The following is a 72,089-nucleotide window of genomic DNA, read 5'->3' on the forward strand; positions in this document are numbered from 1 at the left end:
CTAACATAGAAGGTGATACCAGGAAAGCAATGTTGAAAGTGACATTCCTAATCTAAATTGACTGGCCTGACTAGAGGAAGTTGCTTCATCAAGATTAGGAGCTTGGTAGTCATTAGTTTTGGTTTTATTGACTGTTCCTCCTTTGGGAATCAGAGGGAACAGTTTATTACTATCATTCAAATGGGAAAAGTGTAAAGAAATTGTAAGTGAAGTTGTTCCATCTTCTTATGCTCTGTTTTACAGAACAATGCTGTAGTAATTCAGATAAGAAATAACAAAAGAAGTAAAATCAAATTGCTAAATGATGTTAACCACTAGAAACCTGAAACATGAGACCTGAACTGTAAACCCTTACATATAGGAAGTTCAAGATCTCTGGTCAATTGCCATAATATTACCAAGAAAACAAACAAACAAACAAAAAGCATTTTGCCATTGATCAAGGTAGAATATAGAAGTACAAAAATGAAGTTCTCAATGAAGATCCAAAATTGAGGAGCATAAGAGAATGTCATTGTCCATATATCATGTGAAGAACTTGTAGGCAAATATATAGGAAAAGTGGTTGAGCAGTGAGAGATGGGGCAAATAAATAGAATGGTAGAATATAAAGCACTTGTAAGGCTCTGATGACTTCTGAAATGCCCATCCAGTCACTAAGGATGAGTTAAAATATTTCTTAGGATACACACTTCATTTAGGGTAGATTCAAATGTTAACAGAGTAAGTTGATTACAGATATTCCTCACATTTTGCCAGGCATACCTGTCCAATATTCTATTATAGTGCTTGCAGTTGTAAACATGTGAACATCATAAACTTGCCATTCTAACTGGGAAAATGAAAATATTTTGTTGTTTTAAAGATAACTTTAACAATAAAGACTTTAAAAAACATTTTTATTGGAGTATAAATGATTTACAATGGTGTGTTAGTTTCTGCTGTGTAACAAAGTGAATCAGCTATACATATACATATAGCCCCTTATACCTTCCCTCTTGTGTCTCCCTCCCACACTCCCTATCCCACCCCTTTAGGTGGACACAAAACAGGGAGCTGGTCTCCCTGTGCTATGTGGCTGCTTCCCACTGGCTATCTATTTTATGTTTGGTAGTGTATATATGTCCATGCCACTCTCTCTCTTCATCCCAGCTTACCCTTCCACCTTCCTGTGGCCTCAAGTCCAGTCTCTATATCTCTACATTCCTGTCCTGCCCGTAGGTGCTTCAGAACCATCTATTTTGATTCCATAGATATTTGTTAGCATACGATATTTGTTTTTCTCTTTCTGACATACTTCACTCTGTATGACAGTCTCAAGGTCCATCCACCTCATTAAAAATAACTCAATTTCCTTTCTTCTTATTGTTGAGTAATATTCCATTGTATATATGTGCCACGTCTTCTTTATCCATTCATCTGTCGATGGACACTAAGGTTGCTTCCATGTTTTGGCTATTGTAATAGAGCTGCAATGAATATTGTGTTACATGACTCTTTTTGAATTATGGTTCTCTCAGGATTTATGCCCAGGAGTGGGATTGTTGGGTCAAATGGTAGTTCTATTTTTAGTTTTTTAAGGAACCTCCATAGTGTTCTCCAGATTGGCTGTATCAATTTACATTCCCGCCAACAGTGCAAGAGGGTTCCCTTTTCTTCACAACCTCTCCAGCATTTACTGTTTGTAGATTTTTTTGATGATGGCCATTCTGACCGGTGGGAGGTGATACCTCATTGTAGTTTTTTTTTTCTTTTCTTTTTTGCGGTATGCGGGCCTCTCACCGTTGTGGCCTCTCCCGTTGCGGAGCACAGGTTCTGGACGCGCAGGCTCAGCAGCCATGTTTCATGGTCCCAGCTGCTCCGCGACATGTGGGATCCTCCCAGACTAGGGCATGAACCCGCATCCCCTGCATCGGCAGGCGGACTCTCAACCACTGCACCACACAGGAAGCCCCTCATTGTAGTTTTGATTTGTATTTCTTTAATGATTGGTGATGTTGATCATCCTTTCATGTGTTTGTGGTCAATCTGATATCTTCTTTGGAGAAACGTCTATTTAAGTATCCTGCCCATTTTTGTAGTGGGTTGTTTGTTTTTTTGATATTGAACTCCATGAGCTGTTTTTATGTATTGGAGATTAATCCTGTGTCAGTTGCTTTGTTTGCAAATATTTTCTCCCATTCTGAGGGTTGTCTTTGCATCTTGTTTATAGTGTCCTTTAGCTGTGCAAAAGCTCTTAAGTTTCATTAGGTCTTGTTTATTTTTGTTTTTATTTCCGTTTCTCTAGGAGGTGGGTCAAAAAGGATCTTGCTGTGATTTATGTCAGAGTGTTGTGCGTATGTTTTCTACTAAGAGTTTTATAGTGTCTGGTCATACATTTAGGTCTTTAATCAATTTTGAGTTTATTTTTGTGTATGGTGTTAGGGAGTGCTCTAATTTCATTCTTTTACATGTAGCTGTCCAGTTTCCCCAGCACCACTTATTGAAGAGGATGTCTTTTCTCCTTTGTATATTCTTGCCTCCTTTATGAAAGATAAGGTGACCATATATGTGTGGATTTATCTCTGGGCTTTCTATCCTGTTCCACTGATCTATATTTCTGTTTTTTTGTGCCAGTACCATACTGTCTTGATTACTGTAGCTTTGTAGTATTTTCTGAAATCAGGGGACATCATTCCTCCGGCTCTGTTTTTCTTTCTCAAGATTGCTTTTGCTACTCGGGTTCTTTTTGTGTTTCCATAAAAATAGTGAAATTTTTTGTTCTAGTTCTGTGAAAAATGCCATTGGTAGTTTGATAGGGATTACATTAAATCTGTAGATTGCTTTGGGTAGTATATTTATTTTCACAATGTTAATTCTTCCAATCCAAGAACATGATATATCTCTCCATCTGTTTGTAAAATCTTTAATTTCTTTCATCATTGTCTTACAGATTTCTGCATAAAGATCTTTTGTTCCTTATTTAGGTTTACTCCTATGCATTTTATTCCTTTTGATGTAGTGGTAAATGGGAGTGTATAACGAGAGTGTATAATTAATAAATGTATTAATTTCTATTACAGATTTTTCATCATTAGTGTATAGGAATGCATGAGATTTCTGTGCATTAATTTTGTATCTTGCTACTTTACCAATTCATTGATTAGTCCTTGTAGTTTTCTGGTAACATCTTTAGGATTCTCTATGTATAGTATCATGTCATTTGCATACAGTGACAGTTTCACTTCTTCCTTTCTGAGTTGGATTTTTTTTTTCTTTTTCTTCTCTGATTGCTATGGCAGAAACTTCCAAAACTATATTGACTAATAGTGGTGAGAGTGGGCAACCTTGTCTTGTTCTTGATCTTAGTGGAAATGGTTTCAGTGTTTCACCATGAAAATGATGTTGGTTGTGGGTTTGCCATATATGGCCTTTATACGTTGAGGTACGTTCCATCTATGCCTAATTTCTGGAGGTTTTTTAAATCATAAGTTGGTGTCAAAATTTGTGAAAAGCTTTTTCTTCATCTGTTGAAATGATTATATGGTTTTTATCTTTCAATTTTTTAATATGGTTTATCACATTGATTGATTTGCGTATGTTGAAGAATTCTTGCATTCCTGAGATAAACCCCACTTGATCATGGTGTATGATCCTTTTAATGTGTTGTTGGATTTTGTTTGCTAGTATTTTGTTGAGGATTTTTGCATCTATATTCATCAGTGATATTGGTCTGTAGTTTTCTTTTTTTGTGACATCTTTGTCTGGTTTTGGTATAAGGGTGATGGTGGCCTCATAGAATGTGTTTGGGAGTGTTTCTCCTCCTGCTATATTTGGATGACTTTGAGAAGGATAGGTGTTAGCTCTTCCTTAAATGTTTGATAGAATTCACCTGCAAAACCGTCTGGTCCTGGGCATTTGTTTGGAAGATTTTTAATCACAGTTTCAATTTCAGTGCTCATGATTGGTATATTTATATTTTCTATTTCTTCCTGGTTCAGTCTGGAAGGTTGTGCTTTTCTAAGAATTTGTCCATTTCTTCCAGGTTTTCCATTTTTTTGGCATATAGTTGTTTGTAGTAATCGCTCACAATCCTTTGTATTTCTGCAATGTCATTTTTAGTTCTCCCTTTTCATTTCTAATTCTGTTGATTTGAGTCTTCTCCCTTTTTTTTCTTGATTAGTCTGACTAATGGTTTATCAATTTGGTTTATCTTCTTAAAGAACCAGTTTTTAGGATGTTATTGCTATAAACTTCTCTCTTGCAACTGCTTTTGCTGCATCCCATAGGTTTGGGTTGTCGTGTTTCATTCTCATTTGTTTCTAGGTATTTTTTGATTTCCTCTTTGATTTCTTCAGTGATTTCTTGGTTATTTAGCAGTATATTGTTTAGCCTCCATGTGTTTGTATTTTTTTACAGGTTTTTTTCCTTTAATTGATGTCTATTCTCATAGTGTAGCAATCTGAAAAGATACTTGATACAATTTCAATTTTCTTAAATTTACCTAGGCTTGATTTGTGCCCCAGGATATGATCTATCCTGCAGAATATTCCATAAGGACTTGAGAAGAAATATATGTTGTTGTTTTTGAATGGAATGTCCTATAAATATCAATTATGTCCATCTTGTTTAATGTACCATTTAAAGGTTGTGTTTACTTTTTTTTTCCTTTTGGATGATCTGTCCATTGTTGAAAGTGGATGGATGTTTACATCCCCCACTATTACTGTCTATTTCCCATTTTATGGCTGTTAACATTTGCCTTATGTATTGATGTGCTCCTATCTTGGGTGCATACATATTTACAATTGTTACATCTTCTTCTTGAATTGATCCCTTGATCATTTTGTAGTGTCCTTCTTTGTCTCTTGTAATAGTCTTTCTTTTAAAGTCTCTTTCATCTGATATGAGAATTGCTACTCCAACTTTGTTTGGTTTCCATTTGCATGGAATATGTTTTCCCATCCTCTCACTTTCAGTTTCTTTGTGTCCCTATGTGTGAAATGGGTCTCCTGTAGACAGCATATATATGGTCTTGTTTTAGTATCCATTCAGCCAGTGTATGTCTTTTGGTTGGAACATTTAATCCATTTACATTTAAGGTAGTTATTAATATTTATGTTCCCATTCCCATTTTCTTAATTGTTTTGGGCTTGTTATTGTAGGTCTTTACCTTCTCTTTTGTTTCCTGCCTAGTGAAGTTCCTTTAGCTTTTGTTGTAAAGTTGATTTGGTGGTGTTGAATTTTCTTAGCTTTTGCATGTCTGTAAAGATTTTAATTTCTCCTTGGAATCTGAATGAGATCCTTGCTGGGTCGAGTAATCTTGATTGTAGATTTTCCCCCTTCATCACTTTAAATATGTTCTGCCACACCCTTCTGGCTTGCAGAGTTTCTGCTGAAAGTTCAGCTGTTAACCTTAGGTAGTTCCTCTTGTATGTTATTTGTTGCTTTTCCCTTGCTGCTTTTAATAATTTTTATTTAATTTTTGATAGTTTGACTAATATGTGTCTTAGCGTATTTCTCCTTGTATTTTTCCTCTATGACACTCTCTGTGCTTCCTGGACTTGACTATATCCTTTCCCATATTATGAAAATTTTCAACTATAATCTCTTCATATATTTTCTCAGTCCTTTTCTTTTTCTCTTCTTCTTCTAGGACTCCTATAATTCGACTGTTGGTGCATTTTATGTTGTCCCAGAGGTGTCTGAGACCGTCCTCAATTCTCTTCATTCTTTTTACTTTATTCTGCTCTGCAGTAGTTTTTTCCACTATTTTATCTTCCAGGTCCATTATCCGTTCCTGTGCCTCAGTTATTCTGCTATTGATTCCTCTAGAGAATTTTTAATTTCATCTATTCTGCTGTTAATTATTGTTTGTTTGCTCTTTATTTCTTTAGGTCTTTATTAAATGTCTCTTCTATTTTCTCCTTCCTATTTCCAAGGTTTTGGACCATCTTTACTATCATTACTCTGAAGTATTTTTTCAGGTAGACTGCCTATTTCCTCTTCATTTGTTTGGTCTGTTCAGTTTTCATCTTGCTCCTTCTTCTGCTGTGTATTTCTCTGTCTTCTCATTTTGCTTAACTTACTGTGTTTGGGGTCTCCTTTTCCCAGCCTTCAGGTTCATAGTTCCCGTTGTTTTTGTTGTCTGCCCCCAGTGGGTAACATTGGTTCCTTGGGTTTTTTAGGCTTCCTGTTGGAGGAGACTGGTGCCTGTGTTTTGGTGGATGAGGCTGGATCTTGTCTTTTTGGTGGGCAGAACTGTGTCTATTGGTGTGTTTTGGGGTGTCTGTGAACTTAGTATGATTTTAGGCAGTCTCTCTGCTAATGTGTGGGATTGTGTTTCTGTTTTGCTAGTTGTTTTGCATGGGTTTTTCTGTACTGGAACTTGCTGGTCATTGAGTGGAGCTGGGTCTTAGTGTTGAGATGGAGATCTCTGGGAGAGCTCTTGCCAATTGATATTATGTGGGGCCAGGAGGTCTCTGGTGAACCAATGTCCTGAACTCGGCTCTCCCACCTCATAGGCTGAGGCCTGACACCTGGCCAGAGCACCAAGACCCTGTCAAGCACACGACTCAAAAGAAAAGGGAGAAAAAAATAAAAAAGAAATAAATAAAAATAAAATAAAAAGTTATTACAATAAAAAACTATTAAAATACTATTATAAAAAAGTAATAAAAAGAAAGAAGGAACAGAGAAACCAAACCGTAAACAAACCCACCAGTGGTAACAAGCACTAAAAACTATACTAAAAAACAAACAAACAAACAATAGACAGAAACCCTGGAGAAATGGTAAAAGCCAACCTATACAGACAAAGTCACACAAAGAGGCATACACATACAAACTCACAAAAGGAAAAAGTATATATATGTATATATAAAAAAAGGAACAGAACAACCAAATAATTAAACAAATATATCAATGATAACAAGCCCTAAATACTAAACTAAGGTAAACATAACACCAGAAACAAATTAGGTACAGAAAGCCAACCCTAAGTCTATAGTTTCTCCCAAAGTCCTCACCTCAATTTTGGGACGATTCATTGTCTATTCAGGTATTCCACACATGCAGGTTCATCAAGTTGATGTGAATCCACTGCTCCTTAGGCTGCATGGAGAGATTTCCCTTTGTCTTCTTTGCACAGCTTCTGGGGTTCTGCTTTGGGTTTGGACCTGCCTCTGCATGTAGGTCGCTCTTTGGTATCTCTTCTTCACCGAGACAGGAGAGGGTTATGGAATGGCTGATGAGGGGTCTCTGGCTTACTCAGGCCTGGGGGAGGGAGGGGTACAGATGTGGGGCGAGCCTGCAGTGGTAGCAGAAGCTGATGCGTCATTGCACCAGCCTGAAGCCACCGTGCGTTCTCCCGGGGAAGTTATCCCTGGATGACGGGACCCTGGTGGTGGCGGGCTGCACAGGCTCCAGGGAGGGGAGTTGTGGAGAGTGACCTGTGCTTGCACAGAGGCTTCTTGGTGGCTGCAGCTGTAGCCTTAGAGTCTCATGCCCATCCCTCTTATCTGCACTGATAGCCGTGGCTCGCACCAGTCTCTTGAGCTCGTTTACTCGGTGCTCTGTATCCCCTCTCCTTGTGCACCCTGAAACAATGGTCTCTTGCCTCTTTGGCAGCTCCAGACTTTTTCCCAGACTCCCTCCCAGCTAGCTGTGTCTCACTAGCTCACTTCAGGCTGTGTTCACACAGCCAACCCCAGTCCTCTCCCTAGGATCTGACCTCTGAAACCCAAGCCTCAGCTCCCAGCCCACACCCACCCCAGCAGGTGAGCAGACAAGCCTCTCAGGCTGATGAGTGTTGGTCGGCAGCAATCCTCTGTGTGGGAGCCTCTCTGCTTTGCCCTCCGCACCCCAGTTGCTGTGCTCTCCTCCATGGCTCCAAAGCTTCTTCACCCCTGCCCACCAGTCATCTCTGCCAGTGAAGGAACTTCCTAGTGTGTGGAAACCTTTCCTCCTTCACAGCTCCCTCCCAGAGGTGCAGGTCCCATCCCTATTCTTTTTTTTTTTTAACATCTTTATTGGAGTATAATTGCTTTACAATGGTGTGTTAGTTTCTGCTTTATAACAAAGTGAATCAGTTATACATATACATATGTTCCTATATCTCTTCCCTCCTGTGTCTCCTTCCATCCCACCCTCCCTATCCCACTATCTATTTTACGGTTGGCAGTGTATATATGTCCATGCCACTCTCTCATTTTGTCACAGCTTACCCATCCCCCTCCCCATATCCTCAAGTCCATTCTGTAGTAGGTCTGTGTCTTTATTCCTGTGTTACCCCTTCTTTTGACTCTGGTTTTCCTTTTTTATTTTGCCCTACCAAGGTATGTGGGGAGTTTCTTGCCTTTTGGAAAGTCTGATGTCTTCTGCCAGTGTTCAGTAGGTGTTCTGTCAGAATTGATACACATGTAGATGTATTTCTGGTGTATTTCTGGGGATGAAGGTGATCTCCAGTTCTTACACCTCTGTCTTCTTGAAGGTTCCCCTCTATCTGTATTTTAGAGTGATTCCCCCCTCAAATAGGAAGTAACGCTTCAGCTTGATGAGAGATCACCTTGATCTCTCTTCTTTTCCAGCCTGATGATCAGAAGCCCCCTCGTCCTCTTACCCAACAGGGAACAGTTTAAATGGGCAAGGAAATAAGGTGGGGAAATAGGTGTGTAAGGACAAAGAAATACAAGGCCAATTAACAAAGCCAGAGCCCAGCTATCAAGTCGAGGGCATCGGGAGAGAGCTGCTGATGTAGTCAAGGCCTTCCTTCTCATCACAGGAACTGGACACACGAGCACCACAGTGCCTGAAGAGTAATTGCTCCTGTGCAAGTATAAGTTAGCTGGACGAGCAAAATGTCTTGACTCACCATTCCCCACTCTTCCCTGTCCTTTCTTTATAGTTGGAATGCTATCATTGACCCTAAGATAAGGAATTGACTAATCTTCCTATCTGTGAGTCCACCTATGATAGTGCAATTTGTGTACTTTACAGAGGTACCCAGCTGAAGGGATGGTGGAGGACTGGCATATACCATGACACTACGTCTGTGAGTGCAGGGACATTTTCTTCTTTGCAAAAAGGCTTAATCTATTCACTAAGGCACACTCTTCCTGACCTGGACCCACTAAAAGGGATCACCCTTTTCCAATTTTCTTAAAGATACTCTGCAGGTTATCTGTATGCATATTTGCATATGCATATACCCAAGTGTACATAAACACACTTTCATTAGACTGACAGAGGGATAAAAAAGAGTAAATGCTATTTTCTGTTCTACTGATGAGCACTACAAATACCTTAGACTACTTTGTAATTTGAAATTGGGTGGCCAATGAATCCAACATATAACTATAATGTTTTTAATATTGTAAATGAAAGCTTGAGCTATAAGAATGGTGGAAAAGTAAGATTTTTGTTGTTATTATGTCCTTAATTGCCTTAATATTGTAAACTATAACCTGTCTTCTGGATCCAATTTCAAAGCAAATAATATTTGTCTAACCCTAAAAAATGACTAGGGAAATCAAATAGCATGTGAAAAAGTTTTGAAAAATCTGCATTATATATGGTATATTACTACTCTGAACTGGACTCCTGGTCTTACTACTAAGCCACATTCATGTACTTTGGCCAGATTGAGCCTTAAATTCCCAATTTTTAATTGTAGCATATTAGTTTACTTGTCTATGGTGAACACTCTTTTTTTCTTTTTTTGGATTTATTATGTACCACTGGATTCCACATCGTGAAGTGAGCCTAAATGTGGTGTCATATCTGATCCTTTAAATTACATGGAAATGAAAGGGCATATTCCATGCTATTCTCTTGCGCATGTGCATGCCTCCAATCTTCAAATAATTTGCTTGGATTCTGTGCTAAGCATGGAATGAGGGGGGAAAAGTTCTCTGGAAAATAACTGAAATTAGCATAGTTGCTACCTTCATACTGATTTGCAGGTTTTCACTAATAATCTCTTTATTTCACTTCATTGAATAAAATCATATTTAATATATCTTCCTCTGGTTATTTTGTTCTGTATCAGAAACAAAATCACTTAAAACATTTGAAAGTGAGAACATTTTTAAGTTGTAGTGAATGTGACTTGACACCACGGTTAAGTCTGTAGCCCACACACACAAAATCAATCCAGTAAATAAAGTTAGTATAAATAAATCCAACTGACTGTCAGATTTTGTTAAAAAATTGACTTCTTAACAGAAATTTTTTATTGAGCATTATAAAATCTCAACTATCATATTTACTTCATGGAAATATAATAATGTATGGTAACTATAGTGGAAATTTTGGATTAGCTCTATTTGTAATTTGTTATTATAAGGCTGACTTAAAAAGGACTTCCTGTCTATGACATATTTTTAATTGTTGATAAAGAAATTTTCTACATTGCTTTCTAGATTAAATTAATTTCACATTCAATACAGACTCACCTTTTTAAAAATTAAAACTATGATTTGAAACATATTTTACTATAGAAACTTTTTTCACATTTTTCTTTATCTTCTCTTTACTTGTCTTTCCTTACTGGGAGCCTGAATGAAATAGAAACAGTTATGTTCAAGCTGTAATTCCCAATGAAATATTGCAACGGCTATTAGTCATCACAAAAAGTTCCAAACACTACCAGCCACAAGTGATATCTTTCACTTTTCTTTTGATAACAAAGATTATTTATTTCAGTTAACTGAAACTTAGCTAGCCAACATGAGCAATACTAATGCATTTTTGATAATGTATTTCTTGTAAACAAAATCCTTCATTTAAACGAATGAGTTTATTTTCATGTTATTTCATGAGGGCTCTTAGCTTCATTTTTATTAAAAACCATAAAAGTACACATAGAGTGCAAAGAACAATTTCTCATATAGGTGAATGTGATGAGAAGTGTTTTCCCAGAGTTACCACATGCTTGTTTGTTTGTTTCCCAAATATACATGTCTTAAGGCTATTTTGTAAAAATATATTTTCTAAAGATCTCATCTTTGGAGAATAAATTCTAATTTCTCTATTTTTAAATTATTATTATTTTAAATTTTAATAAAGTACAGTTGATTTACAATGTTGTATTAATTTCTGCTGTACAGCAAAGTGATTCAGTTACACATATATATACATTATTTTTCATATTATTTTCCATTATGGTTTATCACAGGATATTGAATATAGTTCCCTGTGCTATACAGTAGGACATTGTTGTATATCCATCCTCTATATAATAGTTTACATCAGCTAATCCCAAACTCCCAAACTATCCCTCCTTTACCCCACTCCCTCTTGGCTACTATAAGTCTATTCTCTATGTCTGTGAGTCTGTTTCTGTTTTGTAAATTCATTTGTGTCATATTTTACATTTCACATATAAGTGATATCCTATGGTATTTGTCTTTCTCTTTCTGGCTTATTTTGTTTGGTATGATAATCTGTATGTCCATCCATGTTCCTGCAAGTGGCATTATTTCATTATTTTTAATGAAATTATTATCTTTATGGCTGAGTAATATTTCATTGTGTGTGTGTGTGTGTGTGTGTGTGTGTGTGTGTGTATATATATATATATATATATATATATATAAAATCACATCTTCTTTATCCATTCCTCTACTGTTGGACATTTAGGTTGTTTCCAGGTCTTGGCTATTTTAAATAGTGCTGCTATGAACATAGGGGTGCATGTATCTTTTCACTTTATAGTTTGTCTTGGTATTTAATTTTTCTATTTCTAATGGTATCAGAGGGAAGGAGAATATAGATAATTGAATCAAGCAATTATCTAAAAGTCTTCATTGAGTTATCTCACCTATACCTTTTTTGACAATTGCTAAATAATTAAAAATAGATCCATTTAAGTTTCTATCTATATTAGGGTAAATTAAAGCAACCCACAAATGTAAAATGGCCCACATATAACATGTTTATTTCTCACTCAGGCAGTAGATGAAGATGTATGTTGTTTGCTGCTGGTAGATGGTCCCCTTCCAACTAGTGGGTCAAGGACCTAGCCTACTTTTCAATCTTACATTTTCACCATTCCCTTGGCCACTGGGTCTTCCACATCTGGTCAGCTGAAGGGGAATGGGGTTTTAGCTGAGGTAAAAAAAATCTTCATTAAAAGCCTTTGTCTAAAATTGTCATACCTCAATTCCTCTCATGTTCCTAGGTGAAGTATATGCAAGAATTACAAATGGCATGAAATTATGTACCCAGATAGAAACAAAATTTGAACAGCTATCTGGCTCTACCTTATAATCACACCCATGAGTTCAGATTCTAAGATATATAATGGGCAGAAGCAAAAAACTGGAAGTACAAGATGAATTGAAAGCTGGATCAATAATTGAATTGCCATTTGCAGCAACATAGATGGACTTACAGATTGTCATAGTGAGTGAAGTATGTCAGACAGAGAAAGAGAAATATCATATGATATCACTTATATGAAGAATCTAAAAAAATGATACATAATGAACTAGTTTACAAAATAGAAACAGACTCATAGACTTAGAGAATGAACTTATGGTTTCTGAGGGTGGGGGAGATGGGTGGGGGGAAGGGATAGTTAGGGAATTTGGGATTGACACGTACACACTGCTATATTTAAAATAGATAACCAACAAGAGCCTACTGTATAGCACAGGGAACTCTGCTCAGTATTCTGTAATAACCTAATTGGGAAAAGACTTTGAAAAAGAATAGATACATGTACATGTATAACTGAATCACTTTGCTGTACACCTGAAACTTAAACTACATTGCTAATCAATTATACTCCAATATAAACTAAAAAGTTAAAAAAAATAATAGTTGAATTGGATATCTCCCTGAATAATTCAAACTTTATTTTTGAATGTATACATTTTAATTTTAGATAAAAAAGTCAATATGCAATGAAACCTTCTACATTAGAATACATCAAAATACATTTAAACAATAAAATTATTTTCAAACATAAAAATATTTTAACACTTCAATTTCTTATTTCCATGTACAGAAATAAGCCATTCTCAGTGTTTTCTGCAGTAATGTTGTGAAGCTTCAAAGAACTAATTTTTATCTGAAAATTTCAATATCAATTCATCTCAGTGTTTGATTGTTCTCAAATTTTATCAAAAAGAGTGATTGAAATGATCTTTTCCTCTTGAAAATTTTAATGCATTATGATAATACCCTTTATTTTTTCATCCAAATTTCCTCTTGACACATTAATTTATTTATTTTTTTGTTAAAAGTGGCAGGCAATTTGGTAAAATTCGTTCAAAAATGTAAATACTCTAAAGAAATAAGAAATATGTGAAAAAAAAAGAAATATGTGAACACAAGGCGGGGAAGCAGGGGAGTCGGATGAATTGGAATATTGGTGTTGACATCTATACACTAACATGTATAAAACAGATAACTAATGAGAACCTGCTGTATAGCACAGGGAACTCCACTTCACTGTACAGTAGAAACTAATGCAACATTGTAAAACAACTATATTCCAATAAAAAAAATTAAAAAAGGAAATATGTGAGCATAAGTGATATATAAGACACTAGTAAATCATTTCATGTATTAACCAGATATCAACTATTTTGTATTTGCCCCATTTATATCTGCTACACAATATATTATTCTGTGGTGCACTACAGGATATAAAAATATATATTCTAGTTTATGGGAAAGAAATCAGAGATTTTAATAGATATATCCTCTTACTGAGATTGTGATATTACTGAGCAAGAAAAATCTTTTCTTAGGACTGTCTCTTTTTTTTCTTCTTCAGCTTTATTGAGACTTAACTGACATACAGCACAATATAAATTTAAAGTATACAGTATAATGATTTGATTCACATATACGATGAAATGATTACCACAATAAGTTTAGTGAACATCCAAAGGATCGTTTCTTAAATGAATTATTACATAAGTAGTATTTTAATTTATTTCTCCAAATAACAAATAGAAAATATATTTTCTTGAAATATTTTAACAAAAATGAAAATATTTTTGAAAACTAGGAAGGAAGGAAGGAAAGAAAGTGTGAAGAAAGAAAGTAGGGAAAAAAGAAAAAGAGAAGACTCATTCAATGTATCATCCCAAATATGTGACATGCCACCAGATAGACATCTAAAACCATCAAACAGTGATGCTCAATTAAAGCTTTGTCTTGTTGTATGTATTTCTTAATGTAACACACTCAAAATGGATTTTGCTCCTGTGTCAAACCAGAATTATAACCATGGGATTTGCTGAGTTAATTTAATGGAAGCTCATCAGTTCTACAATACTTACAGGGGTTCTTATACTTGAACGTTTGAGAAATGACAGAGAACTATTCAGATACTCAAAGTGAATTTCTAATTAAAATAACTTAAGCTTATATAAATGTGATTAGTTATATTTTTAAAATACGTTTTTTATGGAATCAAAAAGTGAAGACTCTCATTTGACCTGCTTTGTCTCATTCTTGGATCTTATGTTGGTAATTAACAAATGAGAGAAAAAGATAGCATCCTAAGCTCCTCTTGGGGTCTGAATTTCCTTCTAGGTATGTTCTTTCACCTTCCTTCTATACATATGGGCAAACGTCTCCCCCTCTCTGAGAATCCAAAGGTGCTCTTTTCTTTACTGTCCCAGAGTAAGTTACTCTATATTCCCTTGGAGAATCTCTTCCAATATTTATCATAATTTCAGTGGGTATATTGTAAAGTCCCCTTTCTATGCCTATTTCCATTATCAGATTGTGGGTGCTTTGAAGTCTGGAAATTGGTCTTTTAATTTTGTTATTAGAAATCTACCATTTAGTGTAATCCCTGTACTATAGATTTTTAAAAAAATGATTGTTCAATAAATGAATGTTTTAACTAATAATTAATTAATAAAATATGATATCATGAGTCTCAAAGGTTAGGGTACAAAACAAACATCTTCTGAAGCTTTTTGAAAAAAGCAGATTTCCAGAATTTTTCTTTGAGATTCTATAAATTTCAGATGAGGACTGGATTGCCACAATTTTGAAGCATCTGTTTTTCAATAAAATGATATATGTTTATTTTAGAAATATGGGAGCTCCCTCCCACAAATCACCAATCTCACTAGCTAAAAAAAAATATATATATATATATATATATATTTCTAGCAGTAGATGAACAGCAATACAGATATTTCCACTGTCAGGAGTAAAAAAGTTTTTAAGAGGTTTAATTCTCCCTGCTGAAAATAAAGGAAAAGACTTTCCCTTTCCTTTTCTTAGAGAATTTGCTTTAGACAACTTGTGTTGTAAGTTCTTTGTCTCTGAAATGTATGTAAATGTTTTTACAAACTAAATAAACCTCTTGACAGCTTTAAGACCCAGGAATGTCTTCCTTAGGAACCTGGAAAACACCTCTTTGAAATGTAATCATCAAAGAAGGTAGCACCTCTATCTCCCAGCTTCTGTGGGAATTTAGGAGCTACATGTTTTTATCTCTTTTAAGAAATATATGAATTGATTTTTTCATTTGGATAAAGCCAATTAGCTAACACAGATGGTCACTTCAATTACCAGGTGAAATTAGAATGAACTTTGTGTGATAAATGGTGCCTGGAAGTTCTCTTATTCGAGGACAAGTTATTGTTTATCAGGAGATGTTTGTGATGGGTTGAATCTTCCTGTCTGTATAAAAGGGTGAGATTTCTTTGTCTCTGGCCAGCTTTGAGCAGATTGCCTGTGATGTGCTTCATATTCTGGTTTAATTCTTATTTTAAAAAATGTGTTTTCTTTCTCCTCTACCTTTGTAGAGAGGTTTTCTGGGTTGGGAGATTTTGTTTTAATTATATTCGCCCAATACCACACAAAGCTAAACACTACCTCTCCTGCAACAAGTTTCTCTTCTAAGTATTTTTCATCTGATTCACAATGTGATTGGTTCCATTTCATTAATAAGTAGAGTCACCACTCCTCTTCATCCACCTCTCACTGAGCCAAAAGAGTCAATAAATACTCTACTCCTAGATTCTTAAATTTTTCCTTGATTTTCTTCTAATTTATTTACTCTATTTTTTTTTCAAAATTAAAGGATTGCATCAAATCTCTCTTAATTTTGCTCAGGTGTATCTCTCTGTGAAGCTTCCATGCTCAAATTTAGACCCAGTACTCTACAGAACTCATGTTCCCTGGTGTTCCAGAGGTTAAGATTTGGGACTCCCTCCAAAACTGAGTCATGTCCTTAATTGATCATTTTGGAGCAGTTAAGGTCTATTAGTGACTATTTTAACATTTGCCAACCTTAAAACTGAGGGAGAAGACAAAATATCCTCTGGTGATTTGAGGTGGACGAAAGGGAGGAGAAGCTACCACGTTATCTATTTCCACTTACACATAAGTCCTTGCCCTAATTATTAATTGACCTTCCTAGGCTACCAATACATTCTGCCCAGTGAATTCTCTTTAATAATGTAAGAAATTTAATATTATCTTTCAGAAATCTTATTTTTTGTAATTGGTGTGTTTGTGATTTTTATCTTAAGCTTTGAAGAAGCTATGGACTTGATGTTCAGTTTCCAGGAAGACTTTAATAAAAATTTGATTATTTTATATGATAGTCTTGAACCCCTGTCAAAAGTAAGCAAAGCCTGTGAGATAATGAGGAAATTAAGGGTTTCATAGGTAAATTCAAATAATTGAAACTACTTAGTACAAACTTCTGAATGACTCAGATAGCCACAAACCACCATTATATAATCAGTGATAAATTGCACAACAATAATAATGCTTCATATAGTCGAGGATTTCTAGACCGAATCACAGAAACAATAAGAAAACGAAACACTAAAACTTCTATGTTTCCAGCCTTAGAAAGAACAGAAAGAATGAAAATGTGTTATATAATATCACATGTGAAAATAATGTGGTGTACAAATAAAATACTTTTGTTCTTATAAATTGTATTACTTTCTAATTATATCTATTCTATGCTAAGTCTGTAGAGAATCCCCCCCATAAACTCTCTTCTTCAAGTCAGGAAATTTAACTCAATAGTTTTGGATTCTTTCATAAAATTTACTTTTAAATCACCTCCTATTGTCAGAGAATTTCTTCCCAAATAAGAGGTAAAATGCCAGAGACAACACTCCAGACAATACGAAGAATAATTGAAAGCAGCAGGTGTGAAAAGAGTTAACAACAGCATGGGCTGGTTTGCTCCCTATTCGTCCCTCCAGATTCATTCTTCATTCTTCTTAGCTCTGATTTAGGCAACAAAGCTGATCTGGTGCACTGCATCACCCAGGCTCCCTTGCCCTCCACTTTCTTTGGGGTTTGTCTAGAGGAGGTCGTGGCCTGGGATCAGAGAACCAGCCCCTCCTCCACTCAGTCTCACCAAGATCTAGCCCTTCTGAGCGTCTGTAGCATTGTCCTTCCCTCACCTATGTGAGGGTGGTGATCGCTTTGGCCCCTTCTTTTACTGATCCCTGGATGCCTCACAGCCCTTCGTGGGCCATGAGCCCTGTCCCAATCTCTGGTTAGGTATATTGAGTTGTCTCCATCCACTTCCTGTTGGAGCGTGATTTGACACACTGAAATGGATTTACCATTAAACCAATTAATGATCTTTAAGCTGCAGGGTCTACATCTGCACAAGCTCCTAGGAGCCCTGAAGTTACTGGACATTGTAGGCTATGCTAGGTGAGGAAACAAAGAAAGTGGTAATCAAGAAGCATGATTTTATAAGATTTCTGAAAAATGGCCTGAAGAAATTTATGAAGAAAGAGACCTATATCTCTAAAGCTCAGGTAATTGGATTTACATTTTTTTCTTATCTTAAATAATTATCACCTTTCATTGTAGATTTTTATTTGTAATTTTATATGCTTTTTTCCTGAAAAGAAGGACACCAAATTATAAAAGCTTCAGTTTCCCCAAAATCTGTATTTAGCTCTGCTGATCCAGAATGCATCTAGGAAAACTTTTGAAATCACATTTGACTCAGTGAAAAAAGGATTATAATTTTTGAGGTTTCCATTTTAAATCATAATATCAATAATAATAATAATATAGAAATCTTAAATTAGGTAATGTAAATAAAAATTTTATTTATTTATTTAAAAATAAAATTAGTGGCCAAAAATGAAATTGAAATATTAAGTAGTAGATCTATCTAAACCTGTTCAGAAAGTGGAGGGGCTGATGGTTATGCGTCGGCTGCATAAGCTTGTTGGGAAAAAAAACACACTAAAGAGATGATATTAGAACACAGTTCTAAATACTGACAAAGAGGTAGGAGGGCAGGACTAGGGTAAGGCCAGTGAAGCAGTTGCCTCAGGTGGAAATTTATGGTTCACCAAATAAATTAGTAATTGAGATAAATAATAATTTATTCAATATTTGAAAAAATCAAATTAATGTAAAACTTCAAGATGAACAAAGTACCAAAACTTTAAATAAAGACAAGGTCAATTTTGCTGATGATTTTCCTTTTGCCTCAGTCTCTAGTAGGGTTTAGCATGACACTGGATCTAACCATATTCTATCACCAGCTCAAACTCCAGCTCAGCAAGCTCATTTTTCATTCCTACTTTGCTCCAGGTATACTGGACACTTTGTGTTGTTGCATGAATATATTGAATATTGACACCCTCTTTACACATTGACTAGAATGCTTTTCTCCCAAATCTCTCATGACTTGTTTTATCTTCTTACTTAATTCTCAACCCATAAGTCACAGTCTCAGACAGCCCTGTCCTAACAATTGTTCTAAAGTTAATTCTTCATTTCTCCTTATCATTCCATACCAACAATCTAAAATTATCTATTTATTGTTATATGCTTAATTTTTGTCTTTTCCCAGTATCATATGAGCTCCAAGAAACAGTTCCCTCCTTTCTCTCATCTAGAACTGAGACCACACAGCTTAGAACAATCCTGGTGCTTGATAGAAATTCAACAAATTCTTGTTAATGATTAATGCAGAGCAATAGCGTCTCCTCCATAACTTAACATGCTGTGCAGGGGTCTGTACAACATGTGCTTGCTCTGAGTAAGAGGTTGCATAGCCTGACTTAAAGCACTCATTTAAAATACAACTTCTATTAATTCTGTGACTAGCCCTACTCTCCTGAAGTGAACTGACAGTGAACGCCCAAACAATTGGTGTTTTTCCGACCTTCTAAGATTAAATTTGGAGGGCTCTAGACTATCTCTGATAGTAACAGTGAAACCGATAGAGGGAGTATCAGAGAAAAAGATACACTTTTCATAGAATGAGTTGAATGTGAGATGAAAATTAAAGCATATTAATAGTAACACCTAAAACTGGCACGCATTCTTATGTCTGCTCACAGATCATTTATTTTTAAAACAAACAATCGAATCAAAAAATGGGCATAAGATCTAAATAGACATTTCTCCAAATAAGACATACAGATGACTAAAAAGCACATGAAAGATGATCAACATCACTAATTATCAGAGAAATGTAAATCAAAATTGCATTGAGGTATCACTTCACACCTGTCAGGGTGGCCATCATCAAAAAGTCTACAAATAATATATGCTGGAGAGGGCATGGAGAAAAGGGAACCCTCCTACACTGTTGGTGGGAACATAAATTGGTGCAGCCACTATGGAAAACAGCATGGATGTTCCATTAAAAACTGAAAATAGGGCTACCATATGATCCAGTAATCCCACTCCTGGGCATATATCCAAAGAAAACCATAATTCGAAAGGATACATACACCTCAATGTTCATTGCAGCACTATTTACAATAGCCAGGACATGGAAGCAACCTAAATGTCCATCAGCAGAGGAATGGATAAAGAATATGTGGTACATACATACAATGGAATATTACTCAGCCATAAATAAAGAACAAAATAATGTCATTTGCAGCAACAGGGATGGGCCTAGATATTCTCATACTAAGTGAAGTAAGTCAGACAGAGAAAGACAAATATCATATGATATCACTTTTATGTGGAATCTAAAAATGGGGTAAAAATGAACTTATTTACAAAACAGAAATAGAGTCACAGATGGAGAAAACAAACTTATGGTTACTGGGGGTAATGGAGGGAGGGATAAATTGGGAGATTGGGATTGACATATACACATACTATGTAAAAAATATATAATAATAAGACCTACTCTGTAACACAGGGAACTCTACTCAATGCTCTGTAATGGATTATATGGGAAAAGAATCTAAAACAGAGTGGATATATGTATATGTATAACTGAGTCACTTTGCTGTACACCTGAAACTAACACAACATTGTAAATCAACTATAATATTTTTTAAAAAATATTCATAATTAACTTATTCAAACAGATATTTATTGAGGTTCTGCAACACAACAGGCTCTGTGATTGCTGGTGATGATATATTAGTGATAAAAACAAAGACTTTATCCCAGTGGAGATTATATGCTTATTAGAGAAAATGGTGGAAAGAACTTTAATAATATGTTGAATGGCCATATGGGCTTTGGAGAAATTCCAAATAGAATAATCAGCTTCTGTTGGAGAGTGACATGGGACTGATATTTTAAATACAGTAATGAGGAAAGGTATCTCTGATGAGATAATATTTGGGCCAAGCCCTGCAAGAAATTGGCAAAGAATGTTAGAGAAAAGAGCACATGTAAAACTCTTTTAAGAAGAGAATGACTAGGGAATTCCCTGGCAGTCCAGTGGTTAGGGGTAGGCGTTTTCACTGCCAGGGCCCAGGTTTGGTCCCTGGTTGGGGAACTTAAAGAAAAAAAAAAGAGAGAGAGAGAGAGTGACTAGAGATTTAGAAGAATATCAAGGAAAACACTGTAAGTGGGGAAGAGAAAATGGGAGGGTATGAGGGAAGAGTCATAAAGGTAGGCAGAGCATAGGAATTTCACCTAAGTCAGATGGAAAACCATTGGAGTATTTTGAGCAAAGAATGACAGGATCCAACTTTCATTTTTAAAGGACAGTTATTGTGAGAATAGACTAACAGCACACACAAGTAGATAAAGAGACAATGGAGGTTATTGCAGTAAACTAGGTAAGAAGTAAAGACACAGCTTGGGCCATGGTGTGGGCAGTGTTGTGAGAAATGGTTTTATTTTGTATATACATGGAATGTAAAATTAACTATTAGCTAAATAATTGGATATGTGTTGTAAAGTAAAAGAGATACAATGATGATTCTAGGGCTTGTAGCTTAACTTAAAAGGTGCAATAGCCCTTTAACTAAATGAACTACACTGGAAAGGAGAAAGTTTGAAGGAGCAAATCAGGAGTTTCACTTTCAACAGGTTAATGATATGTCTCTTGTTACATATCCACATCTGGCGATCAGAATATGGAACAAAGCTGTTGATATAATTCAAGATTCATCAACATACTGATGGTGTTTAAGTACTGGAGATAGATAAGAGCAGTTACAAAGTCCATGGTCTCGATACAATAACAAAGCAGCTAGACTTTTGGGTTGGTTCTTGGGTGATAGGAAAAGCCTGGAAATACTGATTTGAGAATCAGTTACATAGAAACCATAGGTGATACTGAGCAAATTCTCTAGCTTGGAAATTATAAAGACAGAAAAGAGACCATTGGGCAATTATGATTTCAGAAATGTTTTCTGTACTCCTGGGTACAAACCACCACAGTCAAATGTCTTTAATGGGAAATATATCAAGCCACTCGATAACAGTCTCATAGTACCTGTGAGAAAATATCTAGAGTGGACATGGCATCCACTAATGCTATCTTACAGAACAGATTGTATTTAACTAAATTATTTTTTGTCATCATGATGCTAGATGCTAACACAAATATCTCTGTATATTTTACATTTAAATACATTGTTATTCATTATTCTGGTTTTTCAATAGCCTTTTCACTTTGGACATTTTCTAATACTTTGTATTTTTTTTTTTCACTGTCAAACCCCTTTTTAAGCAGCTCTCATTGTCCAGGTAACATCAAGTTTAGTTTTGCATTTAAACAGATGTTGTTAAATATTTTAAGTTTTTCAAGTGTTTGTAGGTTATCCAGTCTGCTATATTTTTGGAACAGAAGTTAAATTCAAATTTTGAAGAATTTTTTTCTTATGTTGAGAGGTAGAAGACTTTCTCACTTTGAATCACTATTTCTAGCTGTATTCTTTCTATGAGGAGCCATTTAGATGTTTAAGGTAGCTAACACATAATATAACAAATACGCAATAAGTTATTTAAATGTTCTCAACTTAACTTATCTAGAAAATTTAAATGTGGAGATAAGTTAGATGGTCTGACATTTCTGTGATTCTAGGGATTCCATATTAGCCATGTTGTGAATCTGTGCATCAGTTCAGAGTCTTAGAAAATCATGCAGTCTGTGTCTTTTTAAAGGAAATTTTATTTTATTGATACCTATATCTCTAGCATCTAAATAATGCCAAAACACACTGGACACTGGCATTAACATAATTAAATCATATATCTTTACAGCACTATTAACTGAAAAGCTAGTATGTGCCAGACAAAGTCAGCAAGACATTGGTCATAGACATTAAGTGCACTGAGATGTGAAATTAATTCAACCATAAGATGCCAGAGTAAATGGAATCAGATTTCCCTGTTCATTCTCCAGAGCTCCATCCTAGTTCACAATGTTGCTAAGAACTTTTAAAAATTTTAATAGAAACTTACTGTCATTTTCTAATGACTTTTCTAAACTCTTTTTCTGCCGACTTACTGTCACAGTGGCTATTTTTTTATAGTAGCGCAGTGAACTTTGAATACAACCTATTTTCTTGCCTACTTTCTCCCAGTCATGCATATTTGTCTTAATCCTTTTCCTATCTTCTCAGTTTTGAAGAGAAAATAGTCACATTATCTTTTTCCTCCACAATATTTCCAACTTTTTTGGTTTCCAGCAGCAGAAGCAGCAGCTCCAAAGGTTTAATTGGAGGAGTAAATCATGCTTCCGTAGAAATGAGGAGACCCTGAGTGGTATTAATTTATCAAAGGTTGTTAGATTGTCTGAAGAAGTGTCAAAGGTTACTTAAAAAAAATAATTAAACTAGGTTAGGTAACAGATATAGGGAAGTACACACCATACAAGTCTTCTCACTGGAATCTTTCCCATACCTTCTTTTAGAGATAAAATAACAGGGGGAGATTTCCAATTTGCTAAAATACTTAGAACTTTGGGAAATACTTATGTTTTTATCATTATTATTAATTTTAATGGTGCAAATGTATATCAAATGTGATAGGTAAGAACCATAATTGAATCTTAATTCCCATAATTTTTAGCAACTTCTATGTGCTGGACATTATAATGTATAATTCTAATGGATATAAGGATATAAGAACATACTTCTTTCTCTCCAGGAATTTATAATCTGGTATAATTCATTCTGTTCATGAGATATAAAAACAGTATGTATATACAATCTGAGATCAGAATCTCAATAAGCACTTTGGTAAATTGCACAAACTGTGTTTAATAATAAATATAAAGTCATTTCAAAATTGATCAATTTTAATTATTTTAATTACAAAATCAGTTGTATAGTTACATATCTGACAGCTTCATAATTTACTTGTATATAGTAGTGCCAAATAAAAATTCATTATACCCAAATACTACTCTGTTCAACTAAACACAGTCATTCAATGCTATTAATTAGTTTTATACAGATAAATATTAAAAATTGTATGATTTATTTTGATACATAATATACAAAAATCCCTTAGTCACATAAAATCAGCTTCTCCTGGGTTTATCTACTTGAAAATCTTTTCAATGTTCACTAAGGAAACACTATTTTAAGCTAATTCAATGCTTTGTATCATAATTGAGCTCAAAGACTAGACTCATCCTTACAGAACACAAATATTTATATAATAATTTATTATGTACAAAAGATGAATTCTGCTGACTGATAAACTTACAGAAATGTGCTTGATAGGCTTAATTTTAATGAATTTCTTTTAATACATAATTTTCTGTCAGTGGAATATAAACAGAAGTTAAATAATCAGTATGGACAATTCATTTGATTTATTATTCATGTTTAATCTGGCCTCGAAATGCACTAAGTTAAAAATCACTAGTGATAGGGGCTTCCCTGGTGGTCCAGGGTTTAAGACTCCATATTTCCAATGCAGCAGGCCCAGGTTCGATCCTTGGTCAGGGAACTAAGATCCCACATGCCATGTGGCCAAAAAAAAAAAAAAAAAAAACTAATAATAAGGAAAACACAAAAATGTTTTGAAAGATAATTCACAATTTGTTTTGGGTTTTTTCACAAGACTCCCTAAATCCTAAATCAGGGCTCCCTCTGCTTTTTCTTCCCCTTCACTCTTTGGCCTGATGAATGGTAGACAAAGCCTCACAGTATCTCTAACCTGTCTGTGCCTTAGCACTGTCTATTAGTCTTTGTTTGGCAACCTTCAACACCAACCTTCTCCACAGCTTTTCCAAATAGCCACAGCTCTTCCGTTTTGCTCTATTCTACCACTTACCTGTAGCTCAGAACACAAACTAACATAGAATATTCAATCAATGAGAAACTCCTTCAAAATCAAGTGCATTCCATTCTCATCCATGGTGAATTCTGATCTCAGGAATTACACCAATACTTACCTGTCTTGTCTCTGTCTTCAGACCCCCTCCTTCCTTTAATGACCATTTCTCTCAACTTGTAAATATGTTGTCTACTTCATCTTCATCTTATAATTATTTGTTTACCCTATATTATTTTGCAAAATCTCTGCAAATCTCAGTCTATCATGAATTTCACTCAAAAGCAGAATACAAATTTCATGTAAATTAAAAATACCATCCCGGTGTTTAAATTGTAAAAATAAAATATAACAATTGAAAATCAAAAGAACTATTAATAACTTCAATGGAAGAGGGAGTTAATAATACTTCTAATCTTTCCCAAGCTTTCTTTATCTACATTGTTGATGAATAACTTCAAACATTCGTCTGGTTTGACCTTTATTAGATTTCTTTGCTTACTCATTATATATAATAAATTATAATATTCTAACTTATAATTATCTCTCATATGGAATGGCAGGAAGAGTTTGACAGTTTTGTCAGGAAATTTAAGATATTTGGATTGAATACGGACCCAGACACTATGAAAAACTTCTCATTTGTCAAATAAATCTTACTCTATGTTTCTTCTTATAAATGAATTTGTTAGAGTAACAACATTGAAATTCCCCAAAAGGCATATAAGGAAGGATAACTTTACAACACAAAACACTTACTTTTACTGACTATAAAGTCAAGGCATTTACATACAAGTGAGGTAGCCAAATGAAATTCATATGATCCTCTATAATGAGTTAAACATCGTATTTCTATAAAATTTTCTACAAAAACTTATAATAAATTGAAATGTCCATGATAAATATTTAAATAAGCAGAAATTTGAAAAGCCACACTAAAACTCTAAACATTTTACAGTTCAATGTAAGAATGTCAAAGGAGTGCTTCTTGTAAATAAACTAACTAAATTTCTTTTGATTATGTAATTATGCCATTAATATAACTTAAGGTAAACCTAATCTGGGTTATATTAACATTTTAGTTTCTACATATATCTAATTTGTAAATTTTCTTCAGCTTTCTACTTTATGTTTTTCTTAAAATATAAATGTGTACTCAAAATACTTGTGATTTCATATGCTCAAAGGTGTCTTATTTGGAGATATTGAAACTTTCTCCCTATAGTTTCAACTATAATTTTAGAAAAGCTGAGTCAAATTACTTAATATTTTTAATCTCTGTTATTACATGCAGAATGTGTTCAGTGCTCTAGGAGATGCATCACTGTTTTCAAATATAAAGACTGAATTTGTTTTGGTAGTGGTAATTTGATGCCTACTTTTGGTTAAATAAAACTCTGAAAAACACTTTTAAAATTTTATGGATAGAGTTATTACATTTGCCAATGACATTTTATCTATTTGCTTTCCAAATCATAATAACATCTCAAGGGTTAAGGAAGTGCTAAATTCTCATCTATAATAGTTTGGCTTTCCCAAGAAACACTGAAATATTCTTAATATTATATAATATATCCTGACATTTTTTCTTGAGGTATATTCACAGGACACATATCACCAAACTATTTTAGTTTAGTCATCTGATTTGATTTAGTGATTAAATTTTCTCTTTAGTGACTTTATTGGTGTCATGAAACCTAATCATATGTAAATATATAGAATGATATACAGAACAAATATATAGAACAATATATATAGTATGTGTACAACAATATATAGAAAATAATAAAATACAATAATAATAAAATAAAAACAACAGCAGCAGCCAAAAGTCATGAAAGTAGCTTCCCTTTAACAACTACTTAGGTGTAGAAAAGTAATATTAAAATGAATGCTTTTTATTAAATATCACACAACACTAAGTTGTGTACCCACAGATGGAGATTTAACCAAAGTCACAATTTTGAAATCTTAAGTCAACACTAAATCAAACTCAGTCAGCATATAATTAATAGTCACATTTTCACTATAACAATTCACTCTAATAAAGCAGAGTGTGGGTTGCTTTGTATGTTCAATCTCTATTTGAATATTAATGACCTTCCTTGAAAGTACTCAGATGGATATCCATGAATAACAGCCCCGACCCATCTTTTCTAGTCTAGTCTGCTCTAAGTGTGATAACCACTCATAGCATAATTTACACACATGTGCCCAAGTGCACGTGCACACACAGACACACACAGACACACACACACAATAATACTTCCACAGCTACATTTATTACAGCAGATGATTGCTTACATCCTTGCTCGTATAATATCTAATGCTTACTTTTCCACAGTATATGTCTTTAGTATCATGTGACATTAATTAATATAGTCTGAGGAAGAAATTTTGTCTCTGGCAAATTTTTCTTTGTATAGATTTTAACATTTAACATCTCAAAAGTAATGAAACATATCTGGTTTTGCTACTAAGACTACCATATTTAATAAAATTTCTATAGTTTTCATTGTTTTTCCTCTTCTGGAGGTAAAACTATCAGTTTTGTACTCAAAAAATTTACCTTTGATTGTCCTAATAGATAAAATAGCATAATACAGTTTTAAAACATTAAAAACTTATGAATAATAGAAAATGTGCAAGATTGCTAAACTGAAAACTGTAAAAATGTCAGAAGAAATTCTTAAATAAATGTATGTATATGTATATATATTCCATAAGGATGGATTGGAAGAGTTAATATTACAGTCTTTGGGAAGACATAAATTCTTACCTAATCTATAGACTTAAGTGTAATCAAAATCAAAATCTATAACAGACTTTTGGAGGTGGAAATGTGTGGGTAATTTATTCAGTTTATTGTAAAACTAATATATAAATGCAAAGTAATAGAACAGTCAAAATTAAAATATATATGTATTCATATCTCTTAAAAAAGAAGAAAGTTGGAGGAAGTACATTACTATTACGTGATTTTGAAGCCTACTATAAAGGTACAGTAATTCAGAACACTACAGACTGCTAGAAAAACAAAAAAATAAGGTATGAAACAGAATATAGAGTCCAGAAGTAGACTTACACATATAGCATGAACTAATTTTCCACAGAGGCACCAAGACAATTTAATAGGGAAGGGAAAGTATTTTCAACAGATAGTGTGGAAATTACTGGATAAATATGGAAAAAGGGAACTTCAATATTTATATCAAATACAAGAATTAGCTCAACATATTAAAGAAACATAAGATAATATATTCGCAGCATTGAAGTAAGCAAAGTTTTCTAGACAAGAAGAAAAAAGCACCATCCATAAGAGAAAAAATGATATTTAGGCTTCATAAAAATTAAAATTTTATGTAACTTTGTAGGCATCATTTGAAAAATGAATATTGTTCAATAGCATTTGTTGTCTGGGAAATTATTTGTCAAAGTAAATTTGGCAATAAACTAAATGGCTAATAGTAAAATCATTGGCAAATCAAATGTTAGTGAGAATGCAGAACTACTGGAACTTTTATTGTTTGCCAGAGGGCTGTGAAATTATACAACATCTTGGAAAATTATTAGACAGCTTTAAACAATTAAATACACATGTATCTTTTTACTCAGTTCCATTCCTAAATACTTACATAGAAGATATGAAAATTATTTTCAAAAAATATATAACAAGAATATTATATCAGTTTTATAACAGACCAAACACCAAACACCCCAACTGGATAACTGACAAGCAATTTTGTCCCTCAACAGCATAACTGACAAACAAATTTGGTCTGTACAATCAATGGAATACTACTCAACAAAATACAAAAAGTTCACTACCGAACTTCACAACAATGGAGATGAATCTCAAAAATATTATATTGAGTTTGCAAAAAAGTCAGGAACAATATGGTTATTTCATTTATATGAATTATTCTGTTTTTATGAAAATCAAACCAAGTGAAACAAACTTATAGTGGTATAAGTCAGAGCACTGGTTTTTTACTAGAGACAAAGAATGACAGAAAGGGTCAGAAGGAAATTTTCTGGGATGATGAAGATGTTTAATATGTCTATTGGGGTACTGGTTACATAGGTGCATACAAACATCAAAACTAAACAAATAGTACACCTAAGACGTGTTCATTTCACTGTATGTATATTTGACCCCAATTAAAAAATATACAATGCAGTGAGAATTAGGTGCACAATAATCACCAATCTAACAAAATTAATAAAGTCCAGGCTTTTAAAATACTCTTTAATTTTGGTTGCTTGTATGAATCCTCACTATAGCAGATGTTTTTAGTACAACTAAAATCTCCTTTTATCATCTTATTAGATTCCATTTTACTATTACTAGAAAAAGAACCAGATAGTAGCTTAATAATTATTTTAAAATAAATGGCAAATAAATGGATATTACATGTCCATTGCAATATGTATAATTTTGATACTTTGTTTTCAATGAATCTCCTTTATTCCAGATAAATTGTGTCTATTAAGAATATAACAGTAAAATAATGACATCAAAAACTGTAAAGTTTTTGATTGTTGTTAACTTGTTAATGTAAAATTTGTGAAAATACTTTTGTCAAAATGAACTGCACCCACTTAACTAAACATTAGCTAAATTTAGACTGGGATAGAAGTGTATGAAATCCTTGTGTCATATGAGCAGCCAATGATAGTTAAATATTAAGATCACAGTGAGATACCTGCGAAGTTATAAAAATAATGTTACAAATTCTGGAATCACAGAACAGTAAAATTTTTAATCATTGTTTTTCTTCTGAACCTGACAAAGCTCCTTTATTTGTTTTGATTGAATGCTCTAAGTCATCAAAGGCCCACAAGCTATTTTCTAAATGAAAAGCTAACCTAGTCCAATATATGACTTCTATGATCACCATTTCATCCATTGTGTTCAAAGGAATATTTTTCATGACTGGTATTCACTATATATTTCAAGTATTTCTCTGTAAAATTCATTATGACACCAGCCTTTTTCAGTTATCCCATAAAATGGCTCTACTATGTACCAAACTTGAAAACCAGTTTCTACGCCATCATTTAAATGGATCACTTTCCTGTATTAATACCAGTAGATCTATATTTCCTCTTGAAAATCCAGTCTCTAGGACTGTGTGATGCCTTACTCTTTGAATATCTCTAACCATTCCTTTAGCCTCTCCTTATGGAAGTAATGCCTTTATGGACACCTTAACGCTGTCTTATACGCTCCTTTTCTAAGTTCTTCAAATATTCTTACACTGCAGTAGCATGTTGTATTATAGCGTTTGCATTTTCCTCTATCCCTCATTTGATTGTCAGCTCCTGGAGGGAATAAAACTTGTCTTATTCATCTCTATTTTCCCAAACTTGACACTTGTTACATGGTCAGTAAAATTACTTAATGAATGAATGATGAAGATATAAAAAAATTCCCAGCAATAATATACATCAGTTTATATGATTTTTAACAGAAGGCAATTGGTACGTGATGAAGAATGATTTGTGATCTGGAAAAGTTTTCTTGTAGAGATCACAGGTTTTTTTCTTTCTTTCTTTTCTTTTCTTTTTTCTTTTTTTAAACTCTCTTCATAGATAATGAAACTGAGCATTGAGTTTCAGTGGGAGGCTAGATTTCAAAGGACCACTCAGTGCTTTTATTCTGTTTCTTCAGAGGAGACTAGACATGAGAAGGACAATAATAAAGAGGGATCAAACCATTTAGAAGGAAGAATTTGTAAAATAATCCAGAGAAATAAAAGTACTTATAGAGTCTAAAACAATTTTTTTTGGCCCTATGTGATGGTTAATTTTATCTGTCAACTTAGCCAGGCAATAGAACCCAGATATTTGGACAAACATCTCTGGACTTTGTTCTGAAGCTATTTTATTTGATGATATTAACATTTGAATCAATAGATTTTGAGTAATGCAGATCATCGAACTTAATATGGGCATGTCTCATCTATTTAGTTTAAAGCCTAAAGAAAAAGAATAAACTCTTCCAAAGAAGAGGGAATTCTGCCAGCAACTGCCTTCAAACTTGAGCTGTACCATCAGCTCTTTCCTTAGTTTCCAGTCTGTTGACTTACCTTGCAGATTTTGGATTTGCCAGTCTGCACAATTACATGAGTCAATCCCTTGCAATAAATTTCTCTAGATAGATAGATGATAGATAGATAGATAGATGATAGATAGAGAGATGATAGATAGATAGAGAGGTGATAGATAAATAGATGGATAGATAGATAATAGTTGATGGATGGATAGGTAGATAGATAGATCGATAGATAGATAGATGATAGATAAATGATAGGTAGATGATAGATAGATGACAGAGAGATAGATGGATAGATAGATGATAGATGGATAGATGGATTGATAGCTAACTAACTGGATAGATGATAGATAGATAGATAGATAGATAAATGATAGGTAGATAGATAGATGACATATAGAGAGATGGATAGATAGATGCATGATAGATGAATTGATAGCTAGCTAGATAGATGATAGATAGATAGATAGATAAATGATGGATAGATAGATAGATAGATAGATGATAGATAGATAAATGATAGGTAGATAGATGACAGAGAGATAGATGGATAGATAGATGATAGATGGACAGATAGATGATAGACTGATGGATAGATGGATTGATAGCTAGATAACTAGATAAATGATAGATAGGTAGATAGATAGATGATAGTTAGATAGATAGATAGATGATAGAAAGATGGATAGATGATGGATGGATAGATAGTTAGATGGACAGATAGATAGGTAGGTGATAGACAGATAAGAAATAGAGATGAGAGAGAAGGAGGGCAGAGAGGGACACTTACCCTGTTAGTTCTGGTTCTCTGGAGAACCCTGACTCCAACATCTTGTTTGTAAGTTTATATTTAAGAATAACTATTTGAAAGACATTAGTTCTTTCTTAAGACATGAAACTAGATTTATAAATTAATTATAGTTATAACATAAGAAGTCAAAATACAAGTTGACAGCTATGTGTAATAATTGCTGATGTTTTTTAATGTTGTGAATATTCTATATAACTATAATTCTATAGGAAGTGCAGCAAATGTGACAGAGAATAATTTATTTCACTGAAAATTATATAAAATATTGGGAAGAAAAAAAGCATTTTGATTAACAATAATAAAAAGGCAGAGAAGTTTGCCTGAAAATCTTTTGCAAAATAATATTTCAAAATTAATTTAACTATCTATTTGATTAAAGTCAACATCTGGTCCAAATATTAATATCACCATATTACTGTCATTTTATTTATAGTGATTTGTAGGGTTGTAAAATAGCACTTTGTTTTAAATATTCTTCTCTGTTTCTTAGGCATTTGGTTAGGGGGATGGACTGTTTTGAAATTTAAAATTAATTTTCATTCAATTCCTGGCTTACACAAATTAGAAGAAAACAGTATGAAGCAATAAAGACTTATGTGACATAAGCAAAATAATACTAAATATATGCCAATTGAGAATTGTATGTGTGTGTATCATGTTTTTAAAACCTAATTAATGATTCATACAGCTTGATTAGAAAATAGGCAAAGAAGATATTTCAATATATAAAAACTAAGACAATAAACATGAAGATCTCTCTATGTGAAAGAGATTTGGTATATTAACAAATGCTGCTGTTTGTTGTTGTTTAATATTGTTTGCTATCAAAAGCTAACTAAAAAAAAAAAAAAAGCTTTGAGATGCAGACGTAGAGAATGGACTTGAGGACACAGGGAGGGAGAAGTGTAATCTGGGACAAAGTGAGAGAGTGGCATTGACATATACACATTACCAAATGTAAAACAGAAAGCTAGTGGGAAGCAGCCACATATCACAGGGAGATCAGCTCAGTGCTTTGTGACCACCTAGAGGGGTGGGATAGGGAAGGTGGGAGGGAAACACAGGAGGGAGTGGATATGAGGATATATGTATACACATAGCTGATTCACTTTGCTATACAGCAGCAACTAACACAACAATGTAAAGCAATTATACTCCCATAAATGTTAAAAATTAAACAAAAATAGGAAGTATAATTTTTCCATACTTGTAATTTTTATATAAAGAAAAACTTAAATTTATTTTTTATAAATTAATATAATCTCTGATTTAAAAAAAACACATTTTATGTAAATGGATAAAAAAACATTATTTCCGTATAAGTCTATATATCTTTGGATGTTACTTTTTTTCTAACTTATCCTCTTTTGGAAAAAAAAAATTTTACCTTTCTTTAATTTTTTTTTTTTAGTGTTTATTTATTTATTTATTTGGCTGCTCCATGTCTTAAGTGGCAGCATGTGGGCATGTGGGATATAGTTCCCCAACCACGGATCAAACCTGGGCCCCCTTCTTTGGGAGCATGGAGTCTTAACAACTGAACCACCAGGGAAGTCCCTGTTTCCTTATTTTTTATTACACAAATATTGGACAGCATGGAAAAACAGCTTAAAATGAATTGAAGTTACTTAAGCAGATAGAAGGAATAAACCAAGATGGCTGAATCTCTGTAAGAACAGAGAGCTTTGTGGTTTTACGTAGACTTATTCCTATCTCCATTTCCCCAGCTCTTTTTCCAGAAAAATAAACAGATAAAAAAGAATACTTGAGACACAATAGCTGAAAACTTTCCAAATCTTATGAAAAACATTAATCTACAAATCTGAGGATCTCAAAGAACTTTGTTATTTAATGAAGTAGGATAAATTCAAAGTTACTCCTTGAAAGACATACATTAAGTCAAAGTTAAAGGATATAAAATAATATAGTAGGGAAATAGGAAACAAAAGAGAGCTTGAGTCACTATAATAGTACCAGATAAGATAAACTTTAAGACAAAATTGTTATTAGAGACAAGATAGGCATTTTGTAATGATAAAAGTGTAAATCCATCAGGAAGGCATTCAATTATATACACCTAAATACAGAAGTCCTGAATACTTGAAGTAAAATTGACACAGTTGAAGGGAGAAATGGACAAGTTGACAATAATAGTTGCAGACTTAAATACTCCACTGTCAAAATGTACAGAACAACTAGAGAGAAGACCAGCATGGAAAGATAAGGCATGAACAACAGTATAAACCAATGAGACTTAACAGACATCTGTAAAATGCTTCACTGTTATCCAGTAACTGCAGAATATATTTTTTTCTCTGGTGTACATGGAGCATTTTCCAAAGGAGGCTATATCTTAATTCTTAAAAAAGAAAAGTCACAGTACATTTAAAGTATTGAAATCAAATAAATTGTTTCTCTGACCACAATGGAATGAAATTCAAAATATAGAAGGGAAGGATATTTATGAAAATTAAACAAAACACTCTTCAGTAACCAATAGGTCAAAGAAAAACTACAGTAGAGAATAGAGAATACTTTGAGATGAATGAAAATGTACACACAACAAACCAATTTATAAGATGTGACAAAAGGAGTGCTCAGAGGGAAATTTATATTATAAATATAAATTTATATTAGTATAGAGCATATATACAACTCACAAAACTAATAAAGAGACTAAGCCAGGTGGTAGGATCCAAGATTCAATATACACAAAATCAACTGCATTTCTATATGCTAGCAATTAAAAATCTGAAAATAAAATTAAGAAAACGAATCCATTAAAACAGCATTAAAAAAATAAAATAGTTTGTGCACTGAAAGCTACAAAACATTGTAGAAGCCCCAAATAAATGGAAAAATATTTCTAGGAAGACTTAACTTTGTTAAGATGGCATTGGCAACACTTTTCAAAATGATCTTCAGATTCAATGCAATACCTATTAAAATCCCACCTTGCCTAATTTGACAAACTGATCCTAAAAGACATATAAATGCAAGGAATCCAGCACACCCAAAACTATTAAAGAGGAGAATAACTTTGGAGAACTCACATTTGCTGATTTTAAAACAAACCACAAAGCTACAATAATCAAGATAGTGTGGTCATGACACAAGGATAGACATAGAAATCAAGAGAATATGGTTGATAGTTTAGAACTAAAACTTCATTTTATTATTAATTAATTTTTGATAAAAGACAAAGAAAATTTAATGAGGAAAGGGTAGTCTTTTCACCAAATGGTGCAACAAGATATCCAAATGCAAAGAAACAAAAAAAGAAAACAAAAACATCAAACAAAAAAGCAGTCTATTTAGAAAAACCAGCTCAAAAATGAGCCATAAACTTACTGTAAGAGCAAAAAGTATAAAACTCTTAGAAGAAAACTAAGAAGTAGATCTTCATGATCTTGTGTTAGTCAGTGACTTCTTATATAGGGCAGCAAAACAACAAGTAACAAAAGAAAAACAGATAAATTGGACTTCATAAAAATTAGAAACTTGTGCTTCATTGTACATCATGAGGAAGTGAAATAACATACAGTATGAGAGGAAATGTTTGTAAGCCATATATCTTAGAAGTGAACTACATCCAACATATGTAAAGACCCCTTGCAACATAACAAAAAGTGACTGTTCAATTTTTAAATTTTAATAAATTGAATTTGAATAGACATTTTTCTGAATAAGGTATACAAACATCCAAAAAGGACATAAAAATATACTCAGCTTCATTAGTCATTTGGGAAATGGAAGTCAAAAGCACATTTAGAACTACTTTACCCTCACTAGGTTGGCAAAAATAAAAATAAACATAAATATATATAAAAGCAAAAATAGAAACACAACAGAAAGCACAGAAACAACCAAACAAGCAAACAAAAAAGCAGATACTGTTAGAGAGGATGTGGAGAAATTGGCATCTTCATTTATTACTGGTGGGATTGTAAACTGGTGCAAATGCTTTGGAAAACAATTTGGCAGTTCCTCAAAATATTAAATGAGTTACCATAGGCTATACTCTGAATATTTGTGTTCCCACCAGATTCATATGTTAGAAACCTAATGACCAAGGAGTTGAGGCCTTTGAGAAATGATTAGATTATGAGGGCAGAGCCTTCCTCAGTGTATCAGTACCTTTTAAAAAGAGGCTCCAGAGAGGTCCCTAAACCCTTTCCATTATGTGATACCCAAGATAAGCCAGCTACCTGCAACCCAGAAGACGGCCCTCGTCAGAACTTGGTCATGCTGGCACCATGATCTTTAACTTCTCAGCCTCCAGAACCATTAGAAATAAATGTCTGTTGTTTTTAAGCTACCCAGACTGTGATATTTTGTTATAGCATCCCAAAAGGACTAAGATACCATATGACCCATCAATTCTACTTTTATGTATATAAACCTAAGAGAAATTAAAATGTATTTTCTCACAAAAACTTGTATATTAATTTTCATAGCATTATTAATGATAACAAAAACATAGAACAACCCAAGTGCCTACAGTATGAGTGAAACATGAACACATTATGCTAAATGAAATAAATATTTCGCAAAAATCTACATATATGTTCTATGAATTCATTTTATGAAATGTCTAGAATAGAAAAACTCATAGGGTCAGTAGTTACATGGGGTTAGGAGAAGGAAAATGGGGGGATGACTTCTAATGGTTGCAAAGTTTCTTTAAAGGATGATGAAATGTTCTAGAATTACATAGCGGTGATAATCACCCAATTTGAAAAGCACACTGAAAAACACTGAATTTTAGACTTTAAAAAGGTGAATTTTATGATGTGTGCATTGCATCTCAATAAGACTGTTATTATTTTAAGTGAAAATAAAAGAGAGAAGGACATTTCTCTGGACCACGAAAAGAATTGAATAATATCTGTGAAGTTTGTTTCATATCAAATTAAGGATGCCTTCTGTATGTGGCACATTGTTTCCAACTGAGTTTTACCAAGGTGAGGTTTTAGCAAGTGATTGGAAAGCTGGACTATACAAGCCAATGTATCTCTTTTCCTACCTTTCTACCTCAAGTGACATCTCTTCCAGTGATGGCAGGTCACTAACTTTCAGTGATAGAAGGATGCACTATAATTAACCTGCCACCAGGGAGCTGGCTGGGTTTTTTTTTTTTTTTCTTTTCTTTTCTGAACAATGTTGAGTGTTTAGGTTACTGTTGGCTTCTGCCCTTGGCAATCTAGGTATTGAGCAGGTGGGTAATCAGATCATCCTACAACATATTGATACATCATGATACAGAAGAAGCTTGCTTAACAGAATTTGATTGGCTAACTGAATCAGTTACAGTGCCAAATGGTAAACAATATCCAATGAGTTGGTGAGTTGTCCTTCTAGTTTTTTGAATCAGTTACAAGTCTAAGGTACTGTTTCTATCATAAGCCAGGATATACATATCAGAAAATCAAAGACGTATGTGAATATTATCCCTCTTACTACTACACCTAATAATCCACTTGGAGAGTTTTGGCTTCTTGTCTCTGCAACCTTGCTCTGATGTTCCATACTTCTTAGTTTCCAAACAAGAATGTTTCCCTCAAGGGATTAATAGTGATTTTTTTTCTTATTAATTTGAGAGTTGATACTGTTTCTAGCATACTTTACGCTTCTCAAGTCACTATACTCTACTGGTCAGGAAATATATGCTATTTACTAAGAAAAAATTTAGTTGCTTCTCCAAAATGCTTGCAAGGAAATTAATGTCTGGAACTCAGACAATCTGGGAATACCACTCTGTAAGTTAATTTTCTGCAATAAAGGTGGCTGGAACACTAGAACAATATAATAAATGCAGAATCACTAATAACTCAAGTACCTTAAGAATAACATTTTACTATCAGATTTAAAAATGGAACAAGACAGTGAACTGAGATACTAATGAAAAACAGAGTTAAAATAATGTTAGGGGGGTGAAAAAAAGAAATGATAAACATCAAGTACAACTCTGTATTCAGTTTCAAATGTTAGTTCTGTGACAACTATGCACACAAAAAAGAAAGGAAAATGTATGCAGAGTAGGAATGGAGATGGACTGTGCCATTTCTGGACTTGTTTGCCCTATGACAGTTTCCTGTCATTCCTCTGCTCTTTATTGCAGAGGGGCTGACTGCAGTAGGAATATTTCCCGGGTACCCTTGTCAGTTGGCTTCCAGCTAGATTTTACTATAGGAATAACCAATGGAAGATCGCAAGGCAATATGTGCCCCTCTATATGTGGGGCAGCATCTCTGGCCAGTGGCTGAAGCTTCCACATGCCACCTGCTTTCATCAGACCCCCTAGTCTTACAGGTTCATCTTAAGAAATGCAGCCTCTGGGATCCGACTATAACAGCTCTTTCCTTTGACCTTCTCTCCTAGTGGTGGTAGGTAATTACATGTTGCTTATTTCTGAGCTGCCTTACTGTTTCTTGTCTATATCATAAATTTTTCCATTACTTGTAAGAGCAAAATGCCTGTAGGAGTCAGAGGGCTGCCACCTGCTAAGGAAGAGTATGCATCACCTGCACCTGCTATTGGAAGTTCTCCCCAGGCAGAGGAGATTCCCAAAGTCCCATGTAGACTGGCACCAACAGGAGCCATGTGGGTAGGGGTCTGGGGAGAACGAGGACCCTGGAAGCACTTGGAAAGAATCAAGGCCTGGCTCCATCAGAAGCAACTAAGGGCCCCACCCAGGTGGAGGATGGTAACTTCAACACAAGATTCTTGGAGCATTGCCCTGTTACCTTACCACCAGCCAATCAGAAGAAAGTCACACACCCTGCAGCCCTTACCCCAAATTTTTCCTTTAAAATCCACAAAAATCTTCAGGGAGTTTAGGACTTTTGAGCACAAGCCACCATTCTCTTTGCTTGCCCTGCACTAAACCTTTCTTTGCTCAAAAAAAAAAAAAGAAATCCCTTTAAGTATTAAGTGTTTCTCTTTCCTGATTAGATACTATCTGTATTGTACTCAATGTACCCCATATACTCAGTATAAACATTTTGAGCATGCACTATCTTCATTTATAAAATAATGCATATTTTTACTAAGATATTATACACATCAAAAAATCCACACAAAGATAGGTGGATTGAGATTGCCTTACAATAATGAAGTAAGATATTCAGTTTACATGGCTTTCCAGGGAAGAATAGGCTGTGAATCAGGCAGGTCTTTAAGTGCAGTTTGGATATACAATGTCCATATCTCCAAGAATATTGTCTTCTGGAATCCAAGATAATTTTCCAAAACTAAATTCCTAAGATTTGTCAGGCAAATAATTTATGATCTGGAACAGGACCCACATCTAACCAGTTTTTTGGTGATAACAGTCCTTCCACCCTTTCTTCATTTCTCTCATTCCTGTGAACCTCAATAAAGAATATATCAACACACAATATAACCTGAGCTGGAAAGCACTTTTGTGGAGAGGTGTTGAAACACAGGCTGCAGTACAAAATATGTTTCTTCTAGGAAATCTTGGACCTATGCTACATACTGGAAAGGCATAATCATTTAACAGTGTATGCTTGTTAATGACTTAAATTAATTAATTTTCACTAAGTAGAATACACCTGGTTTGTGTATTTAAATTTCTGTAGGTAGTTGTATTGTATTAATTTGCAAAATTAATTTTTAAAAATGCTTTTCTCCAAATTCTGAAGTCACACTCTCTGTTCAGAACACGGAAAATGCATTTGTTCTTTGGGATAACATAAAACTTTGCTTGATGGAATTCCTTATTCTCGTGACTTGCGCCCCATAATGATGGAGGGCATGACCAATATGTATATTAAGAAAGCTGTCTTTGGGCTTCCCTGGTGGCGCAGTGGTTGAGAGTCCACCTGCCGATGCAGGGGACACGGGTTCATGCCCCGGTCCGGGAAGATCCCACATGCCGTGGAGTGGCTGGGCCCGTGAGCCATGGCCACTGAGCCTGCGCGTCCAGAGCGTGTGCTCCACAGAGGGAGAGGCCAAAACAGTGAAAGGCCCGCGTACCACAAAAAACAAAACAAAACTGTCTTTAAACTCAAATTCATGTCATAGCCCTTGATAATCAGAATCCATAAATAGATTTGTAAAGTGCCCTTGCACCTCTTAAAAAAACAAGTGACAAAGGGTTCTACACACAGCTAAATTACACAATGATTTTGATGATTCTTTTCACTTTAGCTAGTCTTTAAGATACATGAAATTGCTCAAGCTTTACACTTAGAGCTGTAAAATAAAGTAAAATGAGGTAACTTTGCTTATCTTAGCTAACAATGCCATCACCTCCCATATTGTTATAGAAAGGAAAAAGAGGGTACTGTATCAAAAAATTTTTCTGTCATTTATTTTTGACTTCTCTCTTTACAACTCCATATTCTTTGCTGTGTTTGTCACAAAACTTTCAAAATATCTTCCACTAAATATTTGACTTTCTAGCCAGGATATTCTATGTGTACTAAATTCCCTTCTCTCTTCATCAATATGTTTTCTGCCTACCTGCCTGTCTTTCTGTCTCTCTGTGTCTCCGTCTCTGTCTCTGTCTCTCTTTCTCTCTATCTATCTATCTACCTATATATATATATATACATATATATATACTTAACAAACTCCACTATTACAAAGAAATACCAAAATGCCTTAAAATGTTTTTAAATATCATTTACTTGAGCAAGGTTTACATATAAAAATATGTGCCAGTAAGTATATAATCAGTAACACATAATTCCTTCAAAATCTGGGCCATGCAATCTGTTCTGATATTTGGTAATACAATTTAGAATGGAAATTTAACTGAAAACTTACTAACCTTATTCATTATAAATCACAACCTGATATTCTACAAGATACATTCTAAACGATTCTATTTGTCTTCCGACTATAGTATCATCAAGTCAGAACCTAATGTCTCTACTGTCAGGATTCAGCAGAGGAGAAAAAGCCTGGCTATGAGGTTTGAAAGCTTTTCCTATGGTCAGTATCCTAAGAACTGGGTTGGACATTATGCTTCTTTCATATCATGGACTCTGTCATCTGAACTGTGCTTCCCTGTAACTCCTGTTGTTTTCCAAACATTCTGATAGAAGAGAATAGGAAAATACATCAGATAAAATGAGATACATTGTCAGCTCAAATATAAAAACTTAAAGTTAGAGCAACAGAATAAATTATTAACAATTTAAAGTAGAATTTTTTTTCTCTTAAATATAAACAGTAATTACACAATTACGAGGAAACTGAAAATTTGTATCTTTAAACTTATAATGATCCATAATTTTCTCTTCTAAATCAATGAAGTGTCACTCGTGTGAAGCATTTATATATTCATTGGTAATTTACAACTAAAATATAAAAAATAATCATTTTTTAAGAAAGTTAATTTAATGTAAATCATTATCAAGTTAGCGTTACTTAAAAGTCACTAAAATAAATATTTCATTAGTGTGCCAAAATAAAATAATGATGCAATTAGGAAGATATCCTTCATATTTTAAAAGAGAATAAAAAATCAATTTGTTTGAAGGTGATCTGAAAGAAAAATGTAATCAGAATAAACTTGTTTTTATGCTATGGAAAATACTGCATCTAATTCTCTAGTTTTACATCAAGTTTTCAAAAATGAAAAAGACAAGGTTACTTTTAAAGCCACAAAGGCTTGGAAATTAACACATTGTGTGTATGTTATATTTTGATAAATTCTGCATGCATCACAATTAGGTATTATTTACAAAAATACCTCATTTTGGGAGAATTGAAATCTTCAGAAGTTAATAAGTACAAGTGGTGAAATTAAAAAATTAGAATATATGTAGGCAATTAATTATTTAATTAAAAATATATAATGGCTTTGTACTATGAACTAGACACTATGGAAGACATTGGCTATGTAGCAGTGACTACACAGTAGAATACCTGCTTTAAGCAACTGGGAACTGGACAGTAAAACAATGAAAATATAAATATGTAATATGTCATGTAGTTACATGTGCTATGATAAAAAAAGACTGAGAGTAATAGAGCATCCTGGAGAGAGTTGGGAAGGGGTTTGTTACAGTCTCTTAAAAGGTAGCACAAGCAGGAAACTGAGGTAAATAAGGAAACAAGTTACGTGGAAATCCAAGATAAGAATGTGTCAGTCAGAGAAGGTAGCAAATCCCTAAGTCCTGAGACTGGAGAATACTTGGAGATTGCAAGAAACACAAAGAAGCCAGTATCAGACTTTCAGAAAAATGGAGAAGAAAGATGTTCGTGATTTGGATTAGCCACCATGATCCTGCCTTAATGTCAATGAACAAGGTGGTTGCTAACACACTGAGTTTGTGTTGATTTTTGTTTTATATATTTACATAGTTTACTATATATATATATATATATATATATATATATTCATTGGGAGCAGCAGCTATCATATCAAATTGCTATCCATTAATTCTGAAATATTGAAGCTTTATTTTTGAGTTTCTTATTTTGTTTCAAAGATGAATTTTTTTAAGTTTCGTAAAATTTTAACAAATCTAATCTGAGAAAATATGATTTAAAAACTAATTTTAAAAAGATAAAATGAAAAGAAAGCATACGTATATAACTTAATGAGAACAAATATATGAATACAGACTCAATGGCATGTCATTGATAGATTTTAGCATAAACGCTTAATAAATATGTAGAATTGTGCATATTATAAAATCAATTATCCTCAATCATAAACAAATCTGGTTAATTCACTAGGAAAAGTTTATTTCATAATAAATACAAAAAATCAACATGTAAGTACAAAAGAATTTCAATATTTTTTCTTGCTATTTTAATTAATCTGTAACAGGACTAAACTTTGGATTTCTAATGCACATTTGAAATAAACAGCATATTTCATAGATCAATGTTTGCTTTCTTTGAGCTATTCTTTCAGATATTCAATCTGGAAGGAATTAGTTTAAAACATTATTTGTTTATATGTACACACACATACAAACACAATTATACATGCAATCTTCATCATGCTGGAAGCTGTATGGATAATAGCAATAACATAAGCTTTGTCCCTAGGCCTATGTTTAAATCCTATCTCCAGCAGTGAAATATATACAAGTTTTGGAAATTTGTTTATCTTGGACCTTTTTTAAATAAAAGTATTAAGGGCTTCCCTGGTGGCGCAGTGGTTGAGAGTCCGCCTGCCGATGCAGGGGACACGGGTTCGTGCCCCGGTCCGGGAGGATCCCACGTGCTTCGGAGCGGCTGGGCCCGTGAGCCATGGCCGCTGAGCCTGCGTGTCCGGAGCCTGTGCTCCGCAACGGGAGAGACCACAACAGTGAGAGGCCTGCATACCGCAAAAAAACAAAACAAAAACAAAGTATTAAATATGCATGATAATATCTGTTGTGTAAAGTTGCTGCAAATGTTAGTGATAACACGTGAAATATTAAGCATCTATCAGGTACATAATACCCTTTCAATTAAGATTAATTATAAATATATTAATTGTGTGCTTTTTATGCTGTAGGAAATGTCCCTTACACATATGGCTTCAAAATACACAAATGGAAATCACGTAATCAAAACCCTTAGAGCAACCCCATCCTTAGTGAATATTATGAAAATAATTTCTGTTATGTTCTTGCCAGATATATAGAATAAAACTTAGAGAATTTCTTTGTTTCTTTATTACCCGTTATTAAGAGGTACACAATGTAGCATTTTCTTTAATTCAATGCTTGATTGGCTTCTCCAAGTGCTGTGGTGTCAGAAATTGTTCAATAAATGATAAGTGAACAAATGAATTCAACCAGCAATAAACAGATCTTGGTAACTACCTGAAATATATGTCAAATATCCCTGAAGCAATATTAAATGCTTAACATGCAGTATACATCACTGTCAACTAAAAATTAAAATAATTCATTGTCTTTCTCTTTCATTCTCCTTGGTGGGAAGTGGCTAGCAATATAAAGAATGCATTAAACTTACACCACTATACTTATTGGGATTATGAATCATTTCATATGTTTGGTTTTAAATACACCCCAGTCAAAAACAGCAAAACTATGATTGGGTTTTTGAGACAAAAATATAAAGTATTTTTGAGTTATTGCCAAGTTGCATACCATCACAAGTGATTAATAACTATTTGCATTTATAATAATTGGATTAATAACTATTTGGATAACATTTTTTTCTAATACAATTTCTTATATATTATTGAAGTTATTTTCATATTTAAAATATTTTAAATAATGACCAAATAAACAGGAATTAAAAGATCACGTCTTGTGGCTTCCCTGGTGGCGCAGTGGTTGAGAGTCCACCTGCCAATGCAGGGGACACGGGTTTGTGTCCCGGTCCGGGAAGATCCCACATGCTGCAGAGCGGCTAGGCCTGTGAGACATGGCCACTGAGCCTGTGCGTCCGGAGCCTGTGCTCCGCAACGGGAGAGGCCACAACAGTGAGAGGCCCACGTACCGCAAAAAATAAATAAATAAATAAATAAAAGATCATATCTTAATTCAGAGGACTAACAGTTTACCAGTTTGTTTGCTTTTTATAATAAATAGTAGGTTTAAAAATTGTTTTAAGTTTTCTAAGACTCCCTGACATTGTCTTTTATTCTTTTTCTCTCTTTACACACACATACACATGCACACACATGCACATGCATACACTATTTTGGTCACTAAGCACAGAACTACTGTTGAGAGGGAGTGTCCTGTGAGGTAAGCAGAGGTCCTAATAATGTCAAAGTTAGGATATATGTATGATTAAGATTTTAACATAGCTGGTATAATACTAAGTATATAGCATGTGCTTAGAAAGAAATTCACTGCTTAATTTCTATTTTATAGTGGTGATTTGGTTGTCTGCTTAAAAATTATAGTGCTCAGGATCATTCAAAGCATCAGGAACCATTTTTTATTACTCATTACTCCCTGATATATAATCAATTCCAATAAATTATTTAAAAGCAAGTGATATATGTACGTTATTCACCTTTGTATGTTCTTGTACTTAAAACTTTACCTTTCTTTAGTAGCAGATTCTCAATAAGCAATTATTGAATAAAGCACACATAATTCTGCTCCTAGAAAACTAGTCTAATTTTTATAATTATTTTTCATCTTGTACTTTCTATGCTGTTATATAAAATTGTCTACCTCACTTCTGACTAAGAACAGGGCTGACAAATTTATCGAACTGGTGAGCATATGTGTAAAGGAGCATGTAATAAAATTTATTTATTTTTATTTATTTTTGGCTGCATTGGGTCTTCGTTGCTGCACGTGGGCTTTTCTCTAGTTGAGACGAGTGGTGCGTGGGCTTCTCATTGTGGTGGCTTATCTTGTTGCAGAGCATGAGCTCTAGGCTCACAGGCTTCAGTAGTCATGGCACACGGGCTCTAGAGCACAGGCTCAGTAGGTGTGGCACATGGGCTTAGTTGCTCTGGGGCATGTGGGATCTTCCCAGACCAGGGATCGAACCCGTGTCCCCTGCATTGGTAAGAGGATTCTCCACCACTGCACCACCAGGGAAGCCCAAATTCTTTGTTTTTATAAAGTTAAACTTTCTCTTGATAAACTGTATTTTTGTAATATACATTCCAATTATTAGCAAATGAAGAGATGAAACCACATTGTTATATTGTGTATAGCATGTCCTTAGAAGAGAAAGGCAGAGAAAGATTCGACAAAGAGTAGGAGAAGGCGGTTTGACCATCAAGGCAGATATTGGAGTGATGTGGCCCTGAGTCAAGGAACAACAGTGGCCACCAGAACCTGGAAGGAGTAGAGAATAGAGTTTCCTCTAGAGCCTCCACTGGAAGTATAACCCTGCTTATAACTTCTTTTCATCCTAGTGAAATTGATTTCGGGCTTCTGGTCTCCAAAACAGTGAGAGAATACACTTCTGTTGTTTTAACGAACCAAGTCTGTGGCAATTTGTTACATCTGCCACAGGAAACTAATACACACCCTTAACCAAGCTCATACATAATGCCATACAGAAGGTCCTGTATAACAAGCTGAATAAGGAGGAAAATACTGGAGATGGGTGCATGGATATAATTATAAAGTTAAGATGGACAGAGCCTGCATCGTAGCCACATTCAAGGGTGACTTTAAGACAGTGAAGAGAAAAAAATCTTCCTCCCTACAAATAGAACAGTTTGCCATCCACTTTGTTCAGAAAAAAAAAAAGTCTGCAGAAAAAATTCATACTGGTTCCAAGGCAATGCCAATGGTCTAATCATCTGATCAGTGTTCTAGAAAGAAATGATCTGGAAGGTTGAAGACACAAAGGTCTGAGTAGAAGTGTGTCAATGGACATAAAGAAATGTGCATGAAGAGTGGAGATTTTTTTTTATCACATATTATTTCTGACCAGAAAGTTCCCATCATGAAGGGAGCACTGAACAATCAAATAGACTAAATGACTTTGTCTCTTAATCATCCACCTCTGAATTGATATAATGGACAGAGGAGTCATGGTGGCAGATGGAGGCTATGTATGAATCCAATAGCATGGAGTCACTTACTAATAGGCTCTTTTTACTACTACCTCTGAATGGCCTCTGAAGGGAGACCAACACTGCATCTCCAGTATTAGAGTATTCCATGAGGAGTTTAAAAAGCACTTGATGACAAGTCAACTTCCTAGGACCCTTCCTTCTTAGGTTGCCTTTCCCACCTGAAGAAATAAAGTGTATGTGATGATGTTCTCTTCCTCCTAATCTCTATGCTCTTTTTTATTATCTAGAAAATATTATCTGATTTTTCTCATATGAAAGAGTGCGTTCTCAGTACAGAGTATTCAATTTTGTTACTTCTATGTGGCTTTCGATCCTATCCTATCTTATCTTCTATTTATTTTCTGAAGATTAAAAGAAAATGAAAAATATGATTAGCTTTGGCTAATGCTTTAGTTAATTGGAGTTAAATTTCATCTATCTTTAGCTCTCTTGTATCTCAATTTGGAATTATTTTTTCAGGGTCTGTTTTTTCATTTAATTTACTGAGTACAGGGAATTTCTTCTTCTGAAGTATAATACACTTCTTACATTTTTGTATGTTTATTTTGGGGATACTCTGTATGCGTAAAGTATCTGGCACTGCGAGTTTGTTTTTTTGATGGGAATGGTTTAATCCTGGCCTTCGATGTGCTGTAAAACATGGTGTGAAAAGTAAGAGAAATGAGCTAAAGGAGCCAGAAGCTTTAATACAATTTCGAAAAACATTTTCTATCACACATTAGCTTTATTTGCTAATCTTGGTGGATACATGGTGTCCCTCAGTTTTCAGCTTTTACCTTTTAGGCTTGAGCAAGCAGTTTTCATAACTCATTGTGAGGTTAAGTATAAGTATAGGACTTTAAAAAAATTTGCATGTCTTTACTCAGTTACAACAGGCCAATGGCAGAAAACTCTTTAGTTTTGGAAGGTAGGCTAAGAGGAAAAAACAAAAACGATGCTGTCTTAACCACTTATCCTCTGACATTCTGAATGTGAAATTCACTGGGCTGGTTTTTGTACCTTCTCTGTGGTCACGCCAAAACTACTGGATGTCTCATATTTTGCATGGGTTTTCAAAAATGTGCCATTTTTTATTTAAAAAAATCTGAGCCCTGTCATTTTATTCAATGTATTTCAGTAAGGCACAGAGTGTAGATATAGCTCACATTTACCTTGAGAATTGTACTGTCTGTTGATTTTCTCACTCTGTATTTATGTCTCTGTGCTTACGGGTGTTCAGGGCTGTGTGCTAGAGACGTGATCATAAATAACAAGCATGTACAAGTGACAATTTATCTCTGTTTCCTTTTAGTCAGCTACCACCAGAGTAACAATAGTGATCCACTCAGAAACAATCTAATACTCTTTTTTCATTCATGAACTGGGAATCAGTTTATTTCTTAATAGCATGATTAAAAATATTTCTAATGTTCTAACCAATCTGTGGGCACATTTTAATCATATTATTAATAATTATTATATTTTATTCACTTTCCATTACACTTCCTCAATCCAAACACAATCAACCACCCTTCTTACTGGCTCTGATATACAAGTAGAGACAGCTACCACAGAGCTTTCTCTCAGACACTGCAACTATAATGATCTCCTTCTCACAAGGAACTTTCTTTAGCTTTTCACCACAGTCTCTCACCATTCTCCACTGGAAATGTCCTGGAAACTTCTGACTACCCAACTATCAATGTGTTCTGTGGTTCCCATACTTTTGAAATACACTCAGTTATATGGGTTGCAATACATTGTTGCTTTTCTTTTAGTATTTTATTAATTTTCTACTTAAACAGCTTTCCAAAAAGACCATTCTATATGATCTGAACATAATTCCATAAGCTAGACAGGTGACATATACTAATCGCAGGTGCCTTGCTATACCAAGAATCACTCTCCCTTCTGACAACCAAGGTTAGGATAATGAAATGAACTCCTTGAATGTATGTTCAACTTCCTTTAAAGTAAGTTTTCTCCCAGAAAGAATATCAATCCTTTATGAAAGTATACTTTGTAAGGTCTCAATGTACCATTTCTCAGTTATGCCCATACATGCCTGAATCTGAAAGATTTATAGAGTTTGGCCTCAAGCTAGGATACCCTCTATAATGCATTATGTGTATCAGATAGTACATGTTTGATTATGCTACTAGATGTTTCCCAAGTATGTATTTTATATGTAAAATATGAATACTGTGACTTATTAAATTGTTTTATTTAAATTACAGTTTTTCAAATTAACATTAATAATATCCTTTAGCATGCATCAACTATCCAAATCTTTTAGATAATTTGATTAGTTTTATCTTCAGTCTTCAACCTTGGACGTACTTTCTAAGCACTTCCTTGAACCTACTTTTGAGGTTAAATCATTTTGTCATCAATATTTTAAGAAGACTAAATGGAAAGCTATGCTCATAAAGTCCAGACATCTTTGTCACTGATATAATAGGGCAAAGAGACAATTTCCCTCCTAAGAACCGGAAGATAGTTCTGTCTGTTCTGTGTCGGCTCATTTATCTCTGTTACATTGATGAATTCATTTTCATGATGATACTTGGTCTGAATAATGAAAAGCTGGAAAAGATAGTGTGATGGTCAAGATGGAATATTTAAAATTTTCTTCCTAATTATAGCTAACCATATTTTTGTGATTCACCATTGAGATGATCAATCTTATTTTATGAACACAATTTTTTAGATGATATTTTTAAACTAAATTATAAGTCATTTGAATAGTATAATCTCTTTTAAAGCTTTATTAAATCAGTGTGAACTCCAAGTATTATATCATCTTAAACACAAGTATACATAAAATATAAGAATGTATTTTCAACTCTTCATTTGTTAATAATTTGAAAATACATTATCAAAAAAAAAGTTTGTTGAAAGAAAGATCACCTTTACAAATCAAATCAACTTTTTTTTACATGCTTATTTCCATGTATATTGACTAATTAAAAAGATTCATTAGTCCTCATCTTAGTTAGAGATGAGGTAAACATTTTTTTCCTCAAGGTGATTTAAAACAGTACCTCTCAAACATTAGCATGTCTATAAATACTTGAGGATCTTGATGGAACCTGAGACTCTGCATTTTTTTTTGTTTTTTGTTTTTTTTGTTTTTGTGGTACGCAGGCCTCTCACTGTTGTAGCCTCTCCCGTTGTGGAGCACAGGCTCTGGACACGCAGGCTCAGAGGCCATGGATCACGGGCCCAGCCGCTCGCGGCATGTGGGATCTTCCTGGACCAGGGCATGAACCCACGTCCCCTGCATCAGCAGGCAGAATCTCAACCACTGTGCCACCAGGGAAGGCCAGACTCTGCATTTTTAACAAGATTTCTCAGCATCCACCCAACTAGTCAAAATTTGATGCCAAGTTTTCTCCATGAGAGGTTCATATACTGGAATTGATTCTGTTTTTTGATTGGCAGTTAAAATGTATATAATACTGAGAGAAAGACTGCTTTAATGTGATTGTGACAACTTATGTCATGTGACATAAGTCACATGACATAAGTTAATGTCATGTGACAACTTATGATTTTTTTTCTTGTGATAACCCATGGAGAAATTTAGTTCCTTCTGTGAACTAGTTGGAACTTAATTTTGGCTATGAATTTTGACAATAAAATAGGATATTTTTGATAATATTGATATATTATCAAGATGGCAGAGTAGGAAGACCCTGTGCTCAACTCCAACCACAATGACACCAAAACTACAACTACATATGGAATAAATCTCTGAGAAAAACCTGAAGACTAAGTCTCTTGTACAACTAAGAATATAACTCTTCTACAATTAAGGATATAAAGAAGAAGAAGAAAAATAAAAAAAACATGCCAAGATGGGTTGGAGAGAAAGAGAAGCAACCTAATATGGACCCAACCCCTGGCAGGAAACCCAGAAGAGGAAGAAACTATCAAAAACTCTGAGGTCTTCCTTAAGAAGCAAGGGATTCAAGATCCACATTGGGCACCCGAGTCCTGGAGACCAGCACCAGGAAGATGAGTCCCCTTAATCAATTTTGGAAAAGAGCAGGACTTGTGACTGGGAGATCTGGATGTCTGTAGAAAGCCAAGACTCCACTGAAAGGGCACATGCACAAACTTACTCACTACAAGTTCCAGCACAAAGGTCACAGATTGAAAAGCTTCTGGCATTCTAACCAGCCCCCAGGACAATTCCACCATTCCCTCCAGCCCTCAGCTGGCTTCAGCTCCAACATCCCCACCAAGGTGGTGGCCTGAAGCTCACCCTGGGAAAAGCGACTGCCAATGCCAGGCTCCTCTCTTGCCCCTCCAGCTCCAGCCTTCCCCCACAGAGGCATCAGCTTTCAATGCACACAGGAAGAATCCCCAGACCATCCTAACATCAGCTCCAGTCCTCCCACCAAAGCCACCAGGCACATGCAGTCTGTATAGGGATGCTCCTACACAAAAACACTCCTTTGAAAAAAATAAGGTTATTCATTCACCTAATTCAAGGGACAAACACAGAAAATCAAACAAAATTAGAAGACAGAGGAATATGTTCAGTATGAAAGAACAAGATAAAACCCCAGGGGAAAAATAACATACTAAAGAAATAGAGAAAAATTATTTACCTGATGAAGAGCTTGAAGCAATATTTGATCATTTAAAGTCATAAAAATGTTTGTTAAACAAGGGATAAAAATAGAGGAACACAGTGAGAACTTCAGCAAAGAGTTAGAAAATGTGAAAAAAGAACCAATCAGAATTTAAGAATACAATGACTGAAATGAAAAATACACTAAAGGGAATCCACAGCAGACTAGGTCATACAGAAGAACACATAAGTGACCTAGATGACAGAATAGTGGGAAAAAAAAAAAGAATTTTAAAAAATGAGGATTAATGGACCTCCAAAACAACAATAAGGGTATACAAACATTCTCATTATAGGGTTTCTTAGAAGAAGACTCAGGTCAGACAAAATAATTATTAAACAAAAACTATAAAAAAAGACAAAATGGACATTACATAATGATAAAGAAATAAATCCAACAAGAAGATATAACAATTGTAAACATATATGTACTCAACATAGGACTACCTAAATACATAAAGAAAATATTAACAGACATAAAGAGAGAAATCAACAGTAATGCAATAATAGTAAGAAACTTTAATACTCTTACTTACCTCAATGGATAGATCTTCAAGACAGAAAATCAGTAAGGAAACATTGACCTTAAATGACACATTGGACCAGATAGATTTCATAGATTTCTACAGGATATTCCATTAAAAAAAAAATGTCAGAATACACATATTTGAAAACACAAGTTTTCAAGTTTCACAATGTTCACATGGAACATTCCCCAGGATAGATCATATGTAGACCACAAAACAAATCTCAGTAAATTTAAGATGATTGAAATAATATCAAGCATCTTTTTAAGCCAAAACAGTGTAAAATTAGAAATCAATTACATGAAGAAAACTGGAAAGAACACAAACACATAAAGACTAAACAACATGCTACTAAGAAAAATGGATCAAGGAATAAATCAGAGGGAATCAAAAAACACCTTGAGACAAATGAAAATAGTAACACAAATTTTCAAACTCTACAGGATGTAGCAAAAGCAGTTATAAGAGGGATTTATAGTGATTCATGCTTATCACAAGAAACAAGAAAAATCTCAAATAAACAACCTAACTTTAAACCTAAAGGGGTAAGAAAAAGAGAAACAAAACCCAAAGTTAGTAGAAGAAAGGAAATAATATAAGAGCAGAAATAAATGGAATAAAGTCCAAGAAAAATAAAGAAAAAAAGGGTCAATACAACTAAGAGATGGCTTCTAAGTGTCTGGTGGGCAGAAGAATCTGCAGACGTCTTAAAGGACTTGGCAGTTGCCAGCACTATACTAACTTCTTTTCAGGAGTTTGCTTTTAATAGGTCTGCTTAACCAGCTGATGTGGTCCTGCACCCATTCCAGCCTGGTGATCGAGTCCTCATCAAAACTGGAGAGAAAAAAGACCTGAACATCAACTTGCCAATGCATGGACAGGACCATAGGAGGTGCTGCTGAACACTCACTCCTCTGTTAAATTAGCTAACCTGGATAAAAACATGGATTCACCACACTCAATAAACTCACTCCACCAGAAACCAGACAGAATGAAAAAAAGCAGATTTAGTTTTGTGCCTCATTAGAAGGTCTTAAGTTGCTGTTTTGAGCCAAGCCTCTTACCACATAAGTAACGAAGACTTATGCACTTCTCTTTTGTTTCACTACACTGGTGACAGCAACTTGTTTGGAAGGAGTACTTTAATCAAGTTATCTCCAAGTTTGGATATAGATACAAGGCAAAGCATCCAGGGGATCCTCATACCAAGAGCTGAAGTTTCTGTGTATGTTCAAGTGGTGTCTAAGTGTTGCGATACGGCCATAAACAAACATTTTTATGCCCAGTCTGGGACTTGGAATACTTCTAGTCCCAAGTTGATCAATTCCATTCCAATCCCTCATCATCTCCCTTCAGCAGGAATTAGCCAGAGCAGTTATCACTCCTTTCCCACAAGATTGTGAAATGGACATTGACAGTGGGGAACTGCGTCAGAGAAGAAAAAAACTGACTCCTTATTGGATCTGTTCCTTTAGTTCTAACCATTTCTCCCCTAACCTGCTGCCTGTGCTTAGTCATGCTGGCTGTGCACTTTTGTAAAGAAATGTTGTCTATAGCCTGAGATATACATGCCCAGGCTTGACTTTTAAAGGTATAATACTTTTTATTCATAGATAGATAAAAAGTCACAAAACATGGAATAAACATTGTGAACAGACTTATATGGACAGCTGCAAGAAAAAAGGATTATCACATCCTCTCTCAGGTCTGGCCAGTACCAAGAAATTTGCATCAACCAACCACACCCCTTCCATTTTACTATAAAATAAACCTATATTCTAACATGGGTAAGTTTCTTCAGGACACTAGTGCACCACCTTCTCAGTCTACTGGCTTTCCGAATAAAGTCACTATTTCTTGCCCCAACACCTCGTCTCTTGCAGGAAGCAGTGTGAGCTTGGACATGGCAATCACAAATCCTCAAGATGTATATCAAGGAGGCAGAATTAAAATGTAAACAGTTGACTTCATTAAACACTTTCTTATATAGCTTGTGTCTCAGAATGAAACCATTATGAAAATTGTGAATTTTTAAAAATTGAACTAATGTTTCCCTCAAGTAAAAAGTTGAAAAGAAAAAATTAAGGATTTATAAAGACGTTTAAAAGTTTGGAGGCTGCTATATATATATATATATATATATATATATATACATACATATATATATATATATATGGCAATCTTCCTCCATATGAACAAACAATGCATGTGGAAACTTGAACAATCTGAGACTCACATTCACTGTCTGTGTCTTCACAGAAAAGAATTTCTCCAAACCCAAGCATAAACTTATAGTACATTAGCTATTGCTAAGTTAAATGAATAATCAAAACCAATCTAATTGAGTGAATAATAGGAGGATCAAATAAATGTATTATCCTATATATAAAGGAGTGGGACTGGATTTCTAAGGAGTTCATATGTGCAAACAATCTAACAACTACCCCCGATTCACTAGGAAGAGTAATGAACTGTTCATGCAAAGGGAGTCAGCAGATGTGCATATAGGCTCAGTGTTCATGAACGCTGTAATTAACAATAGGGTAAAAAGTGGAATATTTTGTCAGTTATTTGTGCTAAGATCATATTTGCTTTTGATTTTCCAGTTTTTGTTTGGTTTAGATGGTGGGTGAGAATATAAACAATTCTCTGGGGGTACTGTGCTATGCAGAATATAAAGTATATTTATTTGAAATCTTATTTTGTATTTATAGACACAAGAAAAATTCAGCGCACTTTTCTTACTGTAACTGATTACTAATTTCATACTGTTGTGGTCTGAAAATATGCTTGATATAATTTCTATCCTCCTAAATTTGCTGAGACCTTTCTGTGGCCTAGCATGCAATCTGCTCTGGAGAGAGTTCAGTGTGCACTTGAAAAGAATATGCATTCAGCTGTTGGATGGAATAGGCAGAAGACTTGAATAGACATTTTCCCAAAGAAGACATAGAGATAGCCAACAGGAACATGAAAAGATGTTCAGCATTGCTAATTATTAGAGAAATGCAAATCAAAACTCCAATGAGGTATCACCTCACACCTGTCAGAATGGCTATAGACAGAAAGTCTATAAATAACAAATGGTGAGGATGTGAAGAAAAAAATTTTAAAAACCTAGTGCACTATTGGTGGAAATGTACATTGGTTCAGCCACTTTGGAAAACAGTATGGATATTCCTCAAAAAAATAAAAATAGATCTGTTCTATGGTTCAGCAATTCCACTGCTGGGTGTATATCCAGAAAAAATGAAAATGCTAGTTCAAAAAGAAATGTTCACCCTAATGTTCAGCAGCATTATTTACAATAACCAGTATATGGAAGCCACCTAAGTTCCCATGAACATATGAACTGATAAAGAATATGTGGTGTATATATACAATGGAATACTAATCAGCCATAATGTAGAGTAACATTTTGCCATTTGCTACAACATGGATGGGCCTGGAAGTTATTATGCCTAGTGAAATAATTCAGACAGAAAAAGACAACTACTCTATATTATCCCTTATATTGGAAACCTTAAAAAAAATACATACCAAAAGAGAGACAGATTCACAGATATAGAGAACAAACTAGAAGTTATCAGTGGGGAGAGGAAAGTGGAGGGCAAGATAGTGGTATGAGATTAAAAGACATAAACTACCATGTATAAACTAATCAACGAGGATGTATTGTACAGCATCAGGCAATATAGCCATTATTTTGTAATAACATTAATTATAGTATAATCTAGAAAGACTTTTGTACACCCAAAATGAATATAATGTATTTCAACAAAGTATCTATCTAGGCCTTTGGGAAGATAATTAGGTTCAGATAAGGTCATGATGGTGGGGTCCTTCTGATTGACTTAGTGGTCTTATAAGAAGAAACACCAACTAACTAAGCTCTCTCTCTATCTCTGTCTATCTCTCTCTCTGTCATGTGAGGATACAGTGAGAAGATGGCCTCTGCAAGCCAGGAAAAGAACTCTCACCAGAACCCAACCATGCTGGCACACTGACTTAGGATTTCCACAATCCAGAATCATGAGAAAATAAATTTCTATTGCTTAAGCTACCCAGTCTATGGTGTTTTGTTATGCCATCTCAAGTTGTGGTATTAAAAAGTGGGGTGGTGCTTTATCAAATATCTAACATGTGGAAGTTACTTTGGAACTGGGAAATGGGTTTGAGTGCATACTAAAAATATGGACTTTAAGTGTGATTCTGGTGAAGTCTGCAGTGGAAATGAGGAAGATATCACTGGAAACTGGAGAAAAGAAAATTCTTGTTATAAAGTGGCAATGAATTTGGCTGATCTGTATTCTTGTGTTTTGTGGAAGGTAGAACTTATGGGTGATGAAATGAGACTATTTAGTTAAAAATATATCTAAGCAAAGTATTGACAGAGTGGCTTGGTTTGTCTTGACTTCTTAAAGTAAAATCTGTAAAAAGAGAATAAATTGAAGAAGGAATTGTTAAGGAAAAATAGAACCAGAACTTGAAGACTTGGAAAATTCTTAGTCTATCTACATTGCAAAAAGTAAGACAGCTTAATTTGTAAAGTACAGTAAGAATGTGGCTCAAAACCACTTAATAAAGTGTTTGTGGGATTATATGAACAGAAACACTGTCACCTTTAACTGAAGGGGGAAATGGGACAAAATGAAGGACGACTGTAGGACTTCTTGGATTTGACAGGACTGAATACCTGAAAAAAATATTCTTCAAAAGGGAAGAGCTATTGTGTAGTCAACTCAGAGATCATCAGGGCCACCAACTTTGTTCAAAAGGCAAATTGGCCTCTACCTAGGCATTTTGGATGTCTGGTGACTGAAAGAATGCTACAAAAGCAGAAAATAGAGCCATTATTTGTGCCATTTTATTTAAGGTCTCTTATGGCATCATACAGAACATACATTCCAAGGACAGAAGAGGGGCGGGGGTGTCTCCAATTGCCTGGTTCCAGTTTGCTGGTCAAACAGAAGTCATGTCCTCTGAATGACTTCCTCCAAAAAAGACTAGAAGTGGTGCACTAATATTACCCTAACCCTGACCACACACATGCTTAGGCAGGGGAGTGTGGCCCCTGGGCCAGAGCAGGGAGAAAAAGGCCTTGTTGGGTCTGAGCTACCAAGGTGTGGGGATGTACGTAGCCCAGAATAGGTCTCATGATGGTGGCAGGAGACTTTCTGCCTGCCCAGGAATTGAGGCCCCAAGCCCCTGTTGCATACTCCATGGTGTCTTCAGACTCCACTTAGAAAATACCAATGCAAAACTTAAATTATTAAGAATTTCACAACAGCAACCACAGAGCATTAAACCCTAAGCACAGGGCTCTTTTGAGCTCAGGATCTTTAGGGAAGACAATAGAGGTAGGGGCTGAAATAATAATAAAGGAACAATGAGATCAGGATAAGTTAAATGTCAGGAAGAAGGACCTGGCAGTGAGACCTTAAGGATGGAGGAAGTGAGGCATAAAGAATGGTAGGTTAAATAGGATGCAGACATGCTGTGGAAGGATGGTGGGAACCAAACCAGAGGGGTAAAGACATAGTTATATATTGCAAAGGATATGGAGGGATAGATACCGTGAGTTGAATGGGACCCTCAGATGGGTGGGGACATAAAAGTAGAGAGAAATAGTTAGAGAGCTTGCCCCTGCCCCTGGCTATTACTGTTGAAGAACCATGGGATCTAAAGTTCAGGAAACATCCAAGAAGTAATATCAACATGTCTTTTGAATACCAGGAGTATACATATACAATACTGGGATAAACAGGCTTTTTTCAATTATCAACAACTTTCTATCTTCAGATGATGACCACTAATATTTTGTTGAGGATTTTGCATTTAAATTTGTTGGAAATATTAACATGGTTTTTATTTATTTGTTTTTGTTAGGTCTTTGCTTTTAGTAATAGGATAATGGTGGCCTCACAGAATAAATCTAGATGTGTTCCTTCTTCATTTTTTTGGAATAGTTTGAGAAGGATAGGTTTTAGCTCTTCTCATACTTTGGTGGAATTCCTCTGTGAAGCCATCCAGTCCTTGATTTCTGTGTGCTGAGAGATTTTTGACTAGTAATTCAATTTCACTACTAGTGTTCAATCTGTTTGATTGTCTATTTCTTCCTGATTGTGTCCTGGAAAATTGTATGTTTCTAGAAATTTGTTCATTTCTTCTATGTTGTCTAATTATTTTGGCATATAGATATTTTTGGTAATATTTTCATAATTTTTTGTATCTCTGTGATATCATTTGTTATTTCTCCTCTTTCATTTCTTCTTTTGTTTAGTTGGACCCTATATTTCTTGATGAGACTGGCTAAAGATTTATCAGTTTTGTTTCTCTTGTGAAAAAATAATCAGCTCTTGGTTTCACTGATTCTTTCAATTTTTGAGGGGGTCTCTAGATATAACCTAATTTTTATTGTTTCCTTCCTTCTACTGACTTTGGCCTTTGTTATTCTTTTTCTAATTCCTTTAGATGGTAAGTGAGGTTGTTTATTTAAGATTTTTCTTGTTTTTTGAGGTAGGCCTGTATCACTATAAACTTTCTTCTTAAAGCTGCTTTTGCTGCCTCCCATAGATTATGGATATTTTTGTTTTTATCTTCATTTGTCTCAAGGAATTTTCTGATTTTATGTTTGATTTATTCATTGACCCATTGGTTTTTTAGTAAAATGTTGTTTAGTCTCCACGTGTTTGTTCTTTTCCCATTTTACTTTCTCTAATTGATTTCTGGTTTCATACCATTGTGTTTGGAAAAAATGCTTGATATAATTTCTATCCTCCTACATTTGTTGAAACTTGTTTTGTGACCTAGCATGTGATTTATCCTCATGAAGATTTCTTGTGCACTTGAAAAGAATGTGTATTCTGCTGTTTTGGGATGGAATGTCTTGTAGATATCTATCAAGTCCAATTGGTCTAATGTGTCATTTAAGACCACTGCTCCTTATTTTTTTGTATAAATTTATTCATTTTTATATGTTTATTTTTCACTGCGTTGGGTCTTCATTGCTACATGCAGCCTTTCTCTAGTTGCAGCCAACAGGGGCTACTCTTCATTGCAGTGCACAGGCTTCTCATTGTGGTGGCTTGTCTTGTTGTGGAACACGGGCTCTCGGCAAATGGGTTTCAGTAGTTGTGGCACGCAGGCTTAGTATTTATGGTTTGCAGGCTCTAGAGCACAGGTTCAGTTGTTGTGGCACACAGGGTTAGTTGCTGCATGGCATGTGGGATCTTCCTGGAACAGGGATCAAACCCATTTCCCCTGCATTGGCAGGCAGATTCTTAACCACTGTGACACCAGGGAAATCCCACTCCTCATTAACTTTCTGTGCCGTTTGATTTGTCCCTTGATTAAGTGGGGTGTTAAAGTCACCTACTGTTAATGTATAATTGCCAATTTCTTCCATTATGTCTATGCATATTTGCTTTATAAATTTAGGTGCTCCTGTACTGGGTGCATATATGTTAACAATTGTTATATCCTCTTCTTGTGTTGATCCCTTTGTCATTATATAATGCCCTTTTTTGTCTTTTGTTATAGACGTTGTTTTAAAGTCATTCAATTAGCCATCCTATAGATTTTGATTGGAGAATTTAGTCCATTGATATTTAAAACGATTATTGATAGGTATGTATAGCCATTTTAATATTTGTTTTCTGATTGTTTTTGTAGTTCTTCTTAATTCTTTTATTATTTTAGTTTATTCCCTTGTGGTTTGATTACTTTCTTTAACAGTATGCTTGTGTTCCTTTCTCTCTAGATTTTGTTTATCTATTGTGGTTTTTTGATTTGTTGTTACTATGGGGTTCACATATGTTAACCTATAACTATATAACTAACCTATAACATGTTTTAAGTTGATACTCATCAAAGTTCAAACACATCCTAAAATATCTACATTTTTTTATTCCCCTACATTACATTTTGTGTCTTTGTTGTCATATTTTGCAACTTTCTTTTAATTCCTTGACTATTTATTATAGTTATAGTCGATTTTCATAATTTTTGTCTTTTAATCCTTGTACTAGCTAATTTAAGTGGTTAATCCTGAGCCTTTGTTATCTATTTGCCTTTACCAGTGGGATATTTCACTTTCTAAAAATTCTTACTTTTTGTTGTAGCTTTTTCTTTTCCACATAGAGAAGACCCTTTAACACTTCTCCTAGGATCAATTTACTATTGACAAACTATTTTTTTTCTTGTCTGAGAAGTTTTGATCTCTCCTTTAATTCTGAGTGATAAGCTTGCTGGGTAGAGTATCCTAGGTTTCAGACTTTTCCATTTCAGTATGTTGAATATATCATGCCACTCTCTTCTAGCCTGCAAATTTTCCACTGAAAAATCAGCTGATATATTTATGAGGGTCTCCTTGCATGTGGATCTTTGTTTTTCAATTGCTGCTTTCTGCAAATTTAACTCTAGGCTCCGATTTTACTGTCAGGAGACTTTTGCCATGTTTGGTAACATCTCTCAGATTTAGTTCCCTCTTTTATACAATATAGAAAACAGTAATTTTCAAATGGTTAAATAAATGATTACATGACTACTAATAACAACTATACAAATAGTTGTTACTTTTCACTATGATATACTAGCTTCAGAATTTGTTATAGAAGATTGGAGACTTCTAATAACTCCCTTTTCCCACCTTTTAAGACCACAAATGCTGGACATTGTGTTTAGCACTTATGAGGTGCCAACTACATAAACTTAAATAACTCAGAATTTTTTTCTTCTAACAATGTATTATGTAAAATATTGCCCTCTATCCCATCATGCTCTTTTGTAATTTTTTGCGTTATATTACATCCTTAACATTTTTCATGCCATTGAATTTTCATCTTTTGTATTAGTAAATAATGGAACACAAGGAAGTCATGTTATTTAATCAATTGTTTATTTCTGATAATGTGATTCTTTTCAACTTTTCAATGTTATAAGTAAAATTATAATGAATTTCCTTGAGGCTAAATGTCACGGAAAGATAATTTTTAACTTATAATCTTAAATAATGTAATTGTTTGCTTAGGGTGATCAAATAAAATTTTGATGTTTACCTGTTTTATTTTTATTTTTTAGAGCATAAGAGAGTCCATGAAATTAAATTCAGACAATATAGGTGATCTTTTAAAAAATCTGCTTGTTTTAACAAAATTTAAATAGTACCTGACAGATATTAGTTACTTAATTGAATTCACCAAGTGGTTTTCAAACATCTATTAAGGATAACTGAGATGTTAACTAGTCAAGTTCCTGTATCAAAGATAGCAAGAGTGAACCAATTGATGAAGCAAACACAATCTTTTCTTCTTTTCTTTTATTTTTATTGGGGTATTTTTGATTTTAAACTAACACAATGTTGTATTAGTTTCAACTATACAGAAAAGTGAAGTTCCCTTACTATACAGCAGGTTCTCATTAGTTATCTATTTTAAATACATTTGTGTATATATGTCAATCCCAATATCCAAATTCATCCCACTGCCCCTTCCCCCCTTAGTTTCCATACATTTGCTCTCTACATCTGTGTCTCTGTTTCTACCTTGCAAAGCAGTTCATCTCAACCATTTTTCTAGATTCCACATATATGCATTAATATATGATGTTTGTTTTCCTCTTTCTGATTTAATTCACTCGGTATGACAGTCTCTAGGCCCATCCACATCTCTACAAATGACCCCATTTTGTTCCTTTTTATGACTAACATTCAATTGTACATATGTATGACATCTTCTTTTCCATACATCTGTCAATAGACATTTAGGTCACTTCCATGATCTGGCTATTTAAATAGTGCTGCAGTGAACATTGGGGTGCATGTATCTTTTTGAATTATGGTTTTCTCTGGGTATATGCTCATTAGTAGGATTGTGAGGTCATATGGTAGTTCTATTTTTAGTTCTTTAAGGAACCTCCATACAGTTCTCCACAGTGGCTGCACCAATTTACATTCCCACCAACAGGGCAAGAGGGTTTCCTTTTCTCCACACCCTCTCCAGCATTTATTGTTCGTAGATTTTTTGATGATGCCCATCAGTGTGAGGTGATATGTCACAATAATTTTGATTTGCATTTCTCTAATAATTAGTGATGTTGAACATGTTGGTCATCTGTATGTCTTCTTTGGAGAAATGTTTATTTAGGTCTTCCACCCATTTTTGATTTTTTTTTTTTTTTTGGATATTGAGCTGCATGAACTCCTTATATATTTTGGAGATTAATCCCTTGTCAGTTGCTTTGTTTGCAAATATTTTCTCCCATTCTGAGGGTTGTCTTTTTGTCTTTTTATGGTTTCCATTGCTGTGCAAAAGCATTTATTTTCATTTGGTCCATTTGTTTATTTTTGTTTTTATTTTTATGAGTCTAAGAGGTGGGTCAAAAAAGATCTTGCTGCAATTTATGTCCTGTAGTGTTCTGCCTATGTTTTCCTCTAAGAGTTTTATAGTGTCTGGCCTTACATTTAGGTCTTTAATCCATTTTGAGTTTATTTTTGTGTATGGTGTTAGGTAATGTTCTAATTTCATTCTTTTATATGTAGCTGTCCAGTTTTCCCAGCACCACTTATTGAAGAGATGACTTTACTCTATTGTATATTCTTGCCTCCTTTGTCATAGATTAGTTGACCACAGGTGTGTGGGTTTATCTCTGGGCTTTCTATCCTGTTCTGTTGATCCATGCTTCTGTTTTTGTGCCAATACCATACTGTCTTGATTACTGTAGATTTGTAGTAAAGTCTGAAGTCAGGGAGCGTGATTCCTTCAGCTCTGTTTTCCTTTCTCAAGTTTGCTTTGGCTATTCAGGGTTTTTGTGTCTCCATACAAATTTTAAGATTCTTTTCTGTTCTACTTCTGTGAAAAATGACACTGACAATTTGATAAGGATTTCGTTTCTGTAGCTTGTTTTGGGTAGTATAGTCATTTTCACAATATTGATTCTTCCAATCCAAGAACTTAGTATATCTCTCCATCTGTTTGTGTCATCTTTGAATTATTTAATCAGTGTCTTATAGTTTCCTGAGTACAGGTTTTTACCTCCTTACTTAGGTTTATTCCAGGGTACTTTATTCTTTTTTGTTGCAGTGGTGAATGGGGTTGTTTCCTTAATTTATCTTTCTGATCTTTTGTAGTTAGTGTATAGGAATGCAAGAGATTTCTGGGCATTAACTTTTTTATTTTTTATTATTTTTTATTTTTTGCTGTATGCGGGCCTCTCACTATTGTGGCCTCTCCCGTTGCAGAGCACAGGCTCTGGACGTGCAGGCTCAGTGGCCATGGCTCACGGGCCTATCTGCTCTGCAGCATGTGGGATCTTCCTGGACAGGGTCACAAACCCATGTCCCCTGCATTGGCAGGTGGACTCTCAACCACTGCACCACCAGGAAAGCCCAGGGCATTAACTTTTTATCCTGCAACCATACCAAATTCACTGATGAAACCTAGCATTTTTCAGGTGGCATCTTTAGGATTTTCTATGTATAGTATCATGTCATCTGCAAACAGTGACAATTTTACTTCTTTTGTAATTTGTATTCTTTTCATTTCTTTTTCTTCTCTGACTGCTGTGGCTAGGACTTCCAAAACTATGTTGAGTAGTAGTGGCAAGAGTAGGCATCCTTGTCTTGTCACTAATCTTAGAGGAAATTCTTTCAGTTTTTCACCATTGAGAATGATGTTTATTGTGGGTTTGTCATATATAGCCTTTATTATGTTGAGGTAGGTTCCTTCTAGGCCCAATTTCTGAAGAGTTTTAACCATAAATGTATGTTGAATTTTGTCAAATTTTTTCTGCATCTATTGAGTTGTTCACATGATTTTTATTCTTCAATTTTTTAATATGGTGTATCACATTGATTAATCTGTGTATATTGAAGAATCTGTATATCCCTGAGATCAATCTTACTTTGTTATTGTGTATGATCCTTTTAATGTGTTGTTGGATTCTGTTTGCTAGTATTTTGTTGAGGATTTTTGCACCTATATTTAACAGTGATATTGGTCTGTAATTTTCTTCTTTTGTAATATCTTTGTCTGATTTTGGTATCAGGATGATGGTGGCCTTGTAGAATGTGTTGGGAAGTATTTCTTCCTCTGCAAGTTTTCAGAACAGTTTGAGAAGGATGGGTGTTAGCTCTTTTCTAAATGTCTGATAGAAGTCACCTGTGAAGCCACCTGGTCCTGGACTTTTGTTTGTTGGAAGGTTTTAAATCACGGTTTCAATTTCATTACTTGTGATTTGTCTGTTCATATTTTCTATTTCTTCCTGGTTGAGTCTTGGAAGGTTATACCTTTCTAAGAATATTTCCATTTCTTCCAGGTTGTCCATTTTATTGGCATGTAGTTTCTTGTAGTAGTCTCTTATGATGCTTTGTATTTCTTCATTGTCTTTTGTAAATTCTCCGTTTTCATTTCTAATTTTATTGACTTGAGTCCTTGCCCTCTTTTTCTGGTTGAGTCGGGCTAAATGTCTATTAATTTTGTTTATCTTCTCAAATAACCAGCTTTTAGTTTTATTGATCTTTACTATTGTTTTCTTTGTTTCCATTTCATTTATTTCTGCTCTGATCTTTATGATTTATTTCCTTCTACTAACTTTGGGTTTTGTTTGTTCTTCTTTCTCTAGTTGCTTTAGGTGTAAGTTTAGGTTTTCTATTCGAGATTTTTCTTGTTTCTAGAGGTATTGCTATAAAATTCCCTCTTAGAACTGCTTTTGCTGCATCCCATAGGTTTTGGGTGGTCCTATTTTCATTGTTATTTGTCTCTAGGTATTTTTTTAATTTCCTCTTTGATTTCTTCAATGATATCTTGGTTATTTAGTAGCATATTGTTTAGCCTCCATGTGTTTGTATTTTTACAGATTTTTTTATTTTTTATTTTTTTCCTGTAATTGATAACTAGTCTCATAGCATTATGGTTGGAAAAGATACCTGATACAATTTCAATTTTCTTAAATTTACTGAGGTTTGATTTGTGACCCAAGATATAATCTATCCTGAAGAATGTTCCATGGGTATGTGAGAAGAAAGTGTATTCTGTTGTTTTTCAATAGAATGTCTATAAATATCAATTAAGTGAATTTTGTGTCTTTTAAAGCTTGTGTTTCCTTATTTATTTTCATTTTGAATGATCTGTCCATTGGTGAAAGTGGAGTGTTAAAGTCCCCGACTATTATTGTGTTACTCTTGATTTCCCCATTTATGCTTGTTAACATTTGCCTCATGAATTGAGGTGATCCTATGTCAGGTTCATAAATATTTTCAATTGTTATATCTTCTTCTTGGATTGATCCCTTAAACATGTAGTGTCCTTCTTTGTCTCTTGTAATAGTCTTTCTTTTAAAGTCTACTTTGTCTAATATGAGTATTGCTACTCCAGCTTTCTTTTGATTTCCATTTGCATGGAATATATTTTTCCATTCCCTCAATTTCAGTCTGTATGTGTCCCTAGGTCTGTAGTGGGTCTCTTGTAGACAGCATATATATGGGTCTTGTTTTTGTATCAATTCAGCCAGTGTATGTCTTTTGTTTGGAGCATTTAATCCATTCACATTTAAGGTAATTATCAATATGTATGTTCTTATTACTATTTTCATAATTGTTTTGGGTTTTTTTGTTGTAGGTCCTTTTATCCTCTTGTATTTCCCACTTAGAGAAATTCCTTTAGCATTTGTTGTACAGCTGCTTTGTTTGTGGTGAATTCTTTTAGCTTTGGCTTGTCTGTACATCTTTTGGTTTCTTCATCAAATCTGCATGAGATCCCTGCTGGATAGTGAAGTCTTGTTTATAATTGTTTCCCTTTCCTAACTTTAGCTATATCCTGCCACTCCCTTCTGTACTGAAGAGTTTATGCTGAAAAATCAGCTGATAACCTTAGGGGATTCCCTTGTATGTTATTTGTTTCTTTCCCTTGCTGCTTTTAGTACTTTTTCTTTGTATTTAATTTTTGTTATTTTGATTAATCTGTGTCTCGGCGTCTTGTTCCTTTGGTTTATGCTGTATGGGACTCTCTGTGCTTCCTGGACTTTATTGACTATTTCCTTTCCCATATTAGGGAGTTTTCAACTATAATCTCTTCAAATATTTTCTCAGACACTTTCTCTTTCTCTTCTTCTTCTGGGACCCCTATAATTCGAATGTTGGTGCACTTAATGTTGTCCCAGACATCTCCGAGACTGTCTTCCTCTCTTTTCATTCTTTTTTCTTTATTCTGCTCTGCAGTAGTTATTTCCACCATTCTGTCTTCCAGCTCACTTATGCATTATTCTGCATCAGTTATTATGCTATTGATTCCTTCTGGAGTATTTTTAACTTCAGTTATTGTGTTGTTCATCAATGTTTGCTCTTTATTTCTCCTATGTCTTTGTTAAATGTTTCTTTTATTTTCTCCATTCTATTTCTGAGATTTTGGATCATCCTTACTATCTTTCCTCTCAATTCTTTTTCAGATAGACTGCCTATTTTCTCTTCATTTGTCTGGTCTTGTGGGTTTTTACCTTGTTCCTTCATCTGCTGCATATTTCTATGTATTCTCATTTTGCTTAAGTTATTGTGTTTGGTGTCTCCTTTCTGCAGGCTGCAGGGCCACAGTTCCTCTTACTTTTGGTGTCTGTCTGAAGTGGTTGGACTTGGTCCAGAGCCTGTGTAAACTTCTTGGTGGGTGGGACAGGTTCCTGCATTCTAGTGTGTGGAGCTGGATCTTGTTCCTCTGATGGACAGGGCCTCATCTGGTGGTGGTTTTCTGGTGTCTGTGAGCTTAGTATGACTTTAGGCAGCCTGTCTGCTAATGGATGGGTTTGAGTTCCTGTCTTGCTAGTTGCTTGGTGTGAAGTGTCCATCACTGGAGCTTGCTGGCCTTTGGGTGAAGCCAGGTCTTAGTGTTTAGATGGAGACCTCAGGGAGAGCTCTCACCAATTAATATTCCATGGGATCAGGAGTTCTCTGGTGGTCCATTTTCCTGGACTCAGCTCTCCCACCTCAGATGCTCAGGCCTGACCCCTGGCTAGAGCACCAAGACCCTGCTAGCTTTATGGCACAGAAGAAAAGGGAAAAAATGAAAAGAAAGAAGAAAATGAACTGACCAACAACACTCCAAGAGAAATGGTAAAAGCAAAACTAAACAGACAAAAACACACAGGAATCTCACGCACACACACAAAAAGAAAAGATAAAAAAAGAGAGAAACAAAAAAAGAAGAGAGAACAAAAACAATAAACAAACCCAAATAAGAAAACAAACAGAAAAACTAATCTAATTAAATCAGAAAACCAAAGGCAAATCAAACACAGATAGCAAACTAAAAAAGGGAACAAACACACAAAAATTAAAAAATTAATGTAAAAACAAAAGAAAGATGAAAATAAAGGAAAAAATACTAAACAACAAAGAAGTAAAGTAAAAATAGAAAGATATAAAATATAGTTAAAAATAAGATAAAAACAAAGGAAAAAATCAAAAACAAGGAAAATACACAAAATAATCAAAAAATACAGTAGAAATAGGAAATAATTAAAAATATATTAAAAATGAAAGCATAAAATGGAAACAAAAAAGTAGATAAAAATTAAAAGAATAATACAAAAAGAAAAGAAAAAATCTAGTAGAAATATATTTTTTTTTTTCCTGTGGCCTCAGCTGTCAGTGTCCTTCCCCTACAGTGAGCTACAGTCAATCTCTGCCTGCTCAGGAGGTCCTCCCATACTTCTTGGTAGGTCTCTGGACCTGCTGTGGGCTCTATGGGGCCAGCTCAGACTCTGACCAGGCCTTACTTCCACGTGTACTTTCCTCCAAAGTCCACAGTTGCCCTCAAAGTCCACAGCCTCGATTGTGTGAACACTCATCTATTTAGATATTTCACATATACAGGGTTTACCAAGCTGCTTGTAGGGATTTAATCTGCTGCTCCTGTGGCTTCATGGAGAGATTTCCCTTTCTCTTCTTTGGTTGCACTGACCGTGGGTCTCAGCTTTAGCTTTAGCCCCACCTCCGTGTGTGGGCCACCCTCCGGTGTCTGTTCCTCACCCATTCAAGAGGGGGCAAAAGCAGCAGCTGATTAGGGCTCACTTGCTCACTTAGGCTAGGGATGGGGAGGTATATGGCAGTCATAGCTGGGATGTGTGGGGAGTGTCTGGGGCAGCAGAGGTTGGTAGGAAGTTGTTACAGCTTGAGTCATGACATGTGCTCTCCCAGGGAAGTTGACCCTGGATTGTGGGACCCTTAGTATTAGCAGGCTGCGCTGGCTCCAGGGAAGGTGTAGGAAGTGACCTGCCCTTGCTCACAGGACCCTTGAGCACCCACAATCTTGACAATTTTTGTTTTTTAATTCAAGAGATTAACTATGTTAGTTTTACTCTGTGCATGAAATGGTGTATGCTATGGATGTAATGTAGAAAGATAACATGTTAAACAAAACTCAGGGTAAGTTGTAATTTTCAGGTAATATGGTTTAACCTTTTTTTTGTTTAAATTTTGACCTGGTAAATCAGGATCATGATCAATAAAGAAATGACAACTATTCTTGTTAAAAACCTGGTATTACTGCCAAGATTGTTGAAAGAAACAAACTGTCTACATCCTAGTGTATTTTGCTCAAGTGTGTTTTAAGATTATTCCATGATATACCTCAACAAGCCACTGCTTCATTTCTTCCTGCAGCATTTTGACAGAGCTCTTTGGAAAATCAATGCATCAGAGTTGCATTTGGATTTACTGCTGAATACAATTACTGCGCATTATCATAAAAAGCATCAAAGTGAAAATTATTGATGGTGCTTGTTTTGTGAGCATGTGACTGTTAACTCTAAATATAAATATTTTAATGGCACAATTTCTCACTATTATAGAAAAGAAAAAAGAAATAAATTTGTAGTATGGGACAATAAACCACTTACATTTAAACAAAGTTCTTAGAAAAATAAATGCAATGCTATTTTATACACAATTCAGAGTATAAAAGTACACTAAAGTACTCACAAAAGAGTACTTGAAACAGCTATGATTAATAATACTTGCCTAAGATTTTGTGAGAGTATATTTTTATGCAAAGAAAATAGTTTGTTGGGAATGTTGGTTTAAAATTTTATATATGTCTCAACTGCATGTATAATTTAAATCAGAGGTTGGTAAGCCATAGCCTGTGAGCCAAAGCTGCCCCTCCCATTCATTTATCTGTAGTCTATGCCTGCTTTGCCTTACAACAGCAAAGCTGAGTATTTGTGACAGAAACTTTACAGCCAGCAAAGCCTAAAATATTTTCTATTGGCTCCTTACCAAAAAAAATAATAATAATAATCTTCTGTCCCTGATTTACAGGATTAAATGTGGATATTTTATATAATTGTTTAATATTTCAAGTATATTTTAAACCTTCAAAATGATCTAAATTTGTTGGAAGCAATTGAGACTTCAAAGCTTTAAGTATAAAAAAAGTGTATAGCAAATTAAATTTATTTCTATCATCTATGAATGTCATTTGTAAAATGAAAATTATTTCAATTACAACTACTGTTTGTTATGATTATTTACAGGAATGATTTACCTGTCACATATTCCTACTGACACTTTTCAGAAAAGTATATTTTAAAAAATATTATATACAATGAAAATATTTACTTGAATAAAATGATGATAGAAAGGATAAATTTAAATACAAATGGTATGAATTCAAGGAACTGCTGGACCACTAAATGGGCACTGAAATATTTGAGAATGAACATCCAGAGATTCTGAGTCTGTCATTTTCTAAAATCTAGTTTTTCCAGTGTGAGAATGTAATCCATTTTCCTACTACCTCTGTGAGTATTTCCAGTACCAAGATGGTGATGCTTATGGGGAACATGACATTGAGAGAAATAAGAAAATGTAAGCTCAACATGGAACTCACTGGAATGAGGGTAGTCTAATTTCAGACACAAAGATTAGAGAATAAAGTACTATGTGTACCTATAATATCTAATTAGTTATAACAGTATACATATTCAGAAAATGTGGTACTTTCACTTCTTATTTTAAATAAGAAACACTCAGAGAGTATTAGCTATATTTGACTGAATTTTGTTTGTTTTAGTTTTAGTGTAGAGCACTTCAAAATGCCCTCAGAAGCAATGACATTTATTAAGTGAAGAAAAAAATGGTGAATTGCATTTTTGGTCTTATGCCTTGATGTTAATTCAAATTCATTTTCCTGGCTAGTTTGTCTTGCTCATTAATCAACTTTTTTGGATTCTTGGACATTAACTTAATGAAAAACATATCATGAACAGCTTTTACTAATAGTGAAATTTTAATTTTCTTTGGAGGAACAAACATAGTACTATTTTTTCCCCAAAACAGAAAAACTAAAGATATAGAGCTGTAAGTGTACTCATCACAGATTTTTATTAATTATAATTAGACTGTGGAAATTATATATATATGAACAAAATCAATGGGGCTCTCAAACTCTCTTTAACATGTCTACTATTTTATAATATTAGTATGACAATTCATTACCACATTCAAATTTTGAATATTATATAATTCATAAGGTTACATCTTCATTATTTTTAATTATGGGAATTATATTTATTATTAAAATTTAAGGTTATTTTTTCTTCTTTGTTACAACAGCTTTATAAAGACTTGATAAAAGTAGTAATCATCCTTTAATACACCTATAGTAATTTTGCTGATAATAGCTTTCCATCCAATGTTTAAGATACTTTTTGTTTTCTCATCACTTATTTTTTTCCTGAGGTACTCTTTTTGTATTATGAGTCCTTCACGTTATGAAACAGAACTTTCATGGTAAGATATATGAACCCAGAAGAAGTTTGTTATTTCCTCATTGCAAAACTTGCAGTCTCCATAAGAGTTCACATTGCAAAGATGTAATAAGACATACCTCATAGATTTGTTTTAAGGACAGAACAAAGTATTACATGTAGAAATATTTTGTGAATTTTAAATATTTTTCAAGCTGGTATTATGTAAAATCTGTGTCTTAATTAGGAATGGGCCCATTGTTCTTGATACTCTATTATTTAGTTAATGAATATTCCAAAAAGAGGACTCCTAGTAAATTAGTATGCAGTGCTCCTGTTTAATCATTTAATTGGCTTTAAAAAATGCCAGGAAAAATGCCATAATCATCTTTTTCCTTTGTCAATAGTAGTAATAATAATAATAGCACGAGCAACAATAATGCCACTGTATTCATAACATTTATATCATAAATACTTTATACTATTAGTAGTTGTTGAACAATTAATACAATCCAGACACATAGTAATTAGACTGAATACCTGAGAAACATAATTTTGAAAATAAAAAACAATTTAGACTTTAATTTTACAATGCTTTCACATATCTTTTCAGGAATCTCCATCACAAGAGTTGGAAAAGATTGTGATTGGAAATAGAAAATGAAGGGTTTCTCATCAATGCTTTTTTTTTTTCTGACAGGTTAACCAGGCTACTGAACCCCTCATGTATTCACAAGAAACTTCTGATATCCAGGAGCAGGTATACTAACTCATGCTTCTATTCACTTGAAAGCACAGAGGTTACAAGAAGTTATAGAGTTATGATTTTCAAAAAGTAAATTTGATAAATGAGCAGATATTGTTATCATAACTAGTCAAAAATCTTTGAATTCAATTTAATGATTGCTAAGCAATTTTTATGCACAAATTATTTGCCAAGTATCATAAGATATTAAATATCAGAAATTAATAATTCACATTTTAAGCAATTTATAATCAGCATAAATGTTCAGAACTTGAGGTTAGAGTGGGTTCAAAATGAAAACAAAATCTTCCTTGACTATACATTTTATTTTGCATTTTGGAGGCTGAAATACTTGCACTGTCATAAGAAGGACTTTTATCTTATTTCTTTGTTATCTCCTTTATGTTTTAGTACCTTCTCATTTTTTTAAATATTTCATTTGGTTCAAACTTTAAAAGTGCTTAAAAATAGTTTATTTGATTTATCATTATCATGTTTATGCCTTATAAATATCTCATAAAGTCAATTAAATACTATCTTTTAAGTAGTGGTAAATATTTTTAGGAGACTCAAAAGGAAATTTTGGCCATGTTAAATCTTAACTTCCATCCACCTTTCTTAAGAGCATATTTTGTGACTATGCAACAAAGATATGCTTAATAATTATGCAATGGAAAAAGACTGACATCCAGAGATTGGACCATTAAACCTTGTAGGCTTCAGTTTATAAACCTAGGAAATAGATTCTATTCTAAACTTGAACATCAAGGTTTTATATACTTTAACTATTATTTTATACATTAAGTGGTTATTACACCAACACATTATGATCAAACAAGACTTTTAGTAAAGATAAACTGTATCATTATCTACCAACTTACAAAGCTAAGCACAATTGAGTACAAGTGTTTAAATTTTTAACGTGTTCTATATCCCCAGGGATATTATTGATTGTAGGGAATGAAGCCAGATGAAAGCCAAGAATGAAATTGCACTACTAAATTGAAATAACATGGGAGTGTTGAATTGACTAGTTATTTCTTAGCACCATTATCATTTAGACAACTCAAACAGACTAGTTACTTGGAGTGTGGTGGGGCCAAACTGTAATGCTTACACATATTTGAGTAATTGCATTGTCTTTTTTAATATTTTTTTCTCAGATTTATCTATACCAATAGTTGCCCAGGACCCGATATTTAAGATTAAGACCTGTTGGTTATTTAGCATGCACTAAATAAACACTGAAAATATTATGGAATTCCAGGCTATAAATTGCTTTACATATATTAATTTTTTACATTCACTCAGTTATTTTCAGCCACAGATACTATTTTACCTCATTTTATACATGAAGAGATGAGACACAGAAAAATAAATCAATTTGCTAGTAAGTTAGGGAGCCAGGTTTTGAAGCAAAATAGTCAAATTGGAAGCTACATGCTCAAGCCCCACCTTCTAACACATCTCCACTGGCCTGTTGTAATAGCCAGAAACTGATGGAACAATTTATATACTATTGTTAAACTATAGATTTCATCAGTTCCCCTGTAACATCTTTCCCGAGCTGAAATGGCTTTGGGCTATTTATAGACTGCAAAGAACAGTACAGAGGTCTGCAAACCCAAAA

The sequence above is a fragment of the Delphinapterus leucas genome, chromosome 12, assembly GCF_059928025.1.
Source record: "Delphinapterus leucas isolate spDelLeu-1000000601 "Yukka" chromosome 12, BTC_Dleu_Yukka2, whole genome shotgun sequence".
In the NCBI taxonomy this organism is placed as follows: domain Eukaryota; kingdom Metazoa; phylum Chordata; class Mammalia; order Artiodactyla; family Monodontidae; genus Delphinapterus; species Delphinapterus leucas.